Below are 72,089 nucleotides of genomic sequence, written 5' to 3' on the forward strand. Positions count from 1 at the left end.
TAGTCTGAGATTTGTCTGTTGATGGTCTTCTCAATGGTTTTGGCTCAGAAGGGGAGCAGCAAGATGAGTTTGTAGTGGCTGAGAATTTTGGAGTCTGCTGAGGGATTTTTGAGGTGGGTGGTAACTTAAGCATGCTTATTGCTATCTTGAAGGTGTATTAAGGGAGGTATTGATGATGGAGGTGTTTTCAGTACTGGTCATGGTTTTTCCCAGGTTGTAGATATGGTGGTTGCCCATGACTGGACTGTCTTCATTATTGCTTTATTATCTTCAATAAAGATAGAGGGTTCCAAGCTGTCAGATCATAGTCTTTTGTTGATGATGCTGCCAGGCTGGGAAGGTCAATAGGGAGTGGCTGGATTCAAGGTTGCTGTAGATCTTGGTGATTATTTCATGTAGCAAGTCAGAGAGGTTGTCGTAGAGTTCTTATGTTGGGGCGATAGTATTGGTTGCGGTTGTTGGGTTAATGAGTTCCTTGCTGATGACAAAAAGTTCCTTGCAGTTACTGGAGGTAGACTAGATTCTTAGGGTTAGTGCCTCTTTCACTTTATGGTGATAGTATTTGTAGTTGTTTCTTGCAGTAGTTTCTTGGGTGGTTCTCCATTTCATCTGGAGTTGTTTGCAAACTCTTTTGGACTCTCTAAGGGCAGCATTGTACCAGCAAGCTTGTTTATTGGATATTTTGGGTTTGGTGTTTTTCAGGGCGCAGGGGTATTGGTGCAGGTGGTTATTCTGTTGTGGAAGTTGTTTGTTTGTTAATTAGGTAATTGGTGGGGTCTTGGCAATGTATTTGTAGGGTGTAAAGCCATTTTTGTTTCAGTAACTTTCTTCCAGAAGTGTCCTGAGGTGTTGCTAGACTACATATGGGTGGTTGACAGCCCTATATTGTGGAAGTGTATGATGAAGTGGTGAGTCCATGTTAGTGGAGTGATGGTACTGTATTTACCCGTGTCTCTGGAGTAGAAGGTGGGGTCCATGGTATGTCTGGCAATGTGGGTAGAGCCTTGTGTGAGCTGGGTGAGGCTGACAATCTGCAGACTTTCAAGCAAGTCCCTAGATTTGGCATCCATGGGGTAGTCGAAATGAAAGTTGGGATCGCCTAGGAGTATGAAGTATTTAGTGCCCATGACAAGGGGTGCGGTGAGGTTGGTGAGGAGGTTGTTGAAGTGGGTGCAAGGCTCAGGGAGTGGTATGTAAGGGTGCATTTGATAGTGGTATTACAGTGTGTGTGAGGCTTGAAGTGCATGTGTTCCATAGAAGTGACTTCTGGGTATACTTGATTGTGTCTGTGTAAAAGGTGGCCAGTCCTCCTCCTGGTGTATGTGGTCAGTCTGGGTTCAGGATTTTGTATCCAGTAGGGATGGCTGATGTGGTGTCCGGCGCGAATATGGGGTTGAGCCAGGTTTCAATTTGGAAGAGGAGGTCTGGTGTGTTGGAGTCAATGAGATCTTAAATCTCGATAGAGTTCTTGCAGAGTGAACGTGTGTTGAGGAGCATGCGTACGAGTGAGTGTTGTTGTGCATGGTTGTGTGTGGGGCTCTGAGTGTGAGTGTTGAGTTCTGACTTGGTAAGGGGTGAGGTGTGTGTGTGGGCAGTGAAAGCAGGTGTCAGAGGCATGTTAAGTGGCAATGTAAGCAGGCAAAGCAGCCTACTGTGGACTGAGATGTGGCTCTGCCGCAGCGTTTGAAGTGGGATCCAGCGTTGAGCAGGGGGAGCTCATAGGCAGTGTAACTTCAGGAGTCAATTAGACTAGAGGTTCTGGCACTGGGCATGGTCCATGTGTGGATAGATGCAGAAGGGCTTCCCTTTGGCACACATTTGGCCGGAAGAAGTTGGGGGCAATCACTGACAGAAGAGACCAAGACACAAAACAGAGTAGGAGGCGCAAAAGATGCAAAAAGGGGCTGTTGAGGGGAACAAAGGATGGAAAAGGGATAAGCAGAGACAGGGAGCAGGAATAACAGACGGCCCAAAAAGTAGTTACTGAGTGGGGGCCTAAGACAGACACTAACACAAGTCAGAAGGGCAAGGGGACTTTAAGGTTACAGAGAGATATCTGAGCACCTACTCAACGGGGTTGTGCTTTGGCCTCCATAAAATAGGGACTTGGAGAGTGGGAGCAGCTATGGGGTGGTGAGCAGGCCCAGTATGAGCAGGAAAGTCTGGCTGGGATGAGTGGGAAAATCAAGCAAGAGTGACAAGGCAGAAAAAAAACAGTTAGATAAGCAAGTCAGGGGCAGAAACTGACAGAAGAGACCAAGATGCAAAACGGAGCAGTAAGACGACTAAAAGATGCAAAAAGGGCAGTTGAGAGAAACAAAGGATGCACAATGGAGCAGGTGAACAGAGGCAGGGTAGATAAAATGGATAACAGAAACAAAGAAAGGGTAGTCACTGAGTCAGGGGCAGAAGGAGCATCTGACAGAGAAAACGGCAGCATAAGACACCAAAACCAGTCAGAAGGGCAAGGCGAGGTCAAGGTCACACTGAAGCAGAAGAGAGATGTCTGAGCACCTACCTGGAAGGTAACATGAGCCAATTGTTACTACAGACAATCTGGAGCCAGGGCAGGGAGGCAAGAAGTTCCGGACACTTCTGTGGAGAAAAAACTCCAAAGGTTTCTTTGACTTCAAAGCTGGAACCAGATGTAACATTCGGACCCTCAGACCCACTCTTCAGTTCACTTTTGGACCTGAGGAAGGACTCTCAGATGACTTCCCTGCTTCTGGGGCCTGTTGTGTACCTCAGAGGGCTGCCCTGTTTCATCAAGAGGACGGCTCTGCTGCCTGAATACTGTCTTGTGCCCTCAGAGGAGTGCCCTTATGCTTGCAACCTACTTCTCTGCTTGAACCCAAGACTTCCAGAGTGATTCCAAGGGCTATTTGGCTGGCCTCCTGATCGGAGCCTAAGAAACTGGAACCTCACTGCATCACTGAACCAGAACCCCCCCGCCAGATCAACAGGCCCCAACCAAGCAGCCCTCAACCTCGCACAATGGATCACCAACTGCGCCAACGACCTCACACCCCTGAAAACCCACCCCAGCAGGCCCGGAAGCAAGAAAGCCCCGTGGTTCAGCGACAACGTCAAGAACTCCAAGAAGAACTGCCGCACCCTCAAGAAAGCCTGGCGAAAGAACCCAACCCCAGCCAACATGACCGCCCTCAAGCACGCCACCCGCAAGCACCACCAGCTGATCCACACCACCAAGAAGACAGCATTCAAGGAACGACTAGACAACAACGCACACAACAGCAAGGAGCTCTTCAGCATCGTCAAAGAGCTCTCCAACCCCAGCGCCGGAAACAACGACATCACTCCCTCGCAAGACCTCTGCGACTCATTCGCCACGTTCTTCCACAACAAGATCGCAGACATACACAACTTCTTCAGCGAACAGACCACGCACCCAACCACAGAACCAACGCTCCCCACCACCACCCTCCGCGACTGGACCCCAGTCAACACCGAAGACATCATTCAGACGATGAACACCATCCACTCCGGATCACCAACCGACCCATGCCCTCACCACGTCTTCAACAAGGCCGACTCCGTCATCGCACCCCAACTCCGGGACATCACCAACTGCTCCTTCGACATCGCCACCTTCCCGGAGAGCTGGAAGCACGCCGAACTCAGCGCCCTCCTGAAGAAACCATCAGCAGACCCCACCGACCTCAAGAACTACCGCCCCATCTCGCTGCTCCCGTTTCCTGCCAAAGTCATCGAGAAGACCGTCAACAGACAGCTGGCCGCCTTCCTCGAGACGAACGGATACCTCGACCACTCACAGTCCAGCTTCCGAGCCAACCACAACACCGAGACCGCCCTCATCGCAGCCACTGATGACATCCGAACCCTGCTCGACAACGGAGAAACAGCGGCCCTCATCCTCCTGGACCTCTCCGCAGCGTTCCATACTGTCTGCCACCGCACCCTAGTTCAACGCCTCAGCAATGTCGGAATCCAAGAGAAGGCACTGGAGTGGATCATCTCGTTCCTCACCGGAAGAACCCAGAGTGTCCGCCTCCCCCCATTCAGATCTGAGGCCACCGAAGTCATCTGCGACGTACCACAAGGCTCATCACTCAGCCCCACCCTCTTCAACGTGTACATGAGCCCCCTCGCAGCCATCGCACGCCAACACAACCTCAACATCATCTCCTACACCGACGACATCCAGCTGATCCTCTCCCTCACCAACGACCCCGCCACCGCCAGAACTGACCTACACGAAGGGATGAAAGAAGTAGCCGAGTGGATGAAGAACAGCCGCCTGAAACTGAACTCAGACAAGACGGAAGTCCTCATCCTTGGATCAACACCTTCTGCCTGGGATGACTCCTGGTGTCCCCCGGCTCTAGGCAGCGCACCCAAACCAATGGACCACGCACGCAACCTGGGCTTCATCCTGGACTCTTCCCTGTCAATGACCAGACAAGTCAACGCCGTTTCGTCTTCATGCTTCAACATCCTACGCATGCTCCGAAAGATCTTCAGATGGATCCCCACCGAAACCAGGAACACGGTCACCCAGGCTCTTGTCACCAGCCGACTAGACTACGGAAACACCCTCTACACCGGAACCACAGCCAAACTGCAGAAAAGACTCCAACTAAGCATGGGCGAATTTTGCGAATCTCGCGTTCGCGAATTTTGTGGATTTGCGAACTCGCAATCCGCAAAATCCGCGAATTCTCGCGAATTTGCGGATTTTTTTTTTTGTGTTTGCGCGGGTTTCTGCAAGTTCGCGAGGGTTTTGTACACTTTCGCAAATTGCGAACTTACCTGTCGGGTCGCAAGTTTCGCGAACTTGTTGTTTCTACGTGTCCAGCCTGTTTGGGACACTCTTCTTCATCACTGCCACTCTCTGTCACCACTGCCACTCTCTGACTACTCATGCCACCCTCTGGCCCACCCATGCCACCCTCTGTTTCATCACAGCACCATCTGGTTGTCCAGTCAGTGTACATTATTGTGGCAACGCAAGCACACCTTCCCTGCCTCAAGTGACCTGAATTAATTTGGGGCTGATTAATGTGTCACAGAATATTTTTTTAGCTGGCACCTGCTTCCTTAGTGCTTCCTGATTAGTGATCTTTTGCACTTGCTAAGTGCTTTCATTGTTGCAAAATTAGTTACAACACCTGCCCTGCCCCAACTGACAATAATGAATTAGGGGCTGATTAATGGATTTGAACTTCCAGCCTGGCTCCTGCTTGTCTCCCTTAGCTGTAATTCAGGACCTTTGTGGCATATGTGTAACTATTCTGAGGTTCAGAGCAGGGTCACATAATAGTTGCAACTGGCAACTGAACACTGGAGGGGCCCCTCAGGAAGCACTACAGGAAATGGCTACTAATGATGAGCCTGAACTTTTGAACCTGGTAAGTAGTTTCAGTTTTGCTAAGATCATATTTCTGCAATTTTGCACTTATTCGCGGGGCGCGAAGTTGTACTGGGAAGCCGCGAACTCACGCGAACAGTGCGAGCAGTGCGAGCAAAATCCGCTGCTCGCGGATTTGCGGATTTTGCGGGAGATTCGCGAATCTCGCGGATTGCGAATTTCCCGAAAATCCGCGAGCGAAACGGATTTTCCGCCCATGCTTAACTCCAACGCATCCAGAACGCCTCCGCAAGACTTATCCTGGACATCCCCCGCCACAGCCACAGCCACATCTCCACACACCCGAGAGACCTGCACTGGCTCCCCATCAGCAAAAGAATCCTGTTCCGCCTCCTCACCCACGCACACAAAGCCCTCCACGACCTGGGCCCCAGGTACCTCAACAACCACCTGACCTTCTACACTCCCACTCGCCAACTACGATCGACCAACCACGCCTTCGCCGCCGTTCCACGCAGCCGAAGAACCACCATGGGAGGAAGATCCTTCTCCTACCTGGCAGCCAAGACCTGGAACTCCCTCCCCATCCACCTCCGCCTCACCCAAGACCACCTCTCCTTCAGGAAGCAACTGAAGACCTGGCTGTTCGATCAATAGCGCCCCCCCCCCAGCGCCTTGAGACCCTCCGGGCGAGTAGCGCGGTATACACATTTCTTGTAAAGGGAAATAAACAGCTTCAACCATCTTTAACCCGCTCCTGGACCCAGCATGAGTGATTTCTGACCCTTCAAGTGCTGCCCATCCAGGTCTGCACCCTTGGAAGAGGTGCTGAAGGAGCCCCGATAGCCAAAATTCAAACGTGAGGACTGTATACATTTTCTGTCATAATGTGCTATGAGAACTTGGAGGAGACCATGACCTGACTTCATGGGAGCTCCCACTAAATTCCTCTCCACATCTTCAAAACGTGTTCAGCAGCTCCTTGCAGGAAGGTTATCTACCTTGTGGATCCCTTGTTGGCTCCAGCCTGCAACTTCATCCCGCTGGAGATTTTTGATTTCCATAAAGGACCTCGTCCACAGAAAAATTACGCATTGTGATGCCAAAAGTCATTTGTTATTGTTATTGTTATTGTTATTGTTAATTTGGATTTGTAACACGCCCAATCACCTGCAGGTCTCTAAGCACTTGGAAATCGATGTTATTACAATAACTTGGCTCAACATTTTGCTGTGATGAGCTGCGTCATTTAAATATCACAGGGATGTATGCCTATTGTTTTGTTGTATAACAGGGTATTTGGTATTTGACCTTTGCATGAGTACATACAGTGGTAGGGAGTGTTGGTCGCAGTCCAGACCTCGATTCTGTGGCTGAGCCTGTAGGAAGGGACTTGTTGGGGTGGGCGACAGACCTTCTCAGCCTGAACGTCCTTTACCGAGCCTATGGCGGAGGTGGGACGGACGGGCAGGGGGGTGGGGTGGGGGGAGTTGGGAGAGGGGGAGTTTGTTTTGTGTTGGGCAGTCCGATGTTTTGTACGAACTGGCTATGGGGGGCGGGGGGATTGTTGTAGCATGTCACGCAGATCATACATACTCTGGACCTAGAGGCCTCATTTCCGCCACTGCCACTAATTTTAGTCTTTCTTTGCCATGACCCAGGGCCTGACACAGGATGATGTGACAGACACGTCATGGGCTACAGGAGGGATTAGGATACTTACATGGAACGTTAACGGACTGGGCAGTAAGATCAAGAGACGGTTGGTTAATTCATAATTGAAGCGAGTAGGCCCTGACGTTATTTTGCTACATTACACACCTGCAGGGAGTTAAATGTGGTTTCTTGGCCAGAGGACAGTACACAGTGCTTGTGCATGTCGGGTATACCACAGGTTCAAGGGGAGTGGCTATCGTGGTTAGAAAGAACCCGCCTTTTCAGGTAGCGCAGACCTGGATAGATCCCCATGGGACATATGTGGGAGTGAGAGGACACTGGAGATGGCAGGAATACACTATCATCTCGGCATATGCACTGCCGACAATGCAAGCACTTACACTTACGGGAATCACAGATATCATCCTGAACACATCAGACACTCAGCAGATTCTTGGGGTGACTTTAATGATGTGATGGACCCAGGAACAGACAGGTCACGAGACAGGGCCAAGGTCCAAACACCATCCTTGCTCTACAGGACGATGCATACACTAGGACTAACGGACATGTGGAGATGGCTTCATCCCGAGAGGAGGGAATATTCGTTCTTCTCTGGTGCGCATAAGGTGTACTCTAGGCTGGATTATGTCTTTGTGGCACGACAAACACTGACGGTGCGCGACACGACAGAGTGCCAGGCAAGAGGAATATCCGATCACTCGCCCCTACTAGTGGTGATGGGGGGAGCTAGGGAAGATAGAGGCAGGTCCTGGAGACTGACGGCATGGGACTTACAGAATGCAGAGGTCATAAAGGGCCTTCGGGCAGACGTGAAAATCTATATCTCCGGAAATGAGGGGTCGGTCACATCGAGGGTGGTCCTCTGGAAGGCCCTTAAGGTGGTAATACGGGACAGGGCGCAGAATAGACTGTCGGGGAAAAAAGGAAACACAGGGAGGAAGTCAGGTCACTGGAAGCTCAGATATTGACACAGGAAAGGGAACACCAGCTCACGAAAGCAGAAGGGACTCTCAGGCGCCTATAGGATATACAGCCTCAATACAGGGACTTGGTCACAGGGGAGGCCAGGGCGCAGGCATTAGCAACTCTACATCACTTATACGATGTGGGGGATAAGTCAGGCAAACTGTTGGCGTGGCTTAGCAGAAAAGAGAGAGACGCCAGATGGATGGAACAAGTTAGAGACACCAGAGGGAACATGGTTAGAATCGATGATTAGATAGCAGAGACGTTCGCTGAATATTATAAAACATTCTATGAAGCTAGGAGCTTAGGGACGCAGGAGGACGCTCTCCAATATATGGCACATATTGAGCTCCCGGCACTGAAAGAAGAGGATCGGAGGGAGCTAGAGGGCGACCTTATACTAAATGAAGTCAGAGATGCCTTGGCCAAGCTCCGGGCGGGGAAGTTTTCGGGTCCAAATGGTTTCCCGGTGGAATTCTTTAAAAAGACTGCGGACCTATTGCTGCGTCACATTATGGGACTCTTTGAGGAGGCGACTCATGAGGGAACATTACCTCTGGATCTCCGTCTGGCCACGATAGTACCGATATACAAAGAGGGTAAGCCAGTGGATGACTGTGCGTCGTATCGTCCCATCTCCCTCTTAAATGTAGAAGCGAAACTTCTTGCGACGGTACTCGCTCTCCGGTTGCGGCGGGTAATAACGGGGCTAGTACACCTTGATCAAACTGGATTTCTTCCAGATAGGGCCACGAGATTAAATCTACGTAGGACTCACAATTGGTTACACGAGGTGAGCACGAGGCAAGACCCGCAATGGTTTTTGTCCCTAGACGCAGAAAAAGAGTTTGACGCGGTCCATTGGCCGTTCTTGGAGGGGGTACTACTGCGCTTTGGTTTTGGCCTCAAGTTTCGGGCCTGAGTGAAATTGCTCTTCACTGACCCCAGGGCATGAGTTAAAGTCAATGGGACACTGTCCAGCGATTTCCCGGTGAGACGAGGGACTAGGCAGGGATACCCCCTGTTCCCCCTGCTCTTTGCCCTTATGATTGAGGTCCTGGCATGTGCAGTCAGACAAAATAAGGACATTTGGGGGTTCAGAATAGGACAGAATGACGTGGTAGAGGAGAACATATCACTGTATGCGAATGATGTCCTCCTGTATATAACGCACCCGGATACAACGATAGGGGCTCTCTTTCTAGTACAGGATCAGTATGGGGCTCACGCCGGGTATCAAAACAATTGGCATAAGTCGATCCTCTATGATCCCAGGGACCGAGACGAATGGACGGATCTACCGGGAAGGCTGCAGATGACAGAGGTAGGGTTTGTATAGTTGGGAATATATGTGACACTAGATAAGACACTTTCCTATGACAGGAACATTAAAAGAATCTTGAATAACTTTGCAGAAGATGCGGTCAGGTGGAGGATGCTCCCCCTCGCGTTTCTGGGCTGCTCGGCCTTGTTCAAAATACTTATATGCACTACAAAATTAATACTACCCCATCTCGAGGCAGGTGTTCCGAGACATTAACGCGGAACTTAGGGCATTCTTGTGGTTGGGTAAGCACCCTTGGGTGGCTCTGACGACCCTCCTAAGGCATCAATTCAGCGGCGGAATCTTATTGCCTAATATAGAGGCCTATTACTGGGCGGAACACCTGGTGCCCATTAACGAATGGATACATGCCCCAGCTACACATCCTACTTTTGCACTGGAAAGGCACTGTATGGAGAAACGCACATTTCTCCATTATCTCTATGGGGACAAGGGGAAAGTTAGACTTCTTCCAGCAACTAAAGTTACACTAGACCTTTGGATACGGGCGACGAAAGGATAGACTGGGAACGAAAGCCGACGAGACAGAAGCCGTTGTGGAGGTCTGCATGGCTACGGTAAGTGAGTAAGCTAACAGGGTTCCAGAGATGGGATGATATAGGAATATCGACAGTAGGTGATGTAATGAAGCGGGGGGAGCTGAAATCCTTTCAGGCGCTTAGGTTAGAATATGAACTAGATAACACACAATATTTTAAGTATATACAGCTTAGGCATGCATGGCAGGCGGTGGAGCCATTGAAAGGCACACTTCTAGAATATACACCATTGGAGGGTCGCCTATTGCAGGAGCACATACCAAATAGGGCAGTCTCCCTGACATATAGAACGGTGATGAATAACTTCCTGGATGGGTTAATGAATCTTAAAAGGAAATGGGAGGCAGATGTGGGGGACATGGACGAGGTGGACTGGAACACGGTCCTGATGCATCCGAGAGAGGTGGCTATAAAGTCCCGCTTACGGCTCATCCAATTCAACATCCTTCATAGGACTTACCTGGACCGAATGCGCCTACACAAAATGGGAAGGGCCACTGACCCGAACTGCCTGCACTGTGGTAGAGAGGGTGGAGATGTCTTCCATATCATTTGGTCAGGTTCCGAAATTCAAAGCTACTGGGGTGAACTCCTGAGAGAGTTGGGGGAGGTACTGGAGATCACGTTACCGCTGGACCCAAAACTTGTTTTACTGGGTATGAATAACAAAGTGGACCTTGCCCGCCCGCAGCTGATCTTTCTCATACTAGCTTTTGTGGTGGCTAAGAGAGATGTGGCAAGGAAGTGGGGGCTGCCACTCTGCCACAGCTGGAGGAATGGAGAAGGGGTATGGACCTCTACATGGTGGCTGAAAGGGTCACGTATAAGGCAAGGAGTTGCCCCAAAAAGTTTGGGAGAGTATGGTACAAAAGGCGCAAATATCATGGACTGGATGGCTGACTTTGTGCTGATAAAAGCCCCAAAGTACCATACACAAGACATGAGAAAAGATGCTGCGAGACCCTGTGATGCAATAAGAGAGGTACAGAGACCAAACCGATTGGGGCTGTATGGGGCACCAGAGAGTGGATTGTTTTTAAGGATGAATCAAGGAGGGAGGGGGAGGATGGGCGGGATGTGTTAAGGCTGACATGCTGGTTGTGTTTTTGTACAATAAAATGCTAATAAAAAAATGTTTTTAAAAAAATCACAAGAATGAGTCATATTAACAACAATAGGACGCATCCGTGTGCTTTCCCCTGCACTGGCGCACAGTTTCCTGCCATGAGACAGCGCAGGAAAACTTGCGTCATGTTGCAAGGCTGCCTGCATTGTGGGGATAATTGTTTTTGTGCAGGAAGGGACACCTTCCTACACAAAAGGAATCATTGATGGCATTTTCCTCGTTTTCTGTATGCTGCTCAATGCAGGAAACACAGAAAGAAGAAAAAAACAAGGAGAAAAAATAGTATTTCTCCTCATTGTGCCACTCCTACGCATTCCCAGCTTTACAAAACTTTGTATATCTGGGAATGTGTCAGGTTCCATGGATGTTGCATGGGAACACCCACAGCAAGAGCCATGGAAAGCCCCTTTCATGCAGAGTATTGCATGAAAGAAGTCTATATTTACATGGCCTAGAAAAGACACGCAGGTGACTTTATGTGGCCTTTTAAATATAGGCAGGCACACTGAGCCGCCAGTATCTTAAAAAAAGCTGCGCAATGGCCTTGTAAATGAGGCCTTAAGTCTGAATGTAGAAATCTTCACCACAACTTCGTATAGTGGCTCCCTGACAACTATGCCTCCTTCTCGGCTCGGACGCTGTTAACTGACTTGCCCCACTGAACTTTATCTTCTCAGACATTTTTCTTTAAAACATTTTCTAACTTCAAAGCTAAGTGGAGACTGGGTCCAACCTAATTTGTATATCCAAACTGTGCTACTTCCAGTCAAGCCATACATTTAGACTTTGCCACAGTCTTGCAGGACTTGATGTCCGTGGTTGGTGCTGTGATCTTTTAGGCACTACTTTTGACATTAAACTTGAAAAATGTATGACTTAAGTTCTACTGATTGGATTTTGTTGTTTTGGTGACAAATCACTTGTTAACATTTCCTCAATTTTTCTAAATTGGTGTGGGATTTTTCTTGTGTTGTTTTCTCACTTTATTACTGTTTGCATAAATACTTTGCGCATTGCCTCTCAGTTAAGCCTGACTGCTTTTTTGCCAGAGGGTTAAACCCTGATTAATTTAGTGACTTTTTGTGGTTCACCCTCAAAAGTTTGCTGCTGTTGCTTGACAAGGGTTCACTGCCCCTCCCTCTCCAAACAACAACCCAATTTCGTACAGCAGTTCACAAGCCAATTTGGATTTTTAATAGATATTAAGGAAAAAATAGCGTTAAAAATTTAACTTTTTCCAGCATAACGCTTTTAGATGCTAATTTGAATTAGCCTTATTCTGCATCCCTCTGGGTGCCTAACCATGAATATTGTGTGAAAACTGCTCTCAAAGCAGAGAAACATTTTTGGGCATGGGAAAGTGTTTCTTTGGGTCCTCTGGTTGGAAGACCATATAGACAAGAAAAATATTTGTCTTCACAGGACCTCCTTGTTGCAAGCAGTTGTCAGATGACACCTGCATAGTACCCTTCTTTGCTCCCGCAGGGAACTGTTTCTGATCCCAGTGGGAACTGCCTGATAACAGGTTTGAATTAAGCATAGAGAAGAGCTTACTCATTTCACTCACCAAGACTCTGCACATGGAGAGAAGGGTTTCACCATCTTCAATGTAGGCACCGTTGGATTGTTTGCAGTAGGACACCCAGGAACTGCTGTAAAGGTGGGAATGTTAGGCCCATTGGTAAGGGTGGGGCTAGTAGTCCTGCCCACCCACAGGCTGGTGACAGGCATAAGTGTTGCATCCCCAGTACACTGTTCAGAACACTACTGGAACTATGGAAGATCAGAAGAGGACTGAATCAGCTCTCTGAGACATAAGAACAGCCATAATCTAACGTACCTGCTTTCCCCCTTGTGCCCAGAAGAATTAAGTGGGCCCCAGGGGCTCCAAGGGTTATAAGGCTGAACTCCTTTTCAAGCTGCAGTGTCATAACAAGCCTTTAGTGGTCTTTTCTGCAGGTGACCAACTTGGCCTGTCCTAGACTCTGCTGGTGGCATCTGCTTGAGTGAGTCTTTTTTTTTTTTTTTTTTTTTTTTTTATTTCATCATCAGAAAAACAAAGTGTAAACAATTGATTATTTTAACATATATATCAGTTATAACAGAAGTCATTCAATTAGTGCTTTGTCACTTAAAGAATCAAACGAATTGTACAACATATTCTTAAAAGGCAAAGTTTAAACGAAAGCAAAAACAAAAAAACAACAAAAAAAAGAGAAAAAAAATGAAAAATTACAAAGAGTGCTAAGCAGTTTTTGACCCCACCGACTATAATCTTGTAAGAATAAACATGAGTCTATCCCTCTTTTTAGTTAACCGTCTAATTTAATTTTCCATTTTTCAACTGGGGCCCATATCCGCTTCCCAAGCTGCTTTGCCTTCGCGCCTTTTTTTTCATATAAAGCTTTCTCTAGAGTATAGATAGCTAAAAATTTTGAAAGCCATTGTTGAAACGAAGGAGGATTAGAGTCTTTCCATACCGTTGCAATACAAAGCCGGATCAGCGTCATTGCAATAAATAAAAATTCTTGATGGGGTACCTCCTGCCCCTCCTTTGCCACCCCAAGAACCATAATCTCATTAGTTAATTTAATCGAGATTTTCAATTCCTCTTTAAAGAATTCCTCCATAGCTTCTTTAAGGGGATCTAGTTTAGGACAAGCTGCAAACATATGTATTGTGTCAGCCTCCATACTCTGACATCTTGGGCAGAAGATCCCACTCGTGCCCCCCCAACTGGCTATTCTATGCGGTGTATAATATAATTCATATAGAGTCTTAAAATATTGTGCCTGCAGATTTGCAACCTTTAAAGTAGTGTTTCCTAACCTGAGCGATTTTTCAGCCTCATTTCCTGATAGATTTAATTTATTTCTCCATTTATCAAATACCTTTCCTCTGTCATCCTCATTATACTGGCATAATGCACCATATAGTTGAGAGATTGTGCATCCATCCTCATCTCGAACAAATTCCATCAGGTCTACCCTAATAAATTTACAATTGCCTGCTTGTTTTCTCTGCAGGACTGACCTTATCTGTAAGTATTTGAAAAAGTCTCTCTGATCCAAATTGTATAGCTGTTGCGCCCTTTCAAATGTTATTAACCCTGATTGATCTGTGATGTCTCCAATTATGCTGACCCCAAGATTATCCCACCGCCTCATCACTTGATCATGGAATACATCTGGGAGAAGTTCATTCATATATAAAGGAGTATAAAAATTCATTCGCCCTAATTTAATTTTCTTCCGGATAATTGACCAAGCTGAGATAGCCGCACCCAACACCTTGAACTTCGTTCTTTTATAATAGTTTAACTCCCTAAAAGTAAGGAGTCCCTTATTAGAATCCAAAACCAGCAGTTCATATATATCCGGAATGCCAGCATTACCCCTCCAGATATCTTTCGTATTTCCTCCGAGAAGTCCTTTACAATACTGAAGGACTGAAGCAAAATAATATGTCTTAAAGTCCGGTGCTGCAAGGCCCCCCCGTTCTTTAGATAGTGCCAACATCTTAATGGATCTTCGGGTTCTGCCCTTTGCCCATATAAAGCGATTACAAATCCCCTCTATTTCTTTAAACCACTTATTAGTAAACAATAAAGGAATCGTGCGGAATAAATATAAAATTTTGGGCAGGAACAGCATTTTTATAACATTACAGCGACCTATAATCGTTAAATGTAAATTGTCCATCCTGTCTAGGTCTAATTTTGCCTTTTTAATTACAGGGGTCAGATTTTTCTCCACAACCTTCGATAAGTCGGATGTTATATTAACGCCCAAATAAACCGCAGACTCTATAACTCTTTCGTCCTGAATATTAACAAATTGATTAACAACTATTTGCGTTTTCCCTTGGTTCAATTTATACCCTGATAGAAGACCATATTTTTTAGCTTCATCCTCGATCTCTCTAATTGCTATTACTGGTGTTGATGATGTGATTGCTAAATCGTCCGCGTATCCCAATATTTTGGTCTCGTATCCATTCAGCATAATTGGGCTGATATTTTTATTTTTTTCTATATATCTAATAAATGAATCAATATAACAGGCGAAGAGTAGAGGGGAACATGGGCATCCTTGCCTGGTCCCACGTTCGATTTTTATTACCTCGCTCAGTTCTCCCCCTACTCTCAGTCTGATACTCGGATTTTTATAAAGGGCTTTTAATGCTCCTATGCATTTTTTCCCGAAATTGCACTTAATCATTGTTGCCCACAGGAAACCCCACGAGACCCTATCAAAAGCCTTTTCGGCGTCCAGCAATATTAAAGACATAGGGTCTCGTGAGGCAGTTGTACCATCCAGCAGCGCAAACACCCTTCTAATATGATCGGCGGTACTCCTCCCCGGTATAAACCCATGCTGCCATGGTGAAACTATCTTCCCAATTATCAAGCTCAGCCTATTTGACAAAATTTTAGAATAGGCTTTACAATCACTATTCATTAAGCTGATTGGTCTGTATGACCCAGGATCCGTAGAGCTTTTATTCTTTTTCAGAAACACCACCATTGAAGCTTCTCCCCAAGACCCCGGAGGGGCAGCACCGTTTTGTATAAGAACCATAAGTCTATTAATGTCTGCTTCTAAGATCAGAAAGAACTTCTTGTAAAACTCTAGGGGTATTAAATCAGGTCCAACTGCTTTCCCTGACGGAAGATCTTTAAAGGCCCTTTGTACTTCTTCTGAGGTAAAGTTATTCTCAAGGGATTCGTTGTCCTCTTTTGTTAGCTTATCTAGTGAGGCAGACTCTAAATATTGCTCAATTTCTGCTGTATCTGCTTCCCCATTATCCTGACTATATAATTTTTTATAAAACTTCTGGAATACAGAGCAGATTTCTTTTGGTGTTTTCACTATCACCCCTGCCTCCGTAGTCATTTCTGTTATCTGCCCCTGAGTAGCCGCCTGCCGAGTTCTGATCGCTAGGATTCGTCCTACCTGTTCGCTGTATTCATGTTGCTCTTCCCTCCTTGCTAGATATTTACCAGCTGATTTTGCGGCATATGCTTCCCCCACTCTAGCTTTAGCCATTGCTAATTTTTGCATTACTTTTGTCACCTCCTCTTTCTCTCTTATATTTCTTATCAATTCTTCCTCTAACTTTGCTACTAAGCTTATCTTCTTCTCAAGATCTTCTTTTTCCTGCTTATTCCGTCTAAGAGAGTAGCTTAGCGTTTCTCCCCTAATACCTGCCTTCATAGCATCCCATACTATTTGGGGTGACGCTGTACCTCTATTGTTTTCCAGGAATTCTTTTAACCAAGTTTCCATGTAGGTAATATAATTTGTATCCTGTAACAATTCTCTCTCAAAAGTCCAGCTAGTTATATTTTTCTGAAAATTTGGTATAGAGATCTCTAAAGAGAGCGGATTATGATCCGACATCAATCTGGGCATTTTTTTAACTTTCACCATCGGTATCAACGAGGGGGAGATCATGAAGTAATCTAACCGAGCTAAAGTTTTATGGGGGGCAGAATAGTATGTGCTGCCTCCCCCTCCATTTGTATGTTCCCAAATATCGATCAACCCATTGTCCTGCATGAGTTGAATCAGAGCTCTATGAGTTTTTTTCTTTTTACCAGTAAACCTTGCAGGATCATCTTTCCACAACCCATTAAGGCCATTTATATTTAAATCGCCACATAGTATAATGGGGAGAGGCCAGTTGGATAGTTGAGAATTTATATGGATTAGAGTTTCTGGGTCGTCCTCTGTTGGTGCATAAATAGAACATAAAGTAAAATTAAAACTTTGAATTTGGCACTCCGTTAAGACCCACCGCCCGTGTCTATCTACCTGTTGTTTTTTTACTGCAGTTCCATTTCCCCGAGCTAATATTGCAACCCCCCGTGTTCTCGTACCCTGAGTCGTACATGTCAGTACTTTATACCCCAATTGTTCCAGTAAAGTTTTCTGAGAAATCTCTATATGTGTCTCCTGAACACAAATTAAATCAGCTTGCAGTGTTTTAAAATATTCTTTCAATTCCCTTCTTTTTCTTGCATCGTTTAATCCACATACATTAATTGTGACTATGCGTATCATTTTTCTTTTTTCTTTTTTTCCTTTCCCCCCTTCCTTTCTCCCCCTTTATTATGACCCCTTTCCTTATCTGATGATGATTTTCCCCCCCTTTACTCCCCCAAAGGCCCCCCCACCCCCCCCTCCCCTTTCCTCCCCTTGAGGCATCCTGGGTCCAGCCGGAACCAGGTGTGGGCGCTCGTTGGTCAGTGCACCTCAGTGCCCTCCCCCCCAACCTTGCGTGACTGTATCATTTCCATACAAAAAAGGTTTTTACAATCAAGGGTTCTTTTCTTTTGCTCCTCTAGTAAAGTTTTTTGTATATTATTTCATATGTGAATAGCACTTATTATTGTTCTCCCGTTATTTTTTCACCAGCGAGAGATTCTTAATATGACACTTATTTTTTGTTTCACATAGGAAAGAAATGAGTTCTTGCTCGTATCTTCGGTCTATTTTTTCACAGTCTCAGAAATTTCTTTAAGATAGTTTTCAGCCTGTATTTCACTAGTGAAGACCCGAGTTGAGCCTCTGAATATTATTTTCAGTCTTGCCGGGTTTTGTAAATACACTTTAGCACCAATCTGTTCAAAAGGGTTAAATAGCTGTCTCAGCCTCCATCTCCTTTCCACGGTCGCGTGGGCAAAATCTGGTCTAACAAAATATGTACTACCATTGTACTCTTTCTTACTTGTGGGGCGAGCTAAATCATATATGGAGTCCCGAAGTAAAAAATTTCCAAAAAACACCAGCATTGCCCTTGGAAATTTAGATTGATTCTCTGTTTTTTTAGACTGAGTAAGAGGAAAACGATGGGCTCTTTGAACTTCTCTCTCTAGTTCCCAGGTTTGCAATTCGGGCATAGATGATTTAAGAAGTTTAATAATGTACCCTCTTGGGTCGTTGTCTTCAACACCTTCTGGGAGCCCCAGGAATCGCAGATTATTCCGCCTGGCTCTATTTTCCTGTTCCTCCGCCTTTATCATCAGGTCCTGTATAATGCCTTCTTGTCTTTTTTCTTGCTTTTGCAGATACGTGACATCTTTTTCCAGATGGTCAGTTCGTGTCTCTACTGATATCATCCTTTCAGAAATCGCCAGACAGGTGCTGCCCACTTTATTCACTGCCCCTTGGAGCTTTTGAATAGCGAGGTGGTTCTTTTGTGTGTCTGTTTTAACATCTTTGTGGAGTTTCTTTATTGAAGTCAATATATCTTTCAGAGATGGATCCTTTGCTTCTTCTGCCTCATCGTATTCAGAGATGTCCACAATAGATTGCTTGAGTGAGTCTTGACCCCCAAGTGCTGTTCATGAGGCCCTGGAACCTTGGACTGTGTCAAAGTTTACTCCTCCTAACATGCAGAGAAATCTGGGACTTAGAAACATTTTGATTTCCGAAGATCTCTGGAGGATCAGAACAAACCTGCCAAGCTGTTCCAAACATGCATTGCTTCTTGGCCAAAGATTTAGGTTTCCCTTGCACAGAGCTTTTCCACAGCGGCACATCTCACAGAGAAGGTATCCAACCATGTGGAGCCCTCTTCTGCACCAGCCTGCAGCCTTGCACTGCAGGAGGAATCTGAATACCCAAAAATTACCAAGTCCAAATATCGAAATTTTCAAATGGCAAAGACGGCAAAATTATCTGACTGACAAGGGATTTTTCTATGGAGTGAAATTAGAATTTCTCATGCTTGGCCCTTTCTCTACAAAATTCTACAAGTTCTGTGGGACCTCATTCTATTGCCATACAGCCTCGTTTAGCCCTCCTCGACCATAGCCTGCTGCCTTGCCCCAATTAAGATTTTGTACTTTCATTTCAGAGACTAAGTCTGAAGATCAAACATCCAAAAGGGTTGAACCTGCTTTCTGTAGTGACTGTGCTCCATCGCAGTCAGTCTAAGATCGTGCCTAGGTTCCAGTCTACTGAGACTATTTTTATTTAAAATTAAAGAAATTCTAATTTTAGTTCCCTTTATTACTATTTTGTCTTTTTGGTGTCATTTTATTTCTTAAAATATACTCGAGTCGTTCACGATTTTTCTTTTGTTGTGTTTTGAACTTGTTTCTGTTTTGGCACTTCATAAATACTTTACACATTGCCTCTAAGTTAGGCCTTTCTGCACTGTACTATAGCTACCAAAGGGTTAAGCTTAGGTTAATTAAGTGACTTTAGTGATTCACCCTAACAAGGATTGTGTTTGTCACTTGAAGTGGGTAGTTACCATCTCAACAAACGCTACAATTTAATATAGTTTTACATTCTCAATTTGTATTGCATTATTAAAACCAATACACTCATCTAATGAAAACAACCTAAACGTTATTAGCTTGGATGATATTGGGGGCTTGAGCTCAAACTGACACTTTACCTTCAAACAAGTAAAATTATGTATATGATGTACTTTAAATGTTTATTGAGATGACTTAATCATCATCCAAATCTTTATTCGGCTAATTATTTATCGATGTAAGCAATTTTGAAATACATTACAAACAAATCTCTTCTTAAAAAATATATAAAAAGTAATAGAAACAGAATACTTAATACGATTTATAAGTTGATATCCTGGTCCAGTTTATGCTCGATTTTACGCTGTACATAAATATGTAAGTTAAAATCCTAAAATACTCATTAAGTCCATTGCATAAATATCCTGTTCTTAACAGTTATACCAAAATATCATCAGGAGTTCCGGATGCTGTAAAGTTTAATCTTCATATTTCAAATCGCCCAGTTCAGTTAATTGTTTTCTTTTAGCAATAATGCAAGTGATAAATGTTGAGACAGCATAATGGACTAGTTCATTCTTCAGTTTACATAACAATTTGAATGCATCCTGGTATATAAGTAGAGCTAATGAGGGAGAAAAAGTGAACATAACAAGCTACTCCTAATATTTCTATATAGGTAGCAAAATAACATAAGATGGAATAGTAGATTGTTTTGACTGCCCATCACAAGGACATTTTGGCAGGCCATGTGTTAATGCATCCCTCTTAGGGCATGCCACTAACTGTTGTAATATGCCCAGTCACATTCAAGTCAGATAAAATCTCTACTCGGGATGTTTTTTTTTACTAAAGATAGATACTTGGGTAGACCTATCTGGGACTAGATTTACATATATCTTGTTAGAGAGGGTTTGACAATCTCACTGCTCTCCCTCATGCTTCTACTATGATTATTAAAATACGAGTTTAACTCCTTCTTACTGAACTGTGGGATGCTTGGTGGGTTAGTAATAGTTACTCCCTCTTATCGCTCAGTTAGCAGTGAATTCATGTAACCTAACTATAGGATATTACGGTACTGATCAAGATTTAGACAAACTCAGATGATGTCTTTTGTGCATTTAGAGCCTATTTTGCTCCAAAATGTTGTACCAGCAAACAATGGAGCTCTGATCAATCAAATATTTTATAAAAGGCATATCCAGCTCTTTGTGGGCAATATAAGATGAAACAGTATGGGGTATGGCCAATAACTCACATAAGAACATATTTTCCTGGGTTTGGAGGGATTTGCTATCTGTCATTCCCCACACTGCAGCTCCGTATATAGCCTTAGGGATACATCTGTTTTATATAATTTGGTCAATTCTATTATTAGCTTATTTCTAATTTTTCTACAGAATCTGTCTAGGGCATCCATGATTTTACCTGCTTTTGCTTTTGTTTTCTAATGTGCTGGTATCTGTATTGTATACCAAGGTAAGAAAAGCTCACTACTTCGGTCAATCTGACGACCCTCACATAATGCAGCCTAGTTTGGGATTTACCTTCCTGCAAACTATGGTAAATTTTTTGGCTAAGTTAAGCCGTAAATCCCTTTTCCCCATGTATGAGGCAAATCCCTCAATCAAGACCTGCAAACCATTTGTAGTTCTTGACTACAGGACCGCATCATCTGCATAAAGGAGCATTGGGGTCTTGTCTAGGCCTACTCTAGGAATGTCAGCTTCTAACTGTTAGAGTGCCTTATCTACCCCATTAATATATATTGAAAAAAGAAAAGGCGCTAGAACGCACTGCTGCCTTATGCTTGAGGCTTGAAGCTGGGTGTACATTCTCCTCCCAATCCATATCTCACTTGGGAGATGACTTGTTTTTTGAGAGTTTGATGTTTTCTATAGTGACATCAATTTCATTTTAACAAAATTTAACCAGAGTCAGTTAGAACTCATTCCATTTTGTGAGGTTTAGAATAGATATTCAATCTGTACATTGCAAGGTGACAGGTTGGGTGTCATTGGTGGGATTGTAAAATGTAAAAATTACATCAGACAATAAATTGAGGAATTGTGTCATATAAAGGTCAAACAGTATAGTCATCAAGGCAAATACATGCAAAAGAACTCCAGCCAAGAGACACATTTTAGAAGTGAAACTGTAAATTAAATGTATGTGGTCTGTAACTGTCGAAACTAGTGTTCTTTCATTGATAACATCTCCAATTAGTTTAAGAAAGTGGGTATTAGTTGCTAAGGATGTGTGTACTTCACAAGCAATAGGCCCACCACGTTCATCTACTAGGAACCTAGTACCCCATTGTAGCACTTGACTTTCTTAGGGTAGCGAGCCAGAGAAATCCAATGCCTACTAAGAGAAGGTGGTGTGGATTTCTACCCCAGTCCACAGGCACATGACAAAAACACCCAAAAATTGAGTATAGTCTGTGCTTTTACTTATAAGAAGGAAAAGTACTATATTACAAAAACACACAGCTGAGTACTATGCACTAATTTCCATATAAACAGATGATGGTGCGTAGAAATATACATGGTCACACCATCCTAATAGTTCACATCTGTAGCAAGCACCAAACCCTATAACTAGAATACCCCCACCTATACTAGACAAAATATAATGGTGTGTATATGTAGATTGTATCAGTCATTAAACCATGTATTGATTCTTTGTTAACCTTGTAATTGTCAATAACTCCTTTCAATGACCTTCATTAGGACATGCGTTGACTCACTGTTAATTTGACATTATCAAAAAAACCTTTAAAAACCCTGCTGGTAAAACATTTTATTGACTTTAACTTATACAGAAAATAAAATAACATAAGTATTTATAAAGCACACCTTCACCCAGAAGGGTATCTTAGTGATGAATAACAGATGTTTATTGTTACCCAACTCAATGGTACTCTTTGTATTGACCTCAGTTGGATGAAAGTCTGAGTGGACTTGCTGGGATTTGAACCTGTGACCATGAGGTTGAACACAGGTCCTTGCAATGGAAGCATTAGTCCGATGAGTCACCATCCCCAGAATAAAAAGATTCACCATTACTATTGATATTATCAATAAAGCATTTTAATTTTAGTAAATTTGGCTCACACAAGTTTTACTTTTAATCTAGCTACAATTACACCCTTAGGACCCACCAACAACGCCCCTAAAGTCCAAAGTCTACTAAGAAAAACCAGGCTCATACAGTGCTTGAAAAATGATAAAACCTCTTCAGGGCTCATCAATTTGGCCCCTGGGAAATGTAGGGTGACCTTTGTGACTTATCTGAAGGTTCTGGGTGGGACTGCATGACTCCTGGCAGCCTCCAAATTGTGCCACAATCTGTTGATGGTGCTCTAAGGGACACTTCCTACAACTTCAGGGGTGCATTGTGAATGCTCGGGTCTGGCCAGTACTCGTGGGATTAAGCTTCTCCTTTTATTTTCTCAGCCCCTGTAGCGCTGATTTTTAAGATTCCTTTGCGATTTAGCTTCTAGTGGCACATTTTTTATCTTGAAGGGAACAACCAAGATATTATCCAAGGTAAGTGTACTCACGTAAAGTTATAATCAATATTCTGCAAATTATATTTTTGCATATCGATAATATTTAACTCAATATTCTGATGCAATGTGTTCTAAAGTAGCAATTATATACTGACATCCTTGGCATTGTATGCCCCTAAACTGTGCCTCCAGACCTCCTGTGTGCTGAATTTGTTTTTGTTGCCATGAGAACTCTACACTTTACCCCTGCTAACCAGTGCTAAAGTGCTTTTGCTCTCTCCTTAAAATATGGTAAATTGTCTTACCCCTGATTGGTACATTTAATTTACTTGTACTGACCTAGTATATGGTACTACATGTACCCAGGCCGTGTAAATCAAATCCCGCTAATGTGCAGCAGCATTCATTGTGCCACCCATTATAGTAGCCCTTTTTAAACATGTATGTAGTAGTTCTAAATTGCCATTTTGACCTGGCAAAATAGCCCAAAGTGTTTTGCTGTCTGAAGAAGGTTTGGGCCTGCTTGCCTTGCTCACAGCCTACTCAGAGTGACTCTGAGGGTCAATTTGCTGACCTTCTATGTGAGCTACAGGAACACAATAAACTTCCAGAAGCCTCTCCAACCAGCACCAACTGGTCCTGCCTGGACCTGCCTAAGCCCTGCTGCTATCCTCTGTTGGAGTGTGTCCTGATCCCCAAGAGGCATCCCGTGGCCTTGAACCGTTGGCGGGCATCAGAGAGCACTCCTCGTACCCTAGCTGAATGCTCCTTCAGATCTGGCACAAAGTGACGCAGGGCCCCAGAAAGCCACCCAGTCCTAACTGAAGACTTCATTGGAACCAACACCAAGTAATGTGTGGCCTGTAAAGCTTTGCCACACAGATGAAAGCTTCCGGGGAACCAACAAAAAGCAATGCAAAATCTTGCAAAGCACTGCCATGCAGACCTTGCCCCAAGGACATAAGGTACATCTCCTAGAGTGCCAAACTTGGTCCTTTTCCCGCCCTCCTCTTAATCGTAGTAGGCTTACACTTGTTACTTTGGCCAGTCTAGAGTGACCAGATGCCCACAGTTAGTGCGTTGTGCCTTTTGGCTCAATCTTTTGCTAAAACATTAAGATTCAATATCTCTGGTACTATTGATTGGATTTGTTTCTGTTCCGGTGTCATTCAATTTACTAAAAATTACTCTAGTTTTCTAGATTTTTTTTTATTTTTCTTGTGCTGTGTTTTCACTTCATTACTGGTTGCGTCCTACATAACTACTTTACATATTGCCTCTAAACTAAGCCTTTTGAGCCAAGCTACTAAAGGGCTAAGCACAGGTTAATTATGTGACTGTTTTTGGTTCACCTTGGCAAGGATTGTGGTGGTTTCTTAAGTGGGGCTTCCACGCCATTCCACCAATAACCCAACTTCTTACATATACTAAGAGATGTAACTGAACAGATTACATGGTAAAATCTGTATTTTGTCCATGCCTAATTTAGTGTCACCATGCCAAATTTTAGAGTTTGCTAATATATCAAAGCAATACTAATTTCTGGGTCTGCAGATATCATAATTTGCCAGTGGGATCACTTTCCGTTTATTGGTGCTCTTAGTGACAGTACTATCCTATTATTACTTATAATGGTTCCATATAAAGCATGCAGATTCACGTTGAAATAGGACATCACACCTTTACTGTAGTATTCTAGCCAATGAGCTATTAGCTACAATCAAAGTTGTAGTCTTCTTAGGCAAATCTGGAGCTGTCTTGAGGCAGTTTTATATAGGATGAGCTCTCATGATATTTTAATAATTACCATAAAATAGTCAACCAACCTTTCTGGGAGACTTCCTCCTTGACTACGAATATTATCACCACTAGAGTGCACTCTGCTTGTGAAATATCAATTTAAGCTGTAGACATAACTGATTGTGCCATCGTGGACTGGCCTTAGAAAAAACAGTTATGATCCTTTGATAAGAAACCAGGCTATATATGTAGTCAATCCATTAGCAATCAGTGTTGCATTTTTAAATAGTTGAGGATATTATAATGTATATCCATGCTGTTCACAGAGGAAGCCAGTCATCAGATACCATTACTTGACTGCCAGATGTTCCATATGAAACATCATTCATTGACATGCATACTTGGAAACCTCCAACAAAATGTCTAAGAAAGATCTTCCTGAAGTACAGGGATTGCTACCTCACACAGAAAATGTACTGCATACCATGAGCTTTTCTTGCTAGGAATCACATCAAATGTTTCCAAGGATAATTTTAGCCATCATACCATACTGCATGTTGTAAAATAAAAGGCACGTTGGAAAGAAATGGACACACCCAATGGCAATTCTAGAAGGACAGTTGGAGTATTTTAATATATTTATATTTGCTGGTCAAAATATGAAGAGAGAGTAGAGAGAGTGTGTGTTTGTGTGTGTTTGTGTGTGTGTGTGTTGTATGTGTGCGTTTGTGTTTTTGTGTATGTGCGTGCATGCGTGTGTGTGTGCCGATGTGTCTGTGTGTTCATGCGCATGTGTGTGTGTGTCAGTGTGTGAATGAAAGAAGGTTTTTAACCCACAGGGACAGGGCCTGTTGCAGGATTGCAGGCCACCTGCTCAAATTCAAATATCGAATCCAAAAACCAACTAATGATGATACAGCATGCAGCCCAGTGGTTACAAATATTGATTCCTTTTTTCTATTTATTCATGCCAGTTCCAATTGGTCTACATCACATGATTATGATTCAAATAGTGAACATCATAAATAAACAAAAGTGAAAACGATTGCAAAGTGTGTAATACAATATAAACAAAAACAAAGATAGGGAACGGTTTTAAAATAACAAGCAGCATACATTAACTTCCAATAGTATATCCACCATTGAACACTATTTCAAAATATTATCTGACTAGAGCAAAAGTACCATATGAAACCCTGATCGCCTCATCTAGAAATACCCTCGATGAAAAGTATTTCAAGAATAAGTGTAGGGAATGGTTTTGCTAGAAATCATGGCTGTAGTTTGCCACCTCTGCTCTCGTGCCCCAATACCAGTGGGCCTACCTGTAGGACTTTCCAATGTTCTAATAAGTTTATGACCCTTCCACTGTATGTATATATCTGATTTCCTGGCTCTATTCACTAATACCATCCAGCCCGATGCATTCTAGGTTTTGAAGAAGCCGGTCTGCTCATGATAAAAACTCAGTTCCTGATAATTTCCCTGCTCACTTTGTCTCCTTTACCCCTACAGGTCAAGGATGTGTGGAGAAATTGAGCACACCTTTGGCTGGTAGCTGCTAGCCTGCTCACATCTGTTGCATGTGCCCCCTTGTAAGCTCTAGTGGCCTTCAGTCCAGCATTGGTCATTGTATCTGTGTTGCTGTTTGGCTGACCCTTGTTCCTGAGCTTTTGCTATCCTTATTTCAAGAGTTCCTGAGCTATAGTTATTTCTTGCATCATGTTTCTGAGCTGTGGCTAATTCCTTTGTGCCTGATATAGCACTGTCTGCAGTGCTCCCTTGATTCCTGAGCTCTAGCTATTCCTTGTTCCCTGAACTAGCACTGCCTGCAGTGCTACCTTTGTTCCTTGATTCCTGAGCCAATACTAATCAAGCGCACCCTTGAAGTCTCTCACCTTCTGTATTTACCTCTTCACAGTGCCTACCTTTCTTCCCATTTACTTCTGTTCCAGTTTCTAGTTTGCTGTCTTTCAGTTTCTGCTTTCTTAGCTTCCAGTTGCCTGTGGGCTTTAGTTTCTTACATTCTGTCTAGTGTGTCCTTTGTTTTCTCTTCTTTCCTGTTAAGCACTCCTCATTGCTAACTCCTTGTCTATTGCAGCTGTGTATATAATTCTACACCCTAGATGTTACTGCCTTGCATGTTCCTATTTGATCGCTAGGATCCATAGGCACAGCTGATAACTTAGGTGGTGTTTCTTGTCCACTGTGAGTATTGTATTTGAGCTTTGCGCTACTTTTATACTATCACCATAGGTATCAGCTCCCCAGACCCTGCCATTGCGTGTTTATTCTACATGTGGGTATTTTAGCGGTCAGTATCTGTAACAGTAATTGTTGGTGGGGAGCCACATTGCCTTTATTGTTAATGTTGTTATATAAATGTCTTGCACATCCATCCTAGTTGTTAGTCTGAATGCCAAATTGGCTCTTGAATGCCTGTCATTTCTGAGCTTCAACCAGTGTGTTCCCTTGTGCAGAGCTTCCACTTTGAATCCTATTACACCTTTGACTCTCTGTGTGATCGTAGGTGCCTCTGTACCCAATATTTGCTTGCTGCTTCTACCCTGTTACCAGTCCTTGCCAGTGTTCCTAACAGTAGTAGCTTGGTACATAGAAGTAAGAATAATGTATTCCTACCTACAATACACATACCCCAATTATGATGACAGTATTCCAATATATCTGCATCACAACAGGCCTTCAACAATGCCTCGAACAACACAATTTCTTCACATATGATACGAGGTAATTTAGTCAAATAGTTTAGGGGACAGAATTAGAGTGTTGAAGTTACTAGATCGTGTCACTGCTAATCAATGCCTACCATTATTGGCTTTAATCCAATTGCAGCTTGGAATCCGTAGCATGCTGACCCTAGTACACAAGGGCATGACCAGAGGCTGTTCATTAGATATAGAGCATGTGCTAGTTACTTTTGAGTCTTACTAAAATTAGGCCATTTCACAAATATGTGTAAAATAAATGAACGTTTGTGGACTGTTATAAGGCTCTGTACATAGAGATAATTAAACTCACTAAATCTGCTGGTGCCTGTGTGTCATTGGTCCAAAATTAGCATGGATGCAACTGTGTGCCCATTACCATTAATGCAATTGCATTAATTCGTGTCAGTCTGTTCCCAGAACAGGACTAAATTTATCAGCACTGGACACCTGTGTGCAGAGTGCCAGTACAGGAAGCTGAAAAACAATCTCTTTAAATAGCATGAGGAAACCAGGGACCAGAGAGCACTTTCCTACTGATCGCAGTCTTGGCAAGGGTCTTAACAGGTGCAAATAAAGACATCATGCTGATCTCTTTAGATAATATCATTAATAGGCGGCTCATGTAAATGTTAAGTGCTATCCTGGAGCACGCAGTATCCTGGGAAATGCTCAGTGCTGAATGTTTCTTGTTATAAATGTTGGCAGGCAGTGTAGCGTTTTTTTTTTTTTGCCTAACCACAGAACACATTTCAGATGGGGTGGCTTCAAAGCCATCAACAACCCTCACCATGCACAGTGTTGTCATTAATGATGTAATTTCAGATGTTGCAGTGATGTTATCAATGATGCCAGAGAACATGTCATGAATGATATAAACCCTGTGTTACTAAGCAGTGAATGGCAAGGATGCGGATTATAGTGACTCTAGGGCACGAGATATAGACACTTCTGATAAATATAACTGGTGATTTTGTTAGTTGGAAATGTTATGTTTTTACTGACATTTTCACCTAACTATAACATTCCTTTAACATTTTTTTCAGTGAATTTCCCAAGGTTTTTGTAATGGAAAGTAAGATTGTATTTAAATTTTTAACTACAAGGTCACTTTAAACTTTGTTTTTCCAGTGAATTTCTTGATTTTTTAACATAAAATCAGATGTACAACCCCCGCAGGAGCCCAACTCCGCCCTTCCAGCGCACAGCCTTCAGCTGTGACAAATATTAACATAGTGATGTAGCCTACGATCTTGCGCAATGCAAGGTTAGTTTCTTAAACCAATGTCACCCTCACCTTCTCTTATGACGGAAAAAATATATAGGTATTATTTTGAGGTCAACAGATGAAGACTGATAGGTACAGCATGTGTGACTGTTAGATGTACAGGTGTATTCTTCTATGTGTAAAGAGTACATACCTGACTTCCCAATGGCTATCTGGTGTGTATTACTATGTCAGAATGGCTAATGCATTTGATTTGCATTATGATCAGTGCCTAGATGAGAAAAGTACTACTTACATCCCTTGTATGACAAAGACATTTGAAACACAACTTAAGGATACTAGAAGGGCATGTAGTGATGGCTTGCATATGTGTGCTGTGAGGAAAGCTGTTTATTATATGGTGTGGTTGTGGGACCTCATCATGTAATAAACTCATAAACTGCACTTTTTCCAGTCAAATTCATTTAAAAAACTTTAACTCAACCCTGGGTAGCTGTGGCTCTGCGCTGTCAGACTTTGTCAGAGGAACAAGTGTAGAGTGTTAAGAAGTACCAAAACAGTTCAATAAGAAATAAACAAGACTCAATAAAAACCCATCACCAATTTATAAACATAGGTTGTATTTTTTCTTCAAATAGACACATCAATGACACAAATCCACCGGAGGGTTCCAGAGATATGAATAATTAACGGAACAATAAATCACTGCTTTTTCATTCAACCCAGTTGTTAGACCTGGCCCCTTAGAATCCTATTCCCTCTAACGATTTGCCTTCAAACCTCCTGTTTTGCTGACTATGTTTTTGCTGGTCTTGGGACTCTACGCACTTTACCACTGCTAACCAGTGCTAAAGTGCCTGTGCTCTCTTCTTAAAACATGGTAGAATTGGCTAATACCCAAGTGGCATATTTCATTTACTTTTAAGTCTCTAGTAAAGTGGCACTACCTATAAATTAAATCCTACTAGTAGGCCTGCAGCACTGAATGTACTACCCACTTAATTAGCAGTGTAAACATGTCTCAGGCCTGCCATAGCAGCTTTTGCATGCAGTTTAAAAAATGCCATTTTGATCTGGCAGGATAGAACTCCTGCCAGGAGCAACCCTTCCTTTTTAATGCATATAAGTCAACCCTAGGGTAGGCCCTGGACAGCCCAGAGGGCAGGGTGCGGTGCATTTAAAAAGTTGGACATGCACTTTTAAGTTTTACATGTCCTGGTAGTGAAAAACACTACTACAAGGCCTGCCTCTCCCATAGGATAACATTTGAGTTACCATATTACAATTAATAAGCGGTAACTTCCAAATGGGAACAGGAAACGTGTTCATGTTTGGTGTCTTTGGAATTGTAATGGAAAATCCTCTCTTGGATTTTAAATTACAATTTTGAAAATGCTACTTTGAGAAAGTGGACATTTTCCTGACTTAGCTATTTAGTGTCTGCAGCCTGTCACTGGATCACATGACGGACTGTAGTTGGTAGTTGGACTTTGTGTATTCCTCCTAGACGGCCACACAATGAAATGCTTAGGTCGGCCTTGATGGGACATCACTGGTAGTATAGGAGGGCAGAGCTGGGCACAACCCCCTACTTACACTTGAATAGGCTGTGGCTGCCTTCCACACAAAGATTGCTGCCATGTGGACTCTTCCTTGCTTGGCTGCGACTTTGCAGTATTCCTGCCCTTGGCCTTCCTGCCTCAGTCAAAGGGATTTAAACTTGCTCCTGAACCCATGACTCCCAGAATGGCTCCATGGGCTAGTCTTCTGGCCTCTACGGTCAGAGCCACATGGACATAAGAGGCTCCCAACTACCTGAGATATAACCCAGATCCAGTGGGAGTAAGCACCTGACCCTCAAATGGTGTTCCTCAGGTCTCGGTCCCTTTGTGTGGCCTCAGTGGAGCTGAAGTGAAGTTTTTGGGCTCTTTGCAAACATGAACATGCCCAATGGCTCCAAACCCTCGCCGCTAACACTGTCTGCTACCGCAAAGTTCTGTCAACCCAACCCTTTGCACTACAGCATTGAAAGCTCATGTCAAGATCCATCGTGAAGCCCGAGCCTGACCATTCACAATGACAGGATCCTTGCACTACAGAGATGACAGTCTGCAATGCCAGGTTTGCTCTTCATGGCTACCTCCACTGCAAACAGGACTCTTGCACTGGACTGAGAAGGTTTTTGGCGGTTCTAACGTGCTCCCTGTATTCAAACCACACTCCATAGCGGTCAGCCTAAACTTATGACTTTCACCAAGTCTTGCAAGACCAAAAAACCATGAGTGGCTCTTTAGGCTTTTTAGGGGGGGCAAATGTCATGATTCTCTTGCTGCTGGTATCCCAGGCCCTGCTGCATGCCTGTGGGCTCACCTTGCTCTGGGAGGTGAGTCCTAGACACTTGGAGCACTTTCCTAGGCCTCCTAGCTGTAAAAATGATGAACTTTGCAGAAAGTAGGTTTCACTGGCTCACTATGTCAGCCTTTCTCTTTATCTTCCTCTGGACCTCTCTCCTAATTGGCACAGAAAGCCAGTCTGTCCCCATCTAGTCCTCAGGTGGTGCAAGGGGACCAGCTCACCTGGTCCTGGGGAGAGCCCCACTGGTCCTGGGGTCACCTGAAGTTAGAGTCCTCAGTTGAGATGGCATCAGAGGGTTGTACTTGCAATTGTCCATGGGTACTGCCTTCAGTCCCAGTGTTCAGCAGAGAGAACTTTCCCCCTTGCACAAATCCTTTTAAGATGGGGTGAAGGTCCCAGCAGTGAGGCATCTCTTGCCTGTCCTAGGGTGCCCTAAAACCTCTCTGCCCCTGTTCCACCTTCCTGCACAGCCTGCTGGGACATTTAAAAATAGCGTCACCCGGAGTTGCTTGCCACATCTGCTCCAGGGGCCTCAGCTCTGCCCCTTGTTAACATCATTGCCAGGGCCTTTCCCAGCAAATCTCCAAAGGGAGCACCCTCCTGTGTTGGTTCCAGAGATCCAGGCTCCCTCCGTTGTTTAGTGGGCTTCTGCAGGCCCATGCCTGGCACAGTGTGACAGCTGATTGATTAATGCAGACCCTTCATGACCACCACTTTCCTCCTTAGGAGCCGAGTCAAGTACAGTTAATTGCTTCCTTTGTATGATGAGGCCTTTGTTCCTGCCACTGGAAAGAAACTTAGCTAGCAGGGTGCCAAAAGTACTGGGTCTCTGATCCTGAGTTGAGTTAGAGGAATATGACATTCCTGGATTATCTATAAGGTGTACAAAAATATATTTTTGGAACTTCCAGAATTGATTTTTCCATACAGATTACACCCAAATTTAAGGGTCACTTGTCTCTGTAGATCAAAGGGAAACAAAGCTGCCCTCTAAGGCAGCCCTCCCTGTAGGTGTATAATGGAGTGTCACTGCAAATAAGAGAGCAAGCCACACTGTCTTTCCCTATGAGTGTACACTAATATTATAAGGCCTACCCCAGGTCAATATCCAACCCTGCAGAGTTCCCTCTGTGCCCAGCTACCCATATGCAGTTATTGGGCTGCACACGGCAGCACAAGTGTTGATGTGTTACGGGCCAAGTGTCTCTTACCTTTCCTGCATTGCCGCTGCCTTATCTTAAAAGGCGGACACTGGGGGTAAACACACACAATCCTTTTATCATGTGTTTGCAGTGGGTGGTCACAGGTTATAAGGTTCTCCTACAATAAAAGGTCTAAAACAAGACAATAAGGGTAATACCGGGGGTGCAGGTCAGGATGCTGCACACAGGGATTTGTAAACCGTGGAGGTTTATTTTTGCTGGAAAAGTGCAAGCACTGCCGCACCTTGATTAGCAGTTCAGGCATAGCCTTTCTGGGGGGGGAGGACTGGGCCTAAGTGGGACACACAAGGTCTGCAGGCAGGTAGACGAGGGTGCAGAGATTTAGGTCAGTGAGCCTGGAATGAGACTCGGAGGTGTACCTTAAGAAGGAGGAAATAAAATGTCCTGCACGCTAAAAGTAAAAGGAAACAGTTGCAGACAGCCTGCTTTTACACACAACAGCCCCTTGAAAATAATAATTCACAGCGCCTGGAAGCCATCTCTGGTGCAGCAATGCATGCAAAAGTAGGCAGGTGAAAACTTGTGGCCACTAGGAGAGTTATCCAAATTACAAATATTATAGAAACATCTCAGTAGGTTTATGTTTCTGCTGCTAAGAGCTGTGGAAAGCCTTTGGGTCACAGCCATTTTGGATAGAATAACCCTGGATTACAATGTAAATGGTGTGCATTTGCTTCTCAGGGCACAATACTTGTCTATGGCTGCTGCTATTCATCATTAACATGACTTTTGCTATTTGTTTTATTTCTATCCTCCTTGCACGGACCAAATAGTGTGTGTTGCCCTCTTGCTACAGGCCCCACCTCCCACGCATTGATCTCCATTTCCTGACATGCCTCTGAATATTGTACTTTGCTTTCATAATGTTCTATTTAGCAAATGTTAAACACAGTAGGGCTGTGCAAGGACAGTGATTGCCTTTCAATCTTCCATCACGTCCCGGGCACTCAGACACATCCAGCAACTCCCTCTGCTTGTGCATCACAGATTGTTTTGAACCCAAGATCTTATTAAAGTTTGCACAGTGTCACCCCAATAGTCCATGGACATTTGTTGCTTTTATAGGTCACTGCTTTGAATGCCCTGTTTAAACAAGCCAGGTTTTGTGTGCCTCAGAGACTAGACTGACACAAAACAAATGGGCTGCAGAAGCATTGTAAATTGAAATGCACATTAACAAATATAGTGCATTTTACTTACTGAATCACAATATAGGTTCCAGCATTGAAATCGGCCTCTTCAATCATGCGTCTGTTGGTCCTGGGTTGGCCTTGATGCAGGCAGAGCTGTGCTCCCAAGAATATAGAAGTTGATCTTTGACTATCGGAAGCTGCCTGCTCTGTAAACTCAGAGGAAATTATGTAGTAACGCTTATTGTGCAGTGTAGTAAACAGGGCATGGTGAGATACTGGACAGGAGCGCAAGAATAATCAGAACACTTAGGGGCAGATTTACAATAACTGGCGCATCCCTGCATATCAGCAGGGATGCACCAGTTATTGTGCATCACGGCAGACACCTCTTGCGCCACCATGGATGCAGCGCACCATGGGGCAAGAGTAGACAGATACGTGACTCATCTGCTGCCGTAAAGGTGACGCATTGCTGGAGTCGCGTTGCAAGCCAGACGCAGCTCCAGCAAGGCTCGGGTTACCCCTATGCCTAACATGCTGCGTCTATCCTAACGCCTGCTTCAAGCAGGCGCAGGGTTTTGACGCACCATGGTCTTAAAAGTGACTGCATTAAGCCACTTTTAGGAGGCGTTCCTGCGCCGGAAACCCCCCCCCTGCTCCGGAACGCCCACATGTGGCGCAGGACTTTACAACGTGACGCATCTCCCAGATGTGTCACGTTGTAGATACCCCGCAGTATGGTGCTGGCTTTGCTCCACCGCTGCATCACAAAAGTGATGCAATGGCGGCACAAATGTGACATACAGAGTTTGTAAATCTGCCCCAAAAACTTTAAGTACTAAGGCAGCAGGAAGAAGCCTGCTCCAGATCCAGGGCTGCCTGTGTACATCATAATGCTGCCAATGCACATTCCAGATCAGCCAGTACAACTCACAGGGCTTCCAGTGCACATTTTTGGGCTGGCAGTGCCAGAAATACAATAGGGCTTTCAGAGCCAATGCATGCCAAAGAGCCCCCAGAGGGCATTCCAGGTCTTCCAGTGCATCCAAGAAATTTAAGGGACGCTTTGCCCTGTCTTCTGCATGATCCAAGTGCCCCTGGTTTAGTAAAGTGCAGCCATGTGCCCCTTCATTCTACACATATCCATTGTGCTTTACTGCCACAAATTATGAAACACATAATAGCTGCACTCTTACACCTAACAACCTTGCGAATAGTGCAGATGAGAATTATTTATTTTGTTCCCCGCCCTTCTCCCCCTCTATTTGGATCCCAGGAGTGAGCCCCACATCTATGATTACAATACCTTCATCAGTTTCATACCAATTATTTTCAGGGAGAAAAATGGATGACTCCTGAGCCTGGGTATACACCCCCCACCCGTCAAACAAAAGGAGCATAATTGGGGACCGTGGCCAACGGCCTAAAGGTCAAGGGAGCCACAGGATGAAAACATTTGGGAACCACTGAGGTAGGAGAAGGATCTTCCTGCATTGGTGCAGAGCAGAAATGTTTGAAGGGAATGTAGAAGGAGAGGTGGTGGCTGAGGTATGTAGGTCTAGCATCATGGAGGGATACAATCCTCCTCCCATAGTCAATAATGACAAGTCAGGTTTTTTTATGGCGTTAGGATCAGGCCATAATGGGGGCTTAGCGCGCCTTTTCTCTTTGCTTCGCTGTTCAGGAGAAGCGTTGGTAATAGCTCGATCTTGGTTTAGCGAGCATTACACATGTTGCCCTCGGAGGGAACGCCTACATTGCATCTCATTAGCGATGTATATCGCTAAGATGCTTGGCGTTAGGAATTTTGCTGCTTACATGCGCTAATGCATGTTAGCGCCGCCTACCTAACAGGGCGATAGGAATATCGTCGATACTGCCCTTCATAATATACCCCTATGTCTTTTTGCCTAATATCCCAAAACAATGCATTGAGTATCATGGTTCGTGCCTATTTCTGGGAGTAGACTGTAATCAGATTTTCAACCTATTTCTAGAATGCCAACCTTCAGTTAAGTTTATACCACATAAAATGCACAAACAATTTTGTTCTGCAATTTACAACACTGCTCTACTTGTCTCTTGGAGATTATGTTACCTTACTTCTAGAGACTATACATTCTACTCTCCTGTTCATGGATCCCCAACTAGGATAGATTGTATATTTTTAAGAAAACAATTGTCATAGATGCCTAGTCACGTCTAGTATTGGGCCCATTGTAATATCAGATCATGCCCTTTTGATAAAGGATTAAGACTTGATCCCTGCTACTCCTAAATCAAATAGATCGAGGTCTAATAATTTTTCACTAAAAGAGGTACACTTTTCTTCTTCTTTTCCCTCCTTTACAGCTGAATTGTCTGATTTAAATGTAACCTCTGACATCGTCCTACAGATTGTATGGTAGACATTTAAGGCAGCTGCAAGGGGTTTTACCAGTGACTTTGTTTCTCAGAAAAAAACATATACAAGATAAAGAGCATACGGAGTTGTTGTCTTCTATTAAGACTTAGATGCCCAGTTTTACTCCTCAAGATCTGATGGTACCTTAGAAAAGTTAATCAAAGCCAAATTACATTTTAATGACATTTCTGCAAAACAGGCTTACCCTATATTAATTAAAAGTAGTGCTCGGTGCCATGGAGGAAATTACAATGTTGGGTAGGTATTGGAGAAGTTCCTCAAAGTTAGAAACCAGCATTCTCATACCGCCTCTGTGCCTAATACTGAAGGTGTTGCTCTTTTTAATGATGAAGATATTTTACATCAATTGCAAACACTACACACTGATCTTTATACACCATAAGCCTCAACCCAGGACTCACTAATTGCATCCTGTTTACAATAATTCTGAAAATATTTATTTACAAAAAGTTTTTAATGTACTCTCACTCCTCAAAAAAGGCAAACCACCTGGTCCTGATGTTTAAACTGTCTTTCATCCTCTCTCTACTTTTGGTATGCAGACAAGTACATTTCAGGAAGCTACTGTTTGCCAAAGGAAGGTAAGGAGGAAGGTAAGGAAGGAAGGTAATGAGCTCACATTATGTAAGAATTATCATCCTATCTCTCTTGTCAATGTCTACTATAAGATCTTCGCTTAAGGATTAGCACTACATTAAGGAATAATTTCCAATGCATTCCTATGGGCCAGGAGGCCCATAGGAATGATTTCCAAATAATTCTCAAATTGCGAATTCGCAATTTGCTAATCGCAATTTGAGAATTATTGCAACGTGCAGGGGTGTCTCAAGGACACCGTGCCGCACCCCTGTAAATTACATGTGTGTGCATGTGGCGCACATACATGCCCAAAGGGCATGTATGTGCGTCATATGCCACCCTCACAAATGCACAATTGTGCATATTTACAAGAAATCGCAAATTACCACCAACTACAAGTTGGTGGTAATTTGCGATTTCTAAACCTGAAATCGCAATTCTTAAAAGCTTCATACATAGCATTTAAGGAATCACAAAATTGTGATTCCTTAAATGCTATGGCAAAATAGGGAATCCCAAAACTTTGCTATTCCTTATTTTGCAATTGTTTCATACATCCTAAAACATGCAAAAAGGCCGTTCGCGATTCGCAAAGGCCGAATTTCTGCGAATTTCGGTCTTTGCGATTCGCAAAAGGCTTGATACATATGGCCCAAAGTACCTAGGTATTGAGTTTACCAATTCTATTCCAGATACAGCCCATACCAACTTAAAAGAGGGTTTGGATAAAACTGAATCTCTATCAACTTCTTGGAATTCCAAGATAGAAATGTATCTTGGTGGGGTCGCTTCGATTCAATTAAAATTATGATCTCCCTAATATTGTTGCATATTCTTTCCATGATACCGGTACGTGTTCCCAATTTTATAAACAAAATAAATGTATACTATGCTTTCCTTATTTTTATGGCAGAATAGAAAATCTAGAATATCATTATTCAAACTCAAGAAATCAAAATTGGATGGTAGAGTGAACTTTCCAGACTTTTGTCATTATAACCCAGCCTTTGGTTTATGGAAGGCAGGTTTATGGCTTCAAACTTGCTCTTTTCCTTTCTTTCCCTAATAGTTTGAATTGGAATGATCATTGCTCCTCCCTTTTACTCCACTGGAAGTTATTTCTTTTGTTTCCCCTTATCACCTATTGGCATCTCCACTTCTTAAGTACACTTGCCATTTATTGAAATTGTATTATTGTCTCTGGCTGCCTTTTTACAGTCCCCTTTTTGGCACAATAAGTTGATCAAGCATAGGAATAAATCAATTTCCTCTAATTCTTGTAGAGGCCAGAACATAAGTTGGGCCATTGATTTGTTTTAAGATAATACACTCATACTTTCAACAGTCTTTTAAATGCCCTGGCTCCTTCTAGCCTCGCTTTACCCTTTTGAAGAATATGGTACTGCATATCTTTCTCTCCTTGGAAAACACAAATTCTTCAGTCTCATTGGATGTTGTTAGGTTTTTAAACTTCCCCTCCAAAATCTTCCCAGGTCTATAAATATCTCTCCCCTGTTAATCCTCTGAGGGCCAAATCTAGAACAGAAGAGTGGGAAGATGTGTGGGTTTTACATGTTCAAGTATGTTTTGGAATAAACTTTGGGGGAAAATGTATAAAACATCTAGAGCAGCAACCTTAACACAGACTCTGTGTGTCACAGATTGTGCATTACTACTTCCCTTTCAACTACTTCAAAGGGCCCGTTCCCTGTTGTTGTTCTTTTAGAACTCCATGAACGGGCCCCCTCCTCTGTGATCACCTGCGTCGTATCTTTCACTCCCCAGTCCAATAAGATAAAAAAGAACATCAAGAAGCACTGGTCCATACTCCACACTGGTGATATGTCACCAGCCACCGCACCGTTTGCCTTTAAACGCACCACCAACATTAAAGACATTGTTGTACACTCCAGACATCCCCCATAAACAGCACCACGTGAACCACAGCACTGCGGTCACGCGCCAGTCACAGGCCGCTATCCTTGTAGCTCTTGTAGTGTATGCCCCTTAACAAGACCATCAAAACAAATCAAACTGGGCCCTTCAGATGTTTGGATTCAAAAGTTTCACACTAACTGTAATAACCCCAGCTGTGTGCACATGATCAAATGCTCCTGTCAGAAATCATACATCGGGATGACAACCAGGGCAGCAAAAACTAGAATAACGGAACACAGTAGCAACATTAGGTACGGCAGAACCATGACAAAAATGCTCACTCAATACAACGAGATGGAACATACCCCAGACGAGCTCCTTTGGATGGTCCTTGAGCCCCATGTCAACATTACCCAACAAGTTCTCTTTTCTAAAGTACAACAATGGGTATTTGACTCACCACATACCTTACAGGACTTAACCACGATATCCCTCGGGGTGAGGTGGTACGCTGATACATCCTTCCACTATGTACTATGTGGGTGGTCAACCTGTGCACTTACATGTACCTCTCTTCTGCACTGAGAATCAGAAATGGTGCGCTCTGGCGTGGCTCTGCAATCCCTTGCAGCACCATTGCCATCATGAAGCTTGCACTATAATGGAGTGAGTACTCCCATTTCCATTTGCACCATGGATGCACCTGACGAGCTATTTGGATGCATATGAGCTCCTATCTCATCTCTCTTTACGCCCCTGATTGGTCACTTTCCTCTGTAAGAGGCCTTCGTGCTTCAGATCTTTTTACTCCGCTAAGGGACGGGCTGAGTGATTCACTTCCCCCACCACTCCTCTGAGCGTATTAGCTGTTCTGCCATCCCTGAACATCGTTACAAGATGGCACCCCCTTTTCCTTTACTTCCCTCCTCTGCTCCAATATGGCCCCCATATCTGCCTCTTCTACTATGTGCTTGGACACAAGCTAGTCTATCGATGCTTCTGACAAGCACATTGATAAGACTGCTGCATCACTGTACCCGGCATCCATGCTGATGTCCACATGTGGATAGGTGTCATGCCGTTAAGGACCTCGTTCTGAGTAAGTAATTACTCTGTTTACCATTTTCACTGTCAGGATAGCTGCCTACCAGCCTTTTTATCCCCTCATTGACAAGGGCTACTGTGCGCTTTCCTTGCCACGCACCCATGTGCACCCACCGCTACCCATGGCTATCCTGATCCTACTAACCGCCCCCCCTTGAACCCTGCCTGACCAGATAAGGACCCCTTCTCAAAAGGGTGTTCCTTATAATACAGCATGCACGGGAACTTCCGCTGTGCAGCGCCTTTGCCCTAAACATATTTTACCTCTATTCCCCCACTTGCGCCTGACATCACATGAACAATCCTTTCCGCCTCCCCCTGATGAGTCGCACGTCATACTGCCGGCACTGACATCACTGCAGTGCGGCTCTTCCTCCATGAGCATTCCTTGTTGGTCCCTCTATATTAGTCTACAACCTTTGGCAACGATTCTTGACTGCCAACCCTAATACCCGCCCGCTACATATTTGACACCTGGCATATGATGTCCTGTTTCTTTGCATTTATCCGCAAGCACTTTCTTCCGCCAATTGCTGCATCATTGTGGGTTTTTACCTTTGGGACATGACCATGGGCTAACTACTGCTACTAAGTCGGTATATAGTGCCTCTCGCCCGGCACCACCATCTATTTTCAATTTGCTTTCCCTCTCCCACCCATCCCTTTTTCCTACCAGCCTGATGTCCAATCACCGGTGCCATAACCTGCTTATGGATAACACGCACATTTGCCTGCCTGTTGAACTTTTATTTCTTCTTTGGTTGTGCCCTCATGTTACAGGTTGCTCTTCCCTCGCCAATGAGCGAATATAGTGGACTTCAGGATTGGTGTTGTATCTATATCCCCTTCTAGGTGAGCCTTCCTTCAGTGTGATGAGAGACACATGCCAGTGGAAACTCCTGTGGTGGGATACCAACACCCGCCCCCGCAGTATGACCCCATAGATAAGGGCACAATAATGTTCAGTATCTTTACCACACACAAACGCATGATCGAGCCCAGTATATGTTTGCATGTCCTTTAAGATCCACTACAGTTTTTAGAGATGCTCCCATGTTTTTAACTGATGACGTGTTAATACACCCTCCCTTGGGCTAAGCACCTCCTTTAACTATAAGTGACTGTGATCTTTTACCCATGTCAATTTACTTGTCTTTCTCCCTCCAGGTGTCCTCCAGAAGGTAGACTATTATTTTTTTATATACTTTCACTTACACACAGGACTACGATCTGAGCCCAGTTTACACGGGACATGATATCTCTCTCCACAGATCCTTGACCGTCCCTATTAGAGTAGATGAGGATCTCGGTCCTGAGGAAATGCCATAGATCCTATTAGACGATTTAGAGCATGCTTTTTTTCTTGCAATATCTACTAGGGGCCAGTATGCCGGACCTACCAAGCCCATGTCCTTCTTGTTTGAGATAACAGTCGTTGGGGTATGGCATACACTCCAGACCCATCAATAGGCTGAAGACTTGAGGGAAGTGGACAATGGCATAGAATTCTCTTGTTGCCTATTGCCTTTTTTCCCGTAATTGTGGCATGGTGATATACTAGTGCCCACTGTAGGTGAAGCATCTCAGCACCTAGCACAAGCACCATAGTTGGTTGGCCTGTGAAATGCACTGTCCTTGATAGCCCTCTTGAACATTTAAATGGCTGGGAGGTGGAGTTCAGCCTTTATTAAGACATGTTGGGATGGACTGGGCACAGGCAACAATGTCAATAATATTGTCAGAAGAGAGTGGTATCTTGCAACACCCGCTTCCTCAGACATACCAAAGCTGTTGATCCACCTGAAGTGTACATCCTCTCTCCTCCACAATTAATTATCTCTCAGAAAGTCAACAGACACATTCACATCCTTATTGAAAACAATTGTTTGCCTATGGCATGATATGTGTGGTTGGTTGGTGGTGTGTGGGGGGGAACCTCATCTGCTGAGGCCTTTGTGGAGTCACAAGAGTCACAAGAGGGCCCTGTAGGACGCCTTTGTTTCCTCGCCACCACGGTTTTCCTGGCAGTAGAACCACCATGAAAAATTCAGCGAAGAGGAAACTTTTCCTATGCTTGGTGGGACTGCAGCGGTCCCGCCAAGCATATTGCGGCCTTAACATCACTGTGCCACATCAGGAATCTCTGATCCCTGGTGGTTATGAGGGCCCTAGGGTGGCCCACTTGCCCTGATTCTAACAGAGTTGTCCGAAGACCACTGCTGCATGGCCCCCATGAGTCTAGCGGTCCATGGACGCTCATGAACTAGCTCTTCGACGGAGACACCATGCCCAGATACCCCTATGGGTTACAGTGGTGCACTTTACAAATGCTGTTTGATTGATTGATTGATTGATTGATTGATATGTGTTTTTCTATGGTAAGACCGCATATCTCTGGGGAACACTGCAGTAGGAGGGAACGCTGACCTTAAAAATGTAAGATATTTTCTCTACTGGCATTTTTGAGTTTTTTAAATGTTCCTTTCCTCCATTTAATGCCGTTAAACCAAAAGTGAAATGTATTGTGATGACAAGAACTGGGCAGAATAGGTTGACACCTGCTATGTTTTGCAAGCGTTGCGCCGAGGGGCGATTAGTATTCCTTACACAGATTCAAGTATGCAAATCATTAAAAGTTAGCTTTTTAGGAAGTTCTAAGAATCAGCACAGAGCCTACGCAGCCTTCTCTTGCCGCCAGTCAGTCCCGAGTGAGGGCTGCCGGGGTTTAAAGTACTGGTGGCGCAAGTATTCACTGTACCGCTAACCTGCCTGTTCAACAGCAGGTCAGGGCGGAAGTGAGTATTTCCGCGTTAGGTGCCGGAAATAGCGTCGCTGTGGGCCCGCCGCTCTGACGGCACAAGCAAATAACTTGCTGTGAATATTTTTTAACATTTGTCTAAATTTGCCTAAACACCGCCTCTCGGTGCAACGATTGAATAATTGAAAGTATTACCCTGTACTGGGCTTCGTTCCGCCGCGGCTTGTGCCGTCAGAGCGGCGGGCCCACAGTGACGCTATTTCCGGCACCTAACGCGGAAATACTCACTTCCGCCCTGACCTGCTGTTGAACAGGCAGGTTAGCGGTACAGTGAATACTTGCGCCACCAGTACTTTAAACCCCGGCAGCCCTCACTCGGGACTGACTGGCGGCAAGAGAAGGCTGCGTAGGCTCTGTGCTGATTCTTAGAACTTCCTAAAAAGCTAACTTTTAATGATTTGCATACTTGAATCTGTGTAAGGAATACTAATCGCCCCTCGGCGCAACGCTTGCAATTTTTAAAATAACTTGCTGTGAATATTTTTTAACATTTGTCTAAATTTGCCTAAACACCGCCTCTCGGTGCAACGATTGAATAATTGAAAGTATTACCCTGTACTGGGCTTCGTTCCGCCGCGGCTTGTGCCGTCAGAGCGGCGGGCCCACAGCGACGCTATTTCCGGCACCTAACGCGGAAATACTCACTTCCGCCCTGACCTGCTGTTGAACAGGCAGGTTAGCGGTACAGTGTATCCCTCCCCCCTATAAATGGCACTGTGGAGGAAGCGCAGCGGACGAGCGCAGCGGGAGCGCCGACTTCGCGCCGAAGTCGTGCCAAAGTCCTGCCCGTCTGCGCCCGTCCGCGCTAGACCGGGGCTAGGGGCCACTCCCTCCGCCCAAACAACCCCAAACCATGCCACTACAATTACATATGACTCCCAAACCCTGCTCTCACTTATGCCGCCCATCCACGACGGCTGCCTACACTCTATTGCACTTGGCAACTCTATCAACGCATGTACCCACTGCAGCTATCGACCCACGTGTCAGGCAAATAACCTACAACCCGCTAAAACATATCAAATGTTTTTGCTAAATTGCCGCTCGCTCACTAAACATGCGGTCCAAATGTCGCTTCTGGTAGAGGACTTCAGCCCTGATGCCATTTTTCTCACAGAAACATGGCTCAAAGAAGCATCAGACCCTGATATCACTTCCCTTTTGCAACAGGGATATCTACTACAAAGAGTTGACAGGCCAGAAGGCAGAGGAGGGGGAATAGGAATACTTTACAAAAATCAATATCAATGTAGGATCAACGCAGGTTCAATATCGAACTGCGAAAGCATGCAATTCGCCCTTGACCTTTCTCCTGCGGCGACCTTTTCAGGTATACTTATCTACCGCCCCCCAAACCAAATGGGAGATTTTCTTGACTCCCTACAACTCAAAGTCGCTGACTTAGTCGTTACTAGCCCATACCTTACCATATTAGGTGATGTCAATATCCACCTGGACAATCCAGATGACCCCTCAACTAAAGCCTTGTTAGAGAATCTAGAAGCCATCCAACTCACTCAGAAGGGCTTCGAACCCACTCATGAGAAAGGCCATCTTCTGGACGGAGTGTTTAGCAACGACCATAAACTAGTAGTAGGGACCCCTATGGCCCTCACTTGGTCTGACCACTATTTGGTCCCCCTACGGTGGCAACACACCGCCTCTGTCCCACCACCCCCACGTATATCGCTTCAGGGGAGAGAATGGACTAAGCTCTCTGTTGACAGGTGGACAGATGCTTTACTTACCAACATCCCACAAGCTACGGATGACCCAACAGTATTGTATGACAACTACTCCCAATGGATCTCCAAGGCCCTTGATTCTGTGTTACCACAGACAACCCTTAGGGAAAAAACTAAATCTAAGGTATCACCTTGGTACACTCCCAAACTCAAAGAAATGAAAAAACACTGCAGGAAGTTAGAAAGGACATGGAGGGCCTCTCGTAGCAGTTCAGCTAAAACAAACCATCATGATGCCATAAGAGAATATAAAGCTGAAATTAACGCAACCAAGGCCCGCTTCTTTGAAGACAAAATTAACAATGCTCATAACTGTCCCAGAGAAATATTCCAAATCGCAAAATCTCTAATTGACACCCCACCCATCCCCCTGGACCCTAGTAAAGCACAATTCAGATGCAACAAACAAGCGGAATATTTTTATCAAAAAATACAATCAATTTCATCGGCATTTGTCGTTCCAGATTTGGCTGACCTTGAAGCAACTAAGCCACCTGGCACTACACCCTATAGACTAGCAGTGTTCCCCCCAGTAGGAGCGGACGCTCTGGAACAAATCATGAAAAAGGTTAAATCTGGATCCCCAAGTGATCCCGCACCCCCATGCCATCTAATAAAGATCACAGACACAATACGGCCAGTCATCCTTAACATCCTTAATAATTCCATCACTACTGGCATAGTCCCTACGGCCTGGAAGAAAGCCCAAGTACGGGCTCTTCTGAAAAAACCTTCCTTGGACCCAGATAACATGGCCAACTACCGTCCAATATCCCTGCTCCCCTGGATCAGCAAACTGCTTGAGAGACATATTAATATGTCTCTCACTCAGTACCTAGAATCAAATAGTATACTTCACGATTCCCAGGCAGGATTCCGCCCCAAGTTGGGAACGGAAGCGGCTCTTCTAACAGTGACTGAGTTAGCCAGGAAACAGATGGACTTAGGCGGCACTACAGCAATTATTTTGCTTGATCTTAGTGCCGCTTTCGACACTGTAAATACCATCATCCTCATCCATCGTCTTAAACAAATAGGAGTGTCAGGAACAGCCATTCGCTGGCTACAATCCTTCCTAGAAAATCGCTCTTTTCGAGTAGTTGAGGGCACCACGCAATCCAGTACTTGGCCTCTTGATCAGGGTGTGCCTCAGGGCTCGTCCCTGAGCCCCACCCTTTTTAACATATATATGCTCCCCCTGGCAGACATCGTTCACTCATTTGGCCTGGAATTAGTCACTTACGCTGACGACACGCAATTGATTGTCTCCGTGAACCAAACTATTGCCTTCTCGTCTAATTTTGAGAATTGTTTAGTGGCAGTCAACAAATGGATGGCCAGCTCCCACCTAAAGCTTAATGGGGACAAAACGGAGCTTATGATTCTTGGAAATTCAAACATCCCCGCCCACTATCTAACTGGCCCCCATGCATGGGTACCCAGCCGCAGCCCAAGACCCAAATAAAGAGCCTGGGCATTTGGCTTGATGCCAATCTCAACTTTAACCACCAAGCAACGATTGTATCTGCCACCTGTTTTGGCTTGATGCGCATGCTCAGAAAAGTACTACCACTTCTCCCCCCACAAGCCCGCAGGATCATGGTGCAAGCAATTATTCTATCCCGCTTAGACTACGGGAATGCGTTGTACCTGGGGGCTCCGGCCACTACAACAAAGAAGCTCCAGGTCACGCAAAACGCAGCAGCCCGTCTCCTGCTGGGCCTTAACAGACGGGACTCAGGGACTACTGCTTTAAAAAATCTCCATTGGCTACCCATTAAGGCCAGAACTCTGTTTAAATCAATGTGCTTTATGCACAGGGCCATGTGGAAAAAAGCACCAGCAATGATCTGCTCGCTGGCTACTCCATATCTTCCCAATAGGTCACTGCGCTCCAGTACAGCTTTTCTGGCCACTGAGAACAAAGTCAAACGCGCCAGATGGGGAGGACGTTTCTTTTCATGGAATGCGGCTAAGGCATGGAACTCTCTGCCTGTCTCCCTGCGAGGTGAGCTTAACCTCCTAAAATTCCGGAAAGAATTAAAAACCCTTCTTTTCATATAAATCCCACCACCTTCACTTGCCCCCAGTTACATTCAGCGCTACGAGGCCTCCGGGTTGTCTGCGCTTAATAAAATTCATTTAATAATAATAATAATAATAATAATAATAATAATAATAATAATATGTTTTGTAAATTAAAAATGTCTTCATGCTTGCAATGCTTCACATTCACTTGATAAAGTAATGTGCATGAAATGAGCTTCAAATGGAAAATCTATCTTATAGTTTGCTTTACTTGACTGCACATACTCAGTGGGGCGCCAGGGCTAGCCCCATAATACTTCAGATGTAGATAATAATTGTGGTGCACATCAAACCATTTAAAACTGGGAAATCTACTTTTAAGACTGTGCTTTATTTAATTTCAGATCCTGGTCGAGAATCAAGCAGTGCATTAACTTAGTGACCTAAAGTATAACTGAGACCTGGGTCAGGGAAGCTTCTTTCCCAAATTTCCAGAGACTTTTTTCAGATGGCTACAGAATTTTCTGGAGGTGAGTTTGCTTTTATTACAGACACAACATTTTATGCAAGCATCACAAAGGGGGATTTGTTTTCCTTGTTACTTTCTTCAGCATTGTAGTCGTGTCTTCCACCCTAAATGCATCAGTATAACTCATCAAAAGCAGCAGGCAGACTATCTGCCAAAATGCCATCAGCATGTGATTTTAGTAGGTGATTTTAATGTGCAAGTCAAAAGCGTTCATGCTATTCCTGGGACTTTGTTAAGCCAACTGCTTTGTTAAATTGGTGCATGTTGCTACACACACAGCAGGTCGTACACCGAGTCTCATCTTAGCCCCACTTACTTGGCTACCACCTAAATTGGATATTGTCACCACAATCTCTCCTTTAAAATTTACCAGAACTATTTGTTTTCTGTCAGCTATGTGTGGCTTTCTTGTTTTCAGTTTATATTTTTGGTAAATTTTGATAGGGGGTTTTCAGTGTTTTCCAGTGATTTCAATACCTTAAAAACAGTATTTATCAGTGGTTACACAATTTTGTGCCATTAAAACCAAAAGAAACAGTGTTTTCCCAGTGATTATGGAACATTTTGCTTTTGTTATTGCTTGCTCTCTGCACTGATAGCGCATAGTATATAGACAGTGTACGTACAGGTCATATGAGGTCCAAAAACTTGTTTATAAATCAAACTTATTGTACACCATACAATACTTCTTTAGTAAGTTTTTGGTAATGAATGCTTGCTCTTTCCTTCCCATGTAAACTTGTATCTATGAAAATACCCTCTCAACATTGTCACTTGAGATGGGCAATGCCAAAACAGCCAGTACACAATTTGCTAACTCTGGCCACTGACATAGATCTCCTTACCAATACTGGTGCACCTGAAGATTGCGATTCTCTGGAACAGGTTCTTCAACATATGCGTTGAACTGGGTGCATATGCCCTCAGAGCAATTGAGCAAACACAAGGAGATGATGGACGGAGTACTGGAACTTTTCAGACACTCGCCCCAGTCACAGATTTGGGTTGAATCCATCAGCGTTCTTTAGCTTACTTCGCCAACCAGTTCAGACCCAGCCATATGCAAATCAGTCTTGACCCTGTGCCTCATGGGAACAGTCCAGACTGAACTGCCAAGCCTGGGTGCAGGGTCAAGACTGATTTGCATATGACTGGGTTCAAACTGAAAAGCCAATGTATTTAGGCCCAGATCTCTCTACTGGGGTGAATGTATGACATTATTCTACATTTTGTCTATCAATTATTCATTTTGCATTTGTCACCCGAGTGGGACGGGTATGCCAAGACGTTGGTCTGTGCTCTCCATGCCACTGGAGTCAAGCTATCCAGGCTGATGAAATCCGTCCTAGGATGCTTTTTGCCAGTCCAAGGAGGACCTGGCCTGACAGTTTGGGTGGGTCTGTTCTCATTGGTTGCAGGAACAAGACTCATTTGCATATGGCTGGGTTCAAACTGGAATGGCATGGGGAGCAAAAACACTATGGTTTTAGGCCCAGATCTCTGTACTGGGGTGAAAGAATGACATTGTTCTGCCTTCTGTCCATCAAATGTTCATTTTGCATCAGAGTTATTGAAGCAGTCAAAAATGAAGCAGTACTTTTCAAAGTACAGAGAAAATTCCCCTTTACGGAAGGGATCTAGAATATTTTGAAGAGTATGGTAGTGAGGATTCCTTGACTTCAAATGCCATGGTTGGTGAAGGGACATTTCGATGGATCATTGAAAGCTATTTCTCATGCATTGTAAAATAACATTTCCTGAATTGGTCCTCAACATTTCTTTGCTTACCAAGCAGCAAGCATTCTAACATGGAACATGTTGTAGTGCCAAAGTCACTAAACGTGTCGCCCAGCCCACTCTCAAGGAGATATTTCACATCTACACCAATTACGCTGAACAGTTGGTAGACAAGGGTGTTTTCAGACTCTAGTCTTTTTATTATGTCCACTACAACTGTCATGTTTTCCTGTAAAAATCTAAGAATGCAGTATTGTGTACTTCTTTTCACCTCACTGTCACTATGAGACTGAAGATCCTTCACATTTCTTGCATTTGGCATTATCCCTAAGCAGAAATTCTGTAAACAGTCTCCACATGGATAATATAGCATTCACGGCCTCAAGGACTGAGAATCCCTTGCTAAATTATACCGTTGGGAAGACTTTTTCTTTGATTCCACAAAAAGCAATGCATTTTAGTTCCTGTGCATAATGAAACAGTGCACCAGAATGGACTACAAAGTCAATAGCATTCTTCAATAACTCAATTACGCTTTCCCACCCGAAGCAAGACCCCTCGGACCTTCACGGCTGTCTCACCAAAATCCATCAGTGGATGAATGACTCAGCCCTCAAACTCAATGGGTCTAAAACGGAGATCCTACTCCTGGGGCACAGAGATCTTTCCCTCCCCCCTAACATCTGGCCGGCTTGCCTCGGTGAACCACCTTCCCCCAAAACTGAGGTGAAGAGCCTAGGAGTATGGCTGGAGAAAGATCTCACTTTTAAGACACAGGCAAAGAAGACGGCTGGCGTTTGCTTCGGCCTTCTCAGGGCATGCAGGAAAGTTCTCCCCCTGCTGCCTTTTAACTCTCGGAAACTACTGATCCAGGGCCTGATTGTATCCAGGCTGGACTATAGTAATGCCATCTACTTGGGAGCCCCAGAAGCAACTTTTCACACTCTTCAGAAAATTCAGAACGCTGCTGCCCGGATGCTCACGGGCACTCCGGCCAGAACATCTGCGAAACCCGCCTTGACGAAGCTCCACTGGCTCCCGGTCAGGGAAAGAGTGGTGTTCAAGGCGCTCTGCCTGGCCCACAAAACGCTGCACGAAAAAGGCCCTCCAATCCTTAAAAACTGCATCACCCCCTACAGACCGGCCAGAGCACTGAGATCGGACCACGAAAACTTCTTAGTGGTACCGAGAGTGAAGAAAGCCCGGGCAGGAGGCCGCCGATTCTCGGTGCATACGGCCAAGCAGTGGAATGCGCTGCCCCGGGAACTTAGAACGGAATCCAACCATCTCCGTTTCAGAAAATCACTCAAAACCCTCCTTTTCCCCAAACCCTCTTAATTTCCTGTCCTGTGTCCCTGCCCGACTACTTGGTATAGCGCTGAGATACTTACGGGTGATTACGCGCTCTATAAATACCTTAAATAAATAAGATTGTAAAGACGCTTTGAGCATACCACCTGGAAAGAGGCAAAGATCTCTTACAGGGAAGCACTTCAGCTCAGGTATCGATTTTGACAAGTCATCACACAACCTTTTCATATACGTAGCTGAATCAAGACAAATACAAACAATATCACTTTAATCTTTGTTGAACTTGGTAAGAACTTTTGTAGTGTAGTTCCTATATTCCTAATAGGCTCTGCGCATTGGAATAATATACCCTTTAGAATAGATGTAGGACTGAGGTCGACTAGGTCTCTATCGAATATACTAAACTTAATAGTGAGTGCCAGCTAGCTCAGAGGTCACTAGAAACTTTCTTGAATTCGCAAGAAGGAATTCATTTCTGACAACCGCATAAACATGACAACTTTAATATATCTCTAGAGTCGCGGAAACAATAGATAACTATTTCACTCAGTCAATCGTGCATGCTTCGTTTCAACAGAGTTTGCAGAGAAATAGAGAGACAGGCGTTTTCAATAAAAAGGTTTATTGAACTGTCTTCTTTCTCATGCAAGAGAAGTGAACTGCTACAATCGTTAAGCAGACTGCAAAGTATAATGCGTACAGCGAGAATAGTATTATAAAATAATACTGTAAAAGCATTGTATGGTTTCTAAGCCATATAAAAATACATAAATAAATAACATTGACTAAAATACTCAACTGGTGCTTCTAAATACGCCTTCCCCAATGTACCTAACCTAAGTCTAGTACGCGGTAAGAAGTAAGTATGGTGTAGCATAGGTTTAGTTATTTTTGCCAAGAATCTACCAAAGGTTTCTCTAGGTTCTAATCAGCTCCATACCATGGTTTAGAATGAAGGAGATCTGATATTCTGTCTCAGGACTCGATTTCCCACCACCCCTCAAGGGGAGCTTGGAAACACTGGAGCTGGATTCTCGGAGAGAGAGAGGCAGTCTCTTGATCAGTGTGTCAGCTGAAGGGTCGGCTTCCTTCGGCTCTTGCTGTAGCGAGCTGCGTCGGGCAAGTAGATAGTCGAACTGCTTCGAACCAACGTAGTTTTCCATAGCAAGTGAAGGTATATTTATACCTTGAAGGTGTTTAGGAATGCCATAGATTGAAGTAAACTCGGGCATAATAACGTCATTAAAGAACCCCTAGGAAATAGTTGTTCTTTGAAAAGTACATGAGTTCTTGGACAAATAAATATTCAAGCAAGGGGAAGTTCCCTAACTGCTTAAGCCGATTTACCAAGAAATCGTTGTGACGTTTGATACGGGTGGAAGTAGCCATGCCTGTATTTGGGTCGCATGGTCTATGCCTAAATAAGGGATTGATTTATATGCCTATATCAGGGCAATATGAATTGTACCTATATAAGGGCATGAATCGGGAACATTCACTCTGAGCTCTAATTGCCACACAACACTTTTTGCATCAGCATTCCAAGTGACACTGAGTTCCATGTTTTTCAAATGTCTGGTGTCATGTTTTCATCACTTTTCCAGATGCTTGGTGACAGCACTCTTTTCACATATACCTGTCACCACACCTGGCATTGAATGCTTAAAGCCTGAGGTGTTTGGCAAGTCACCTACTATCAACACTAACTCGCTAGAAAAGGTGGGTGATGTATCAAATGTTTCACCTATTTTCTGTATGTGGGTAAATTGATGGTACATATTGGGAAATATTCTTATGAAACCAGCCAATGTACCTATCAGTGAAACAACCAAACATAGCCAAAATATCAAATATGATTGTGGTATTTCCTGATTCTTTACAGTTTATAGCATAAGTAAATAAGACATAAAACATGTTTCTAAACCCTGCATCTTTAGACCAAACACCACAAAACTGAAAAAAGCAAAAGGAAGAGGAAACAATATTTTAGTGACATCCCTAAACAACAAAACTTAAGCAGAATAATGTTAGCCCAGTCTTTTTTGCTGCTACCTTGTATTGGCCCCTTCAGTAAGAAATAAACCATACACTTTCACTCCCCTTTTCCTTTCTTTGAATGGCATTTAGTTTGAGGTTGTGCAGGTGTTTATCAGTGTTTATATGTTTAACCTGGTGCAGGCTATTTCCCTGTTGGTGGATGTTATCAGTTATAATAGGTTTAACCCTAAACCAGGATAGCCTTACCATGTTACACCAAAAAATGTAAGAAATAAATGCTATCTCTTTATTCATTCAGTTACACAATATGCTTCATGAGCAGATGGTCTAAAAGGAGGTGAGAATAAGTCCTTATTTAATGATTATAATCAAGCAGAAAACCACCTCAAAGGGAAGGTAAAGATGATGTTGGGTAAGCAAGTTTCCACTAAACTTTCAGGAAGCAAGTCCATATTATAGCCTTATAGCCAGCTGCCAATTGCACTATTGGACCTAAACCCGAATTATAGGACCAAGCCACAGACTATAAGGCTATTAGAACATTCCACTCACTGAGGGAAGAATGTTCTAAATTAATAAGGGTGAAACAGAAGGACAAATATTGGAATGTTGGAGCAGAAGGCTTATACCAGCCGTTGTAAGTCTGGATCTACTCTGTTGTCATCAGTGGGGCTCTCAACAATCTAATAATCAAACGCCCTTTAAATCCTGGTTTATTTATTTATTTATTTATTTTTAGAGTTTTCTATAGCGCGAACTTGAACCGATTAGGTTATCAGAGCGCTTTACATAGCACCAGTTCCGTTACATGTTATCACAGCAGTTTACATAGAATCAGTTACGTTGCACATTTCAGGATCTTGAACCGATTAGGTTATCAAAGCGCTTTACATAGGACAGCCTTCGATGTCCAGTGCCCTCCTCCGCCGTGTAGCGGGGGACCTCTTCCAGCCCTCCGAAGTCGTCGAGCTGTCGGGACTAGGCTCCTGGAATTTCAGCTGCCCCTTTACAACTAATTCTAGGGGTCACATAGTGGTGGTAGAGAATACATAGGTCCACTGCAAACACTAGTGATAAGGGTCAATTACGTGCACATAGGAAGGGATATGACTGGCCAAACTCTAGAAGACGCATAGGGGTGGTATATGTTGTAAGGACTTCAGCGAATACCAAAGCTTAACATTATTGCAATCGGTCAAAGGTCTACTGCATACACTAATGATTAGAGTCATCTCTACACACATAGGGAGGGGATATGACTGGATAAACTCCAAGAGTCACATAGGCATGGTATATGGTGCTAGGTCTAAAGCAGATACCATTAACTAGAGTCACTACACAAGAAAAAGCAGAGTTCCATGAGTGTGGATGCAGCCACAGCACAAAGGGAGGGTGGGAGGGATGCAAGGGCATGGAGAGAAGGAAACATTTGAGGGTCATCCACAGTGAGAAGGGCTAAGGCCAGGGGCATGGTAGGGAGCCAGAGCCCAGCGAAACTGTCAGAGAACAGCAGCAAAGTGTCGGTCAGAACAGAGCAAAAGTCAAGAAGTCCAGCAGAGAAGGTGGGAGCCCAGGTGAGGGATGACGCCGGAGGCCAGCCGCAGGCACGTCGCCATCCTGGAGAGCCTGCAGCCATCTGGCTCGGTGGGCGTGAGAGAGCGCAAGGTGGCGAAGGTGCAGGTGCGATCACGCATTGTCCGTGAGGCGCTGCCACGGCAGCTGGTGGGCCGTGCGTGGATACAGCCGCCCTGGAAGATGTGTGGCCTCCGGGAGACACGAGCAGCCCATTCAGCACCGGAGCCATTGGTGCCATGCTGCAGGGGGGGAGGGGGGAGCGATCCAGGAGATCCAGCTCCTGCTGCAGGACCACGGGGCAAAACGGAAGTGGCAGAGGCCCCCAAAGCAACAGCGGGACGGTTGACAGGCCCGACAGCCAGGAAGAGGGCCGCAGGAGAGGCAAGAGGCTGGGGGGAAGTTGGGGCGAGCCAGAAGAAGCGGCGATCGCCATCCGAGGGTCGCCGCCGGCCGCCATCTTGAAGTCAGGCAGGCGCTGGGAGGATTCCCTCGCTGGGGGACACCGCCGAGTTGGGGCTAGACGGAGCCAGGACCCGTCGGCTGCTGCGAACAATTGGTGCGAGACTGGGCAAGCCGGGGGAGCGCAGGTCGCAATCCTACCTCCCAGCGGCGGCCGCAGACGGCGGAGTCCACGGCGAGATGCCGCCTGCCATTTTGAGCGCCGCCGCACCTCTCCTCCTTTTCCTCGGGATACCGGACCCGTCCGCCAAGCCAGGATCGACTGCCGCAGCCCAGCAAATGCCCCAATTGCTCCTCCACATGTGAGTAACAAGGGGGGATCCGAAGAAGGGCCAGATCAGCCAAGAGCCGGGTTCGTGCAGCTCGTGACCCGGGAGCCGAGGCGATCCATGTCCGCTCGGCTCCCGGCTCCTCCCACGAACCCAATTACCCCTCTGGGCAGAGAGGTTTTGAGTAGGCATGGGCTAATTTTGCGAATTCAAAAATCCACGTATTTGCGGATTTGCGAATTCGCAATCCGCAAAATTTGCGAATTCGCGCAAATTTGCGGATTTTTTTATTTTTGCGTGTTCGCAAAGCGCTTTGCATGTTCGCGCATGTTTGCGAGGCGCTTTGCGTTTTCGCGAGTTTTTTTTTTTGGCCTGGTTAATCACTGCCACCCTCTCGTTTTTTATGCCCATCTGCCCTCTGTACCACTTGTTTCTGTGCCCTTCTGCCCTCTGCCCCACTCATTTTTTGTCCCCTTCTGCCCTCTGTCCCACTTTTGTGCCCTTCTGCCCTCAGCCCCACTTAGAATGGCGCCGGCAAGCTGCCAGCGCCATTCTAAAATAGCTACAAATAGCTTCAACAGGAAGCACTAATAGATAGGGTAAAGCAGGTGCTCGAGTTGAAGGTCTAATTAAGTTACACAATCATTAATCACCCCAAGTTTGGGGAGATTAATGATTGTGTAACTGAATTTGAGCAGCACCTGCTTTACTTTATCTATTAGAGCTTCCTGTTGAAGCTGACTTTTGTAACTATTTTAGAATGGCTCTGGCAGCTTGCCAGCGTCATTCTAAAAGAGTTACAAAAGTCAGCTTGAACTTTTGACCCAATCCGTTCCTCTCGCGGATTTTGCGGGAAATTCGCGAATCTCGCGGATTGCGAATTTACCGAAAATCCGCAAAATCCACGAGCAGAACGGATTTTCCGCCCATGCTTAGTTTTGAGCAATGCAATTTGAGTGCATAAGGCATAGAGAGTTTGAGAATGAAGACCTACTTCAATAAAATGCTCAATTAAAGGCCTTTAAGTTGTCAATTGAGAAGGCAAACTGTAACCATCTCAGTTTGAATGTTACAAATGCAAACAATGCACAGCAGGAATATTTCTTATGTCTAGTGTATTGCTATAAAAAATAGTCCTGATTTGTTATCGGAAAACAAACAAGCCATATGAACAGATCTCCTATTAATCAACTTTCTACATCGTTTCCCATAATCAAACTCTTGCTCTTTTCAAAACTGCACTGGCAAGCTGTGAGGACTGATTTGTGATGTAATATTTTAAATAAACCTCACCCTCACTCTGTCTGTGTTTAATTCACAAAGTGCCTAATTACGAGGCCATGGGGACTTGAGTTCACCCGACACCGTATCGGTCTGGAACCGCCCGACCTTAGGTCGGCGGTTCCAACCTCAGTATTTGGATGCAGCAGTCAGAAACATACATTTTTCAAAGAAAGCTTGTACAGCAAGGGGAAAAGGATGTTTGCAAACATCCCTGCACCGTGTGGCAGGCGCCATGCAGTGCCTGCTACACGGTACAGGGATGTTTAGCAGGTCCCATAGCGGAGGGCTAGTGTGGAAAGAGACAATGCTAAAGGCCCCCAAAGATACTTTCTAATAACCTTTCCATGTCAGCAAGGCCAACATGAAAAGGCTGTCAGAAAGTGCCATCATAATTCAGACGGCAGAGCTGAGCATGGCTCTGCCATCATAATTCCGACGGCAGAGCTGAGCCTGACTCTGCCGTCATTAGGGGATTATGGTGGCTTCCGAGGCACCAACGTGCTCCTTGAGCCCGTCGGAAGCACTGTGGACGACCCTCCACCCGATGCCTCTGCCCACCACATCATAATGCGGTGGGCAGAACGCAGGGACAGATTTAGGTGGTAGCAACACTGATGTGCCATCAGTGTCGGCCTCACCGACATCATAATCGGCCCCATAGTCTTTTAAGAGCCTGCTCACTTGGGGCTCAGTCCTATATTCAACCCACTTTCTTCACTCTAAAAACATGCTGGGTTGATGCTCATGGCTGAACTGGTACTGAGACTATGAAACATGCTCTCACTCTGAATTTAATTAGTCACCAAAGACATTTTTATTGCGCTAGGTTTATTATTTTTTCTCCTAAATTTATTCTCGCTTTTGGCTACTCTCCTCACCTTCTTGTAGTTGTATTCCTTAGCACCTTTACACCTTTCAGTAATGTGTTTGGATTCTAAGAATAAAAACCAAATCAGGCTCCATAACGTGTGAAGAGAGAACAAGCCACCCGACACTTGTATATAGGACTGGCTTTTGAAAAGGTACACCGACATATGGATAGAACTGGGTGGAAAAAAATAGGATCAGAGATACTAAAAGGTTGACCTCTCTTATGGCTGAGATAGAGGAAGATGCATGCTTATTGATAACTAAAAGTTAGAGGATTCCGAAAAATCTTCTATTAATTTAGTTAATTAGCTGAATAAAGAAGAAGAGTGGTAGGGATCATCAAATCATCAGGCATTAAGTTCTGGAGTGGTAAAGAGAACATGTGATGTGTCAAGGGTCAAAAGTGCTTCTGACTCAGAGAATGAGGGAAGAAAAGTGCAAATAATGAACAAATAATTCTTGTTTCAAGCAGCAAAGACAAGTAATGCAAAAAGAAGAAGGACAAGGCAGCCAAAGTTGATGAGGGCACATTGCTCTAAGATTGGACCCAGATTCCTTCCACGTTAGGACTGTTAGTCATCCAGACAGAAGAGGAGTGGTATGTATGTTTGTACCACTTAGTTCTCTCAGCATGATGATCCTTCCTTGATATGTCATGTGAACCTCCTGGAGCTATTTTACAAACAGAGCCCAGGGGGCTCAATGTACAGTTGAGCTCTTTTTTTGCACCGTCATGGCACTGTAGCTCTCATTTGCCATTTTCTGTTACACAGATAGTTCCGTTGCCCACAGAGCACATGCGGTATAGTCAGGGTAAGTTCCCTCATTGTCATAGGGTATGTGAGAGAGCACATGCAACACCTTGAAGTGCAGGGGAGGGATGGTATTATGACTGGAAAGAAGCTAAACAGCCAAAGGTGATTGAACCAAACCAGCAGACCTTTATGGTGTGAATCAGTAATGCAACGCTTTTTAACCAAGTAAATATACACCATCACTGCATCATATATTATCCGTCGAATCAAGGGCCATAGACAAAGGAGCACCACAGTGCCAAGATTTGAATTGTGCTGCAGCTTTCCAAATTGTCTCAGTATCACTCAAATATACATTTCCAGGTTTGGACCGTCCATCAAGCATTGAGAGCCCAATGAGGTGTTGTGAAAGGTCAGTGTGTGGACCAGTCTTTGGGCTATATGTGAACCTGTTTATGGTCTGCTAGGATGGTTTTTACTGCTGATTTCTATGATGTTAAAACAAACATTGCTTGCAGCAAGCTAAAGTCCATGCTATCTTCCATACCTTGCAAAATATTTATACAGTGTGTTTTACAAGTTCAAAACTGATCCAATTTGCAAACATGGGATACTTTGTTAGCTATCTAATTCACTAATGGGGGCGTCACTTTTATTTTACTTTTATTTGGTGCCGGGGTTTATTTTCTGTCCCAGTCTCACCCTCTAAATTTCCCTTGATAGCACAATGTAACTCTTTAGAAACACATTTACTGAATTCACATACAAAGTGAAACACCTCCTAGACATACTAATTCAAGAAGGCATTGCACTTGGCTAACTGCTCAAACATGTGTTTACGTTGGTTATAGCATCTGCTACTTAATGCAAACCCACAGGAGTGTGTTAATTGCGTGATATAAATATTTGAAAGAATAAGCTCAACCAGATCTCTGCGTGGGAGAAATGTATGCATGCATTATTTGCAAATATACTACTTAAGGAACTTGTGCATTTTGCTGTGAATTTCTGCAGAGAAACCTGTTGCTTCACTTGCAAAGAATGGGAGAAGTGTTACACTTGTCATCTTTGATGTGGATTCCCCAGACTTTTTGCCCCTACCTCCTGCATTTTTTTATGCTGTGCTGGGTTTTGTTTTTGCTAGCTTAGATGCTTTGGGCACTTTACCACTGCTGATTAGTGTCAAAGTGCAATTGCGCCCTGTGTTCATTGCAAATACAATTGGTTCTCCCTGATTGGCATATTTGATATACTGGTAAGTCCCTAGTGAACTGCAATGAAGTGTGTCAGGGCCTGAAAATCAAATGCTACTAGTGGGCTTGCAGCACTGATTGTGCCACATACATGAGTAGCCCTGAAAATGTATCTCAGACCTGGCACTACAATGTCTGTGCACAGTTGTTAACTGCCATGTCAACTTGGCAAGTGCACCCACTTGTCAGGCCCTAAAATTCCCCTTTCTTAAAATAAAAGCACCCCTATGGTAGGCCTAAGGTACCCCCCTGAGCAGGGTGCGGTCTATGTTAAAGGTAGGACATGTACTGGTGTGTGTGAGTGATATACTTCCAATTTCGTTTTTCACTATTAAAAGGCTGTCTTGCTCCATAGGATATAATGGGAAATAATTTGTAACATCTTACAAGTGTAACTTCCCTTTGGGACAAGATAGAGAGATAAAGTTTCGGCTCTCTGAATTTATTAACACATCTTTTAGTAAAGATGCTTTTTAAATTGTGTGTTTGAAAATGCCACTTTTAGAAAGTAGGGATTTTCTTGTTTAATCATTCTGTGTGCCTCTGCCTGCTTGTGTATTAATTTTGCAGTGACAGGGGCTGGAGCTATACATTCAATGTAGCCTGCCACTGGGGGAATGAGGTGTGCCTGGCCCTTCCTGGATGATTCAGAGCTGAGCTGAATAGGGCTCGACTGAATTTAGAGTAGTGGGAGGAGATTTCCTTGCACCTGAATAGGGCCTGTCTCCCTTGCACAATGCTGTCTCCACCACCTGTGGTCATTCTGCACCAGTGAGGACAGAACTGATTTGTACTGAGCTTAGAGACCCTTGCACAACGAGAACAAAGACATTTTGGGCTATAAGAATTAGACCTAAAATCCCTGAAGATTAGATTACTTCTGGACTCAAGAGGAACCTTTGCCAAGGTGAAGAACTGAAGAGCTGTGAGCAGGAGTACTGCCCCTTTGCTATTTGCTGTGTGGGGTTTGCCTGCCGTTGCTGTTTCTGCCAAAGAGAGGACAAAGACTGGAACTTTGCTTTGAACCTGCTTAAAGAAGATGTCCAAGGGTCTGTGTGCGCTGGCCTCCTGTTCTGAAGTCTCAGAGACACAAAGATTTCACCCACAGCTCCCCTGAACTCTGCTGCTCAGAGTTCTGACCTGCCAGGAGGTGCCTGTTCCAATTCTGGGCCTCTGGAGATTGTGCTTGGTTGGAAGAAACCTGAAGAACTTAAGAAATTGACGCATCACTCTTCTTGCAGCTGTTTTTCCAACGCAGCACAACTGTGCAAGAAGAATATCCATGCATCGCTGTGCCGCTGCCCAGACTAATGCAGGACCTGTCACCGCTACAAGACCCGATGCTTTGAGGGCTCATGGTTGAGGACACCGACACAGCGCTGCTCGATGCAACCGCATCGATTACTGATGTATCCTGGATTTCCATATCTCGTACCTGTTGGGCAAGTTTTACTGACGTATCACCCACAGACCAGAACTGTCTCGGAATCGATGCATCATTTCCACCTCCAGACCAGATTTGACGCATCACTTCTCCTGCGTGCAGCAGAACTGTTGTATCGCCTCCCCATGTTCTCAGGAGCTGACACATCTCTTTGTTTCTCAATGCTGTCCATCTCATCGGCTGTTTGGCCTTGGGAATTTTGACACATCTACAGGTACTTTGTGAGAAATCAGGCATCCATAGTTTTCGATGGACCTAGTTGTTTAAAACTTATCTAAAGTCATATTCTTATTACATGTATGTTGGATTTTTGTTGTTTTGGTCTTGTTGAGTTTAGATAAAGAATACTTTATTTTTCCTAAACTGGTGTGGTGTCCATTTGTGGTGTAATCACTGTATTACTGTGTGTTTTGAGTACAAATACTTTACACATTGCATCTGGGAGAAGTTTGTATACTCCTGCCAAGCTACCCAGGGGGTGAGCAGGAGTTATCTAAAGTGTGTATCCCCTTACCCTCACTAGAAGCAAGGGTCCCTATTTGGACAAAAGTACCTACCTCTGCCAACTAGAGACCCCCATTTCTAACAAGAAAGATGGACAATTAAAGGTAATGGGGAAAAAGATTAAACAGACAATCACATTATATTGTCTTGTTACTGTATTGCTGTGGTAGAGCTCCTATCATGGGTTTGTTATGGGGTGTTGGGAGCTCCTCACTGTGGTGTGTAGAGCTACCTGGGGAAGATGCTTGTGGTGGATTTTCCTCTTTTTTGAAGTAAACTTCAATTAGTCTCCACCTGCACCCTATGCTACTTAATGTGGTGATAATTATTATTGCAGGAACCCTCTGGCCTGACTAGCCATGGTCAACCAAGTGTTTTAGCTCCAGCCTCCTCCTGGGTAGCTCTCTGTGCTTGATGGGATCTTGTTTGGGAAATTAAACACTTAGGACCAGAAGAGGTATCTCATGATTTGTTTTGTTTTTTTGATGTATATTTAATGCTCCCCTACCCCAATGACCTCAGCAATGCCTCTGCTATAGGTGGTCTGTCTAAATGCCTGCTGAGTCCTGTCCTTGCTCACTTTGCCACTGGATTCAAGCTAGCCTGGCTGATGAGGGATGCTACCCCGAAACCAGTCCCAGATTCTTGTTTCCGGTCCAGGGACCTGGCTCGGCAGTTCAGGCTGGACATTTCCCACGAGCAACAGTGTCAAGACTGATTTGAATCAACCCATCATCTCTTTGTGTTTGCTAAATCCTGTTTATTACCCTGCCTCCTAATTACTCTTTCTAGGAGCCCTGGAAATACTGGGGGGGGGTGGAGGGGGGTGGGAGGGGGAGTGGTGGAAATAATGTGGATTATGACATTTTGACGAATGCAGAAATTGGTGTTTCCCTATCAATTCTTACCTTTTATCTCAGAGATTCACACTGAATTTATAACAGAGAAGGGTTCAGTATGATCTTTTTGTGGGCCCACCGGATATTATAGGCCACTAGTATTGGCCAGAGTGTGGCATATTTTGGAAGGTCCGATTCACTTTTACCAATGTACAACATAGACCGCCTCCGGGGGAGATGGGCACAAAATAGTCCTCCTCCACTGAGTTCCAATATTTCTGTTTCAGTGAGATGCTAAGAGGATATGTCACAGCGAATGGGAACATGATCCACTCAAGTTTATTTCCCTGTCACTTAGATGGGGAGGGCTACTGTCTGCATACATTTGCCACTCAGACATCAATTAGTCAATCAATCAATCAGAGCATTTATAGAGTGCACTACTCACCCGTAAGGGTCTCAAGGCGCTTGGAGGGCAGGATGCTGCTACTGCTCGAGCAGCCAGCTCTTGAATAGCCTCCTGAAGGTAAGTAGGTACTGGGTCTGCCACAGGTGGATGGGGAGGGTGTTCCAAGTTTTGGCGGCAAGGTAGGAGAATGATCTGCCGCCGGTGGTCGCTCTTTGGATGCGGGGGACGGTAGCGAGTGCGAGGTTGACTGAGCGGAGTTGGCGGTTCGGGGTGTAGAAGGTGAGTCATTTGTTGAGGGTGAGGAGCTTGAAGGTGATCCTTTTGTTGACAGGGAGCCAGTGCAGGTTTCTTAGGTGGGGTGAGATGTGGCTGTGTCGGGGGATATTGAGGATCAGGCACGCAGAGGCGTTCTATATGCGTTGTAGATGTTTCAGGAGTTTGGCTGAGGTTCCTGCATAGAGGGTGTTTTTGAAGTCCAGTCTGCTGCTGACGAGGGCCTGGGTAACCGTTCTTTTTGTTTCAATGTGGATCCATCTGTAGATCTTGCCGTGCATGCGGAGGGTGTTGAAACAGGAGGATGAGACGGCGTTGACTTGCTTGGTCATGGAGCGAGTGGAGTCGAGGTTGAACCCTAGGTTGCGTGCGTGGTCGATGGATGTTGGGGCTGCTCCCAGAGAGGTCGGCCACCAGGAGTCGTCCCAGGCTGAGGGGGTGGAGCTGCGGATGAGGACCTCTGTCTTGTAAGAGTTCAGCTTCAGACGACTGCTCTTCATTTATTCGGCTAGGGCCTTCATTTCTTCGTGGAGGTTGGTTTTGGCGGTGACGGGGTCTTTGGTGAGGGAGAGGATCAGCTGGGTGTCGTCGATGTAGGAGATGATGTTGAGGTTGTGCAGTCGGGCTACGTGGGCCAGAGGTGCCATGTAGACGTTGAACAGTGTGGGGCTGACAGAAATGCCACTTGTTTTGCAAATGTATTTGTAAACAAAACTAAAAGTCCCAGAATTTCAAAAACAATCCTGGCATGGAGCACTTCATCATTCATAGACCTTCAAAAATAGCTGGGGCAGCTCCTCCGTTATGACAAAAGAGCATTATCCCACTGGTCAGAGCCAGGAATTAAATCATAATAAAACTATTTATTATCATTTTAATTTTCCCTGGCTGAGCTGAGTGGCCAAAGTCTAGGGCAGGGCGTAGTCATCGTCTATGACCGTAGCAGGCTGAGCAGGGAGGAGGAGAGTTGCCCTCTGTAAGTGGGCATGTCTATTTGGCCGGCTGTCTTAGGACAGTCAAACTGAGGTGCGCACTTACATTTCTCCAGCCCAGCTGTGTTGCACAGCCTGGTGGGAAAAAAGGCACAGGGTCTGAGCGAGGGTCAGTCCAGCCTGCTGAGAGCCAACCCGGTGCTTCTCTCATGCCAGGTAATAGCATGAGAGCACAGTCTGGATTGGGCGTGGAGTCTGAGAGCCTGTGCAGTGTGCACAATCCCAGAAGAAGCTAGAATTCAGCAGGGGCTACCGCAGGTAAGCCCTTTTTCCTGTTAATATATTATTCCTCTCCCCCAACTCCCCCACCCCAACGCTGCCTCACCACTTGGTTTTGGTAATAGCCACAACTGGAAACCAGGCAGGTAAGCTAAGACCACTTACATGGTGAGTTCCATTTACAGTAACTAGCTACAGATGGCCTGCGGTTTTAAAAAGCGTTGCACATTCGGTGGCCTCTTTTCCAGCACTGACAGACACTGTCGCTGTCCTTTCCATCCTCTCTTCCTAGTGTCACATTTCGGCTCTGGCATGTTTAAAGAAATAAACAATGCCGCATCCTTTTGAACTATGTTCCATTTCAGCTTGTGGCTCGATCCATTTTATGACACTTCTTTGTACTTTCGGGAGACGGTCTTACTCTTCCATGGGCTTTGATTTTATCTCTCCTGTCAGGATGAATCGAATTCATCATTCTGAGGCGCATGTCAGCTCTTTTAGCGGTACACCAATATAAACCTTCATTTCAAATTAGTGATGCTATATTTTTCATCTTTCAAGGGGGTGATTTGCATTGCTAATGGATGAGCGCCTCTTCAGAAAAAGAAACAAGACTGGGAAAGGCAAATTGGTAATACTCATCTGCTTATCTTGAATACAAAAATTCATTGTGTCATGCACCTCTAAAATCAAAGAACAAAGGGGACCCACTTCCAATGTGTAAAGTCTTTTTGTGATGATTTGTGGCGTGCACGCGTCTATGCCTTTAGGGGGTTTGTGTATTCATGCATTTTGGATGTCTGTACCGGCATGCCTGCATGTGGATGTGTGCCACTGCATGTATGTATGCCTGTGTGTGTATGTCTGTGGGTATGACTGTGTGTGCGCGCGTGTGAGTGTGTGTACCTGTGTGTGCGCACGGGCATGTCGGTGCCTGTGTGAATTGAATCGGGTGTTTCAAATAGGCAAACGCACACATTTTACCTAGGTCTCCCTGGTCAAAAAGGAATAATCCTGGCAGTCCACTGCCCATTTTCAGGCACACATAGATGGCCATGCAATCACCGAGCAGCATTCCCAGCCATCTTTAAACAAATGAAAAAAGGTAAGATTAAAATAGCTGTCAATCACGAGGCTCTACCCCCCTGTGTAGACATGAGTCTCGTGCTCTACATGGCCACTGTATTTCCCTGGAGACCAACGGGCTGGCGGGAAGAAAGATGGAGGTAAATGTTTTCCTCTTTATATCTCCCACTTCTCTCTTTGCAGTGCATTGTGTGGTTTGCAAGTGATTAAATGCGTTTATCCTGCGCATGGAGCCGGCCCGTCCTGGGTATTCTGCTGAATAATAATCCGTGTTGAGGTGCGTCCTAGGTTTCTGCCCTTCAGTGGTTCGGAGGTAATTCATTACGTGGGTAAGTATTATACACGTTCACTTAATGCATTGTTGGAGCCATTAGCGGCCGTGATTGCACCTGAGGCGGAGGCGACGGCAGGAGTAATGATATTAGTCTATTGTCCCGATGTAATCAATGCAGATCCCACGCACAATTACTCTTTCCTAGAGAAATTCAAGCGGGAGCCTAGGCTGCTTCTTAAAATATTGCAATTATAATATCTGTAAAGAGGGATTTATTGTCTGTAATTATCTTAATAATTTTACTTTTTTTGGCTTTGAATGGTTTTTGATGTAAAAGGTTACAATGCATCAAGGCCCAGATGTTCGAGCCCATTTAGATTTCCAAATGGGAAGAATCACTATATTGCCTTTTCAGATGTACATAGGGCCAAAAGCAGGCGCAATTGGTGATGTCTACCTGGTAGAAATCGCAATTTGCAATTGCGATTTGGGAATCACAATTAGGGATTCCTTATTTTCGATTCCCTAAAGCACATGTAATTGCAATTCCTACATACGAATTAGGCAATTCTATTACCGTGGACTTGATTTAAAAAAGTACTGTTTAATGTGAAATGAGGCGCACATATGCCTCTAGGGCATATGTGCACTTGCATGTGCACTGGGAAATTCGGGGTGCCTACAGGGGGCCTTATACCGAGAAGCAACTTTGGCTTTTTATTTTTTAAATTGCTATTTCATATTTGGAAATCGCATTTTAGGAAATGCAAAAAATTTCCTCTTTTGCCCATAGGCCGGAATGCAATGGCATTTCCTATTTGCGATTCCTTAATAGTGATTCCTTCTTTGTCTACTTTGAAGGATAATGTAGTAATGACACCGACACCAAACACTGGATACAGAAGGCTTTATTAAGAGAAGCTCTTCACTGCAGTAACGGAGTGCCGGCCACCATCGCCAGTCAGACTCCAACTGTCCGTCACCGTCTGTGCTAGAGTCCACGGCGACTGCAACCCTTGACCTGTCTGGAGCTTTGCATATCCGTGGTTTGTGTCCCCTGTGTCCACACTTCCTGCATTCTTGTTTGGTCGCAAAACACCACTTTGAATCCCCAGCATGGAATGAATTGCCACACCTAAAGCAGCTCCTGGACTTTGCACCTCTCATGAGCCTTTGGTTAGACTGGTCAGTTGTGAACTTCGTTGCAATATCCCTTTCCCAAACAGTCGCCACATCATCCATAGAACAGGTTTTCTTGCTCATGGTGAGCATGCACCGCTAAAACTCCTCAACCACTTTGACAACAGAGATTGCATCCTTCAAAGTGGGGTTCTTAGCAGCCAAATTCGTTCTTCAGCCATTTGTCCAAATTTGCACTTTATGGACAATTCGTGCAAAACTGAGACAAACTCATCCATAGACTCGTCTGCCCTTTGTGTTCTGATAGGGAACTTGTATCATGACAACACAATGTTCTCTTCTGTGTCAAATCTTTTCTCAAGGCGTTGCTTGGCTTCTGAGAAAACATCTTCAACGGGTTGATTGTTATTCCCAAGCATCTGGGGTAGATACTTGAAAATACCATGCACCTCTTTTCCAATTGTTCCGAGCTGGAGTGCTTTTTTTCTTTCAGGTAAAACTCAAGCCCGTCTTTAGCAACAATGCAGTTCTCAAATAGGTCAATCCACTCCTCCCATGGCATGGATGGTCGACCTGGCTGGGCAAGGAAGGAAGGAGGAATTACTATGGATGAGACAGACATGATGTATATTAACGTACACTCAAAGACACAAAAAGCCAAATGAATGAAAACTGCACCAACGATTTTCCACTGAAAGTACTGTGCCAGAATAGAGTTGGCTAGCCAGGGCCAAACATATACACATTACCCTTGTTAAAAATACATTTCTAAACAAGTTTGAGAGGTTTGCCTGCTTCGTGATACTAATCTTAGCCACTAGGAGGATCACATGATAACAAGAGCCTTTCATCTAAACGGTCAGATGTCATGACTGACTCCTTAACCACAGGAAACTGAAGATGAGTCGGTGAAAGTCAGCAGTGAGGTGCACACTCAAGGGGGCATATTACCAAGCGATAGCGATAATTATCGCTATTGCTTGGTTAGAGACAAAAATTTACTGCTGAGCTGCAGCGATTTTTACCGCAAATAAACCTTGGTATTACCAAGGTTTGTCGCAAATGCGATAAAAATCGCCGCAATGCATGAATATCGCTGAAAAGTCAGCGATATTCATGCATTACCGAGCTAATGCTCTTAGCCATGTTATCCACCTCCCATTGGATAACATGGCTAAGAACTGCTATGGGCAGGTGTTAGCTTTTGGAGATATTCGCGCTTAGCGCGAGTATCTCCAAAAGTTGGTAATAGGAGATAGCGATGTTAGCGACTGTTTTCAGTCACTAAGATCTTGGCACACCCACTTTGCATGTCATTAGTGATAAATATCACTGACATGCAAAGTGGGGCCCAAGATGGTCGCTATCTCCTTCTAGCTGTCGCTAACTGGTGTTAGCGACAGCTAGGTAATAGGGAGATAATTTCATCTCCGCTTTCTTGGCTTTTAAATCCAAAAAAGCGGAGATAAACCCCCTTGATAATATGCCCCAAGGTTTCTTCAAAATTATTCAGGTGAGAACTGCGTGGATATCATGCACTACGCATGCTGACTTATTTTACTTTTATCTTTATTCTTCTTCATGCGAATCACTGCGCACATGGTAATCTTTTCGTTCTTATAAATAGCCCTACACATATAACGCATTGTGTGTAGTGCACATGGGTTTGTATCCCGTCCTTGTCACCAAATAATGTTGTAATGACACCAGCACCAAACACTGGCTACAGAAGGCTTTATTGAGACATGCTCTTCATGGCAGTAACAGAGCCTCGGCCACCATCACCAGCCAAACTCCAACTGCCCGACACCAACTGCAAAAGACCAACTGTCGCTAATGGAACCATTCTTCGTGAACGTTCTACATGACATGACATGGGGCCGGACGCAGCCATGCCCAGGGAAAGAAGAATACCCATTACAGCACAATCGCCATCAGGGAATCATATATTTAGTACATATCCTTCTGCATTTCTTAAATAGCGATTCCTGTGGAGCAGCTATTTAAGAAGGAATCACACTTCTAAGCGCTCCGTAAATTAGTAAGCTAATGACCAATGTGTTTTGAAGTGGGCAGTTAACATACGGATCTATTGCTTTTACCTTTTTTTACTCAAATATCTTCATCTTTTGGATTTTGTATTCCTTGTAACCTTATATGGTCCAATCAGAACATAGTGATCTTTGATTGACAAAAGTAGTACTGTATAGAGTTCAGAATCAAGTATTAATTGAGGGTTTCAAGATTCTTCAGACACATTTCACACAGGCATACAAAGTGTAATTTAAACACATTTTTTATTTTTTTATTTATTTAGAATGTTTTATATAGCACAAACAAGACCCTAGCGGGTATCAGAGAGCTTTACAGCAAATTTACAAATAAACACAATGTTCCATACAAATCAAAAATCGTATATCCACTTATAAACTTGGCTCATGTGAATTTGGGCATTAGAAGAGATTTCACTTCTTTTTTTAAAGACGCAGTGGAGGGATTCAGTCTAGTTTCTGGAGGTAGTGCATTCCAAATCCTGGGGGCCATCCCCGCGAATGTATGTTTTCTTCTTGTTGAATCTTTCTAGTTTCAGTAAAAGGTTGCTGGCACTTCTGGAGGATCTGTTGCCACATGAAGGTACTCGTTTCTGTGCCAGATAGTGCAGAGTGTTGTGATGAATGGCTTTATGTGTCGGACATGTTATTTTTAGTTGAATTTTGGCTTCAAAGGGTAGCCAGTTCAGGGATCTGAGGTCCGAGGAGATGTGAGAGTTTCTTTTTGAGCCAGTAATAAGTCTGGCTGCTTCCTTGATTGAGGCTCTTGGAGGGGCCGTTGAAGATCTGGGGAAACCGCAAAGAGAGACACTCCCATTTTCCACTCTTGGAATAACTAGTGCTTGAACTGCCAGTTTGAAGTCCTTTGTGGGCAAGAAGGGTTTTAATTTTCTCAAGATGTTCATCTGAAAGTTTGCTCCCTTTGCTGCGGCGCTGATGTGTTTCTGCATAATAAGATTTCTGCCCAGTGATTTCGCTGAATTGATAACAAGAGGTTGGCATTTGAGTGCTGTTAGATGTTTCAGCCAGTCTTGGATTATGGTTCCTTGGGAGGGAGAGGCGATGAGGAGGAATTTTGTTTTGAAGGTATTTAGTTTTAGATGGTTTTCGGAAAACCAGGTCTGGGTTTTTTCTAGCGTTGATTTGAGAGATTTGATGGCTTCAAGTGAGTGGATCTTTAAGTATAGTTGTGTATCATCTGTGTACATATGATACTGAACATTGGTGGAGTTGAGAATTTCAGTGAGTGGTTCCATGAACAGATTGAAAATTGTAGGGGAGAGGGATGATCCCTGTGGGACTCCTAAAGTGACTGGAACAGGTTTGGACAGGGATTGATTGACCTGGAATTGTTGCGATATATTTTGCAGGAATGAGGTGAACCAATTTAGAACAGATCCAGAAAATCCCATTCTCTTTTTCAGTACATCTAGCAAGTTGTCGTGTTTGACGGTGTAAAAAGGTGAAGAGAGCTCAAGCAGGATTAGAAAACAGGCTTCGTTTTAGTCATGGATTTGTAGTGCATCTTCAATTATGTGCATTATTGCTGATTTGGTACTATGCCCTGACCGGAAGCCGGATTGGAATTGGTTGAGAAGGTTGAACTGTTCTATGTGTTTGCCAAGCTGAATGTGTACACATTTTGCTAGGAGTTTGGACAGGGTAGGGATGTTGGATATTGGACAGTAATTATTCAGGTCCAGTGGGTCCACCGTTGGCTTCTTTAGGATGGGGTATACCTGCCCAGATTTAAGGATTTCAGGGATGATTACTTGAAGGAGAGAGGTATTTATGATCTTGCTCCATAGTGGCAGTAGCAATGGAATGAAGTCTTTTATGCAGTTTGCGGGAAGAGGGTCTGTGAAGTGATTGGCGGGATTCAAAGCCATTAGTATTTTGAGTATAGCGTCTTCGTTGTAAGTATCAAAGGAGGACCAGGAGGCATTGTGTTGGAGATCAAACATAGGGGAGCCTCTGGATGGGATTCTTGGAGGGGATGATGAGGTGTTCATGTGTGTGTCAGTATGCATTATTCAGTGATTGAGTAGGTCCTTCTTTATGTTTTCATTGTGAAGAAGGAGGCAAATGCTTTGCAATTGGGTAGTAAGCCTGTGATGTCAAGGGGGTGGGGGTGCACCTTTAGATTGTGTTTTGATTAGATCGAATAGTTTCTTGGGACAGTTCTTAGCTTGGTCTAGTTGATTACTGAAAAAGTCAGCTTTAGATCGTCTGATCTTTCTGTAGTAGGAGTTTCTCTTCGATTTTAGCAGCTTGAGGTGAATAGCTGATGGTGCAGATCTCTGTCGTCATTCAGTTAATCTTAGGGATCATCTGTCCTCATTGAGTCTTCCATTGTAACAGGATTTTGATTCTTTAGTGGATACTCTCTTCAGTTGGAGGGGGGCGACCTTGTCTAATACCATGTTCATGGAGTGGAAGTAGTGGTTGGTGAGATCTTGAACATCAGATAGTCCTACTGGGGGAAGAAGGATGTTGGAACTAGAGGTTGCGATTAGGTCAACATCAATATTTTTCAGATTCCTCTTCCATATTTTAGGTCTCATGGGTTGAACAGAGTTAAGTTTTACCGTTTCGTGGATGAAGAAAGTAAGCGATGATGTGTTGGTCAGACCAATCACATGGTAGGATCGTATCAAGCTGAATGGATTCGGCCTTAGAGATGACTAAGTCAAGGATTGAGCCTTTATCATGTGTGGCGCTGTTGTAGATTTGGGTGAGGGCCAGGTCCGAGAGGAAGGCTTTGAGGCTTTTGACTGCTGAGTCATTAGGGTCATTCCAGTGGAGATTCAGGTCTCAGAAAAATATTTGGGTGTTTTATTGTCCATCATTAGTGGAGACAATGTCCATGAGATGTTCGATGAAGGTGAGGTTATCCCCTGGTGGGCGATAGAGAGTGTGCAGAGAACAAACTGGTTTGTTATTACTAGTGATGTCTAAGCATAGGTATTCACAAGAGGGGAATACTGGGGATTGGGAGCGGAACACCTCAGCCAGACTAGTCCTCGGGAAACTGCGTCACAAACATATGACCCAACACCTACGAGACCTCTACTTGTTCCCCATCAAGAAGAGGGTTACCTTCAAACTCCTCACCCATGCCTATAAATCCCTCCACAACATTGGGCCCAAATACCTCAACGAGAAAGTCTCCATCCACGTACCCAAGAGGAACCTCCGCTGCCCCGACCTCGCCCAGGCAGAGGTCCTCCGCATCCACAGAAACAGAGCAGGCAGGAGAGCTTTTCCTACATCGCAGCCAAGACACCTCAGCCAGACTCGTCCTCGGGAAACTGTGTCACAAACATATGACCCAACACCTAGAGACCTCTACTTGTTCCCTATCAAGAAGAGGGTTACCTCCAAACTCCTCACCCACGCCTATAAATCCCTCCACAACATCGGACCCAAATACCTCAATGAGAAATTCTCCATCCACGTACCAAAGAGGAAATTCCGCTGCCCCGACCTCGCCCAGACAGAGGTCCTCCGCATCCGCAGAAACAGAGCAGGCAGGAGATCTTTTCCTACATCGCAGCCAAGACCTGGAACAAGTTCCCTGTGGACAGCAGACACTCCCCAACCATGCACATGTTCAGGAAGAACCTCAAGACCTGGCTTTTCCACTGATCTGGAGCTGCACTCCCGTCCCCCCTGAGCGTCTTGAGACCCTCACAGGTGATTTGCATGCTTTATAAACCCCTGATTGATTGACTGAGAGATTCTTCCGGAGTATGCAGGCAATACCACTCCCTGGCTTGTCAATTCTGTCTAGTCTGATGACATCATGGTTTGGAGGTCCTAGAATGTCTAATAAGGGCATTGAAGAGTCCTTTAGCCAGGTTTCGGTCAGAATTAGTAGGTCAGGTTGATGTGATAGTATGAGGTCCGCTAAATCAGCTGCATGTCTTGATGCAGAGCTACAATTTAGAAGTATGCATTTAAGACAGGGCTTGATGAGGGTTGTGTTGTGCTCTTGAGCAAAGGGGACTCGCCTAAGGTTGTTTTCAACTATACCTCTAGCATTATGTCTTGTGAGTCTGTGGGTATTAGAAGGGATAGTTTGTATTAAAAAATGTATGTGCAAGTTGTCTGAAAGTGCTGTGTTAAGAGTGTGATGCTGGGGGTCATAGGAGCATAGTATGGAGAGTACGTCTTTATCTGATAAAGGATTTGTCCTTCGGATTGTGCGGGTTGAGGTATTGCGATAAGGAACAGATCTCCAACTTGGGGGCTGCTGCTTCGGGGGGTGTGCATGCAGCTGTCAGTGAGTTTGGAATGGTTAGTATGGAAGTTTGTCCTGGGTTCTTGTTCTGATCTTTTGGTCAAGGATAGGTGAATGATCAATCTACGTAGAGCTTGGAGGTCATCTTTGACTTGACCTCAGGGTGCACAATAGATTATCATTCCTGCCAATGCTTCTTTAAATCATGCCCAACATATTGGTTGTTTATTTAGAAGTAATACTGATGGGCACATGTTGGAATTGACCCTGTGATGCAGACTATAACACTAGGTGTTTGAATGTCAAATACTTGGCTATTCTGCAGCACAAATATAAAGAGAAATATGCGTCTAAGAATTGACTTTTTGCAGGAAGCTATCTCTTCCTGCATTAAAACATTCTTTCCCGCAAGGCAGACACCCTTGCTCTATAGTACAACGGTGCCTAAATTAACACTAGGCAGCACACAGTGCGCTGGTACAAGGAGAGAACAGAAATGCTCCATATCTTTCTAAATATGGAGCATTTCTGCTCTCTTCCTTTCACACAAAGAAGTGCAGCAAATGTCTTTACTGCATTGCGTTACATGAAAGAATGGTAAATCTGCTTCTTCATTTGAAATAACAGCCACACTGCGGCTTGCCTTGCAGCTGGTTGTTTCGGGTACCATCAGCCGAAAAAGTGGTTCTTGTATAGGACGCTATAAGGCAAAGGCTTTAGAGAACACAGATGCTTTCCTAATCTCTTAAAGATGGGGTACAGTAGAAAGAATTGTTTGTCAAGAGCACATGCTGAGCC

This window comes from Lissotriton vulgaris, chromosome 10 (genome assembly GCF_964263255.1).
Source record: "Lissotriton vulgaris chromosome 10, aLisVul1.2, whole genome shotgun sequence".
Taxonomy (NCBI): Eukaryota; Metazoa; Chordata; class Amphibia; order Caudata; family Salamandridae; genus Lissotriton; species Lissotriton vulgaris.